The sequence below is a fragment of the Solanum lycopersicum genome, chromosome 6 (genome assembly GCF_036512215.1).
Source record: "Solanum lycopersicum chromosome 6, SLM_r2.1".
In the NCBI taxonomy this organism is placed as follows: Eukaryota; Viridiplantae; Streptophyta; class Magnoliopsida; order Solanales; family Solanaceae; genus Solanum; species Solanum lycopersicum.
Genome location: NC_090805.1, coordinates 40228857 through 40289804, shown reverse-complemented (window position 1 = coordinate 40289804; position 60948 = coordinate 40228857). Strand labels below are relative to the sequence as shown.

At 29.9% G+C, this 60948-nt stretch overlaps 3 protein-coding genes across 3 annotated transcripts; 2 read left to right on the top strand and 1 right to left on the bottom strand.

The window, feature by feature from the left end:
* The first annotated feature begins 19206 nt into the window (after positions 1-19206).
* On the top strand, positions 19207-21819 carry LOC101268696 (acetolactate synthase 1, chloroplastic-like). The gene is made up of 3 exons (XM_004242005.5): positions 19207-19833; positions 20022-20414; positions 20483-21819. The coding sequence occupies exons 1-3, from the start codon at positions 19314-19316 to the stop codon at positions 21520-21522; spliced, it is 1953 nt and encodes a 650-aa protein (XP_004242053.1). The 5' UTR covers positions 19207-19313; the 3' UTR covers positions 21523-21819.
* Positions 21820-42066: 20247 nt separating this feature from the next.
* LOC101243720 (uncharacterized) lies at positions 42067-44086 on the bottom strand. Its single transcript, XM_004242006.4, has 2 exons — positions 43225-44086; positions 42067-42383 (listed from the first exon to the last, which is right to left on the bottom strand). The coding sequence occupies exons 1-2, from the start codon at positions 43956-43958 to the stop codon at positions 42299-42301; spliced, it is 819 nt and encodes a 272-aa protein (XP_004242054.1). The 5' UTR covers positions 43959-44086; the 3' UTR covers positions 42067-42298.
* Positions 44087-49733: 5647 nt separating this feature from the next.
* Positions 49734-59853, top strand: LOC101244007 (2-oxoisovalerate dehydrogenase subunit alpha 1, mitochondrial). The gene is made up of 9 exons (XM_004242007.5): positions 49734-49966; positions 57453-57593; positions 57765-57947; positions 58252-58409; positions 58512-58611; positions 58749-58860; positions 58944-59083; positions 59255-59440; positions 59536-59853. Exons 1-9 carry the CDS (start codon positions 49826-49828, stop codon positions 59701-59703), a joined length of 1329 nt encoding a protein of 442 aa, XP_004242055.2. The 5' UTR covers positions 49734-49825; the 3' UTR covers positions 59704-59853.
* Positions 59854-60948: the final 1095 nt, after the last annotated feature.

The following is a 60948-nucleotide window of genomic DNA, read 5'->3' as shown; positions in this document are numbered from 1 at the left end:
TAAGATGATGGAGAAAACAATTTCACCTTCACATGAGATGACATAGACGGAATACTATTATTTCAAAATATTGGCTAAGGGGCGTGGATTTCATCCGAATTTTCTCGTTGAAAAAATAAACTATATATAAGGTATACTTCTAATTTAAGCATATGCATAATAAAATGAACCCCTTCAACAACTAAAGATTGTTGATTCGAATGTCCCAAATTTGATTCAGCTATCAATTTTTTTTAACCTTTTTGTTTTTGCTTTGAAAAGGCCGAGTTTGACTTAAGTTTTGGATTTAGAATATCCAATAGAAGGTCTCAATATTTTTGAATTGAATCTAAAATTGTATTATTTTTTTTTGTTTTATTATTATTTTTCTTTTTATGTTATTTCTTTTAAAATTTAGTAGTCACAATTTTTATATTTTTGTCTCTTAGTCTTCTTATTGATATTGTTCATTTTATTTCTACCTAACTCTATTCTCATGTTCTAACATAAAGAAACTTTTGAGAAAATTTAAAAATTAATTAGAAAACTATTAGTATATAAATAAAGTAACTTAAAGATTAATTTGAATGAAAGAAAATTAAAAGTTGTGGATCTTCTTTTTGTAAAATCTATTTAATTGATTTTTTTTCATTTAATTTAATTGTATCTCTTTTTTACTATTTTCAAGTCAACTCTAAAGAGATTAAACTAAACTAAATTTATTTGATTGATTTATAAAAAAATACCAACGATTAACCTACTAAATTGAATTAAATGGACTAAAAAATCAACGATGTCATTATTTATCTTCTGAGTATGCACTATAATATTAGTAATTTAATTTTTACATTTTTCTAAAGAATCTTGATGGTTTTAAAGTAACAAGTGATTAAATGTGCACTAACCCAAATTTTGAAATTAAAAAAAAAGTAGAATATTGCAAAGGAAAAAGACACTAGAAATTTTTAAACCTCGATGAAGCAAAGTAAGAGTAGAAAGAAGCTAAACACAACATGAAAATATATGTTACATTTAACGGACTAATGTTAATATTTTCCTCCTTTTTCGCTCGAGTTTTCATCTTATAATTTTTACGTGTTTACTTCTTTATACTTCAAACTCCCTTGACAAAAATTCTAAATCCGCCATTGACTAAGGATATATTAAGAAAAATATCTTCCAGAAAAATATATTTTTAAAAAAAATTTATACATCGATTAGTTAAAAAATTGAAAAATAAATTAGTTTTATAAGTGGAATTTTATATAAATAATTGTTTTCTTTTCGTCCTTCATCACAACACATCTTTCACCTCTATCTTCATAGGCCTCATCCTCATTACTTATATTTATTCTCACTTATCTACATTATACATTAATATTTTTAAAAATAATATTTTTTACTAATTCAACAAATACAAAAATATAAACTTTAATTCACTTATTTTTCTAAAAAATATTTCTTAGAAAACATTTTTTATAAAAGATATTTTCCTTCTTATCGAACCCATCATACGTCAGCAATGAAAAGTTCTAAGTGAAAGAAAAATAAATATGACCGTGTGCTTCAATTTTTAACAACTCAACAAGACATTTTACGTCTCTTTAATTTGTTGTATAACTTTAGTTGAACCCATGGAATGAAAATTTAAAGCCACACATTCGTGTATTATCTATATCACACATTCGTATATTATCTATATCACACATGAATAACCTAAATTAATATTATTTTTTATTATTTTAATAAATTAATAATAATAATATCAAATCATGGCGTTTACAAGAGACTAAAAATGAATGTGTTGTGCAGAAATTGAACTAGAATTTAGAATTTTTTTTTACTTCAAACTTATAATTATATTATACATATATGTAATAAATATCCTAATAAAATTACAAAACAAAAAAAAAATTATTGAATCCGTCTAAATTCTAAAAACTATATTGATCAACATGTATAACGTTTACAACTCTGTGATCTTAATACAATAAATTTAGACAAATTCTAAATAGTTGGCAAACCTATAAAATTATGAGGGATAATCTTTCAACCATATAAAGATTAATAAGTTTTTTCTCAAACCTACTATAAATCTTGTCAAGCATAGAAGAAATAATCACTCAAGAGTTAGAAGTCTCTCTCTATCAATATGTTATTTTAGACACATGCGAAATGACTACAGTAATTTCATATGTGGCCAAGAAAATGACCACAAATAGAAAAGTCATAAAACATGAATATATCCTTTAATTTAGTCTTATTTAATTTTTAATGTGTATAAATAAGTAATTAATTTTATACAAAATTAAACAAGTAAACACATAAAAAATTTTAAGATGGTAGATGCACAAACAACAATAGTTGTGTAAGGCTCCCTTCAATTTTTGATACTTAGATTTGTGGGCCCATTTTGTACTCTTTTATCCCCATTAGTGTCGGTAAAAAGAGCTCATATTTTCGTAACTCGTCCAATACACATATTTAATATGTTGGGTGAGTGACTTTTTATGTAGTTAAATATGGGTTGATACCCATAAAAATATGGGCAAAATATTAATAATATGGGTAAAATTTGAATTAGCCAATTGAGTTAAGTTTTTTTAACTTTTATCAACTCAAAATTCATAATATTGCCTAGTATTGTAATTTCTCTTCTTTTTATGTTCTTCTATAAAAATCAATTATTTTTTTTCTATAATTGAAAATGTGAAGTCTTCGACCCTCCAACAAAACACACACACACACATTGTTTACTTTTATATTGGATAATAAATAATAGCATAATATAAACAAATTGACATTGCTTAAAAGTTAATTAAGCATGTTTTAGAATGTATTTGGGATGAAGGGGAACTTTTTACCTCCCAAAAAAAATTAAGGACCCGTTTGGATGGGCTTAATAAAAGCAGCTTTAAAAAAGTACTTTTGAAAGTGCTGAAACTTATTTTTAAAATAAGCAGTTATGCGTTTGGATAAAAGTGCTGAAGTTGCTATGTCAAACGTAAAAAGGGAAAAATATAAGAAAGAGATGTTAGGGTTATGTGGGTAATTTGGAGGTTGTATAAAAATATTAAGGGCAAAAAGATAAAAATGTGGTCAACTTAAAACAACTTATAAGCAAAAAAAAAAAAACACCCCTACCCCAGCTTTTAACTTTTGGCTTAAAATAAGTTTTTTTTAACTTAAAATAAGTTATTTTGAGTATTGACAAACAGCTAAATAAGTCAAAAACCAGCTTTTAAGACAGTTTGACCAGCTTTTAAGCTGAGCCAAACAGCCTCTAAGTTTGTTTTGAAAAGATATTTTCAACTTCAAAAGATCATCTTTTCATCCCTACCATCGATGCTCCCCCCTCCCCTCAACAAAAAATTAAATTTGTTTTTAGAAAATATTTTCAACTTCTATTTTTTATTTTTTTCATCCCTATCTTCGACCCCCCCCCCCCCCTCCCCTCAACAAAAAAATTAAGTTTGTTTTTAGAAAATATTTTCAACTTCCATTTTTTATTTTTTCATCCATACCTTCGAACCCCTCCCTCCACCCCAACCCCCCACAAAAAAAAAATATATATTAAAAGAATTACTTTTATGATACAATAAAATTAAATAAAGTATTTTTAATATATTTCATCTAAATAAGACTAAAATATTTTCTCCATGTTGAATTCTCAAATAGAATATTAATATGGATAAACTAGTATTCTAACCAACCTATTTGTTATCCAATTCATTTTTATCCATATTAAATATAAACGGATTGAATAATTTTCAACCTATCCATTCATTTGCCATCACTAATCCCCATGGTACATTTTTACCTTCCACTCCCCACCCCCACTCAGTTCTCCTCATTTGCACCCCTATTCTTTTTTGTCCTTTTCCTTACTTTGGCCATTTTCAGTTTGTTTTTTTTTTCACAAAATGCAATTCTTTAAAAATGGAAATCTAAAAGATAAGAAAAAGATCTTCTAGCTTTTGGTAATTGAAAAGAAAGTTAAAACTAAGACAATAAGTGATATATTAGAGCATGCACTTATACATAACGAAAATAAATGAGGTTGATACAGTATAATAGAAGTTAATTTATTTTATTTGACTATTTTTTATTTACAAAGTTTCTGAGAATATTTAATTATAACTAAATATTAATGAAAATATTAAAATTTGAGATGATTGATTCAGCTAAATTTAAGTAATTTTAAGATATATGTACTTAAAAACATTTTTTTTAGTGCTTAAGTTGAATTTAAAAATAATAAGATAAAATGTTGAAACAAAAATCATGTATTTTATTAAAAAGAATATTGATAATAACTTATTTGTTGAAATAATTAAAATGTCTTTAAAATTGTTAATATTAAAAAACAAACTTATCATCCAATATTTTTAATAGTCTCAAACAAACACAAAACATAAATAATAAATAGTATTAAACTAAGCCAAAACTCAAACTAATTGTGTTTCATTCACTTTAGAATATAAATGGTGTTTTAAAAATATATGATAAAAGAAAAAAATGACCAAGTTTCAAAAAATCAATTAATCTTATAATTTAAGAGAAATCAATTTTCCGAATTAACAGAGTTGCCACTTAATTATTTAGTAAAAATCAAGAAAATTAATTAATCATTTTGTTTACTTAAAATTATCATTATTTTCTAATTAATTAATTTAGTGCAAACAAAGGATTATTTTAAAAGGAGTAACTAAAGGTTATAAGACAAATGAATATAAATAAAACTCAGTGATAAGTAAATTTTTTTTATATATATGTACATATTTAATTTATGTGTATGAAAAGAAGAAATGACTTACGTTGGGAAATTTAATTATATAATAATCAAAAACACAAAAGCATAATAATAAATAAAAAAGGAAGAGGAAATATCACATTTGGATTTTTGCCCAATTTCAAATTCTTGGGCTTGACCCGAACCTGTCCTAAACTTTAAAGTGGGCCTGCTGATAGGTTTCAGCCCATTTTTCCCTCTTTTTATGTTTGATTTCTGTGTATATATTTCGTGTATACTACTGTATACGGGAAGTATTTAGGCTATTTTCCCTGTATATTGAGATGTATTTTACATTTTTACATCCCAAATCAATCTCCAAGAACCTTTATTGATTTTTGATCCCCGTATTTCTGTATCGAAACTTGTATATCAGTGTATATATAGTGTATACAAGCTGCTTTTGGACTTTCTGAAATTGTGTTTCAGTTTCCCGTTCAATTCTGCTTCTTGATCCGTTTTGAGGCAGTTAGAAATGAAATGGGATGAAAGTACTCGCAAGGACATTTGCAATAGAACAAATGGTTGCAAAACAATATAAATACTAAACAACAATTCACGAACTTATGTCGAACCGAAGACAAAATCGAATCAGAGTAATGGAAAACAAAGCAAAACCAGGTCAAGTCAAGGCTTAGCCAACTAAAACAAAAAAAAACATAATCTGATGAACAACAAGAAGCTAAACGAAATAGACGAAGGAATTCGACATTTTATAAAATAGACTAATTAGTGAACTCGGCTAAAAATAAAATAAAATGAATTAACATTAACTAATTAATGGGATTCTTCATCTTAACGAAATAAAATAATCGACTTAGTTAGAAGATAATTTAATCAAAAATATAAACTATTATACGACCAAACTAACTAGCAAAATATTTAAACAAAATGGATCTTTTTTCTTAGATGACTTTTGAATAATCATAAAATATACAAGTCATATACACACGGTAGATATATTATCTAAAAATTATAAAAAGTGACAAAACTATTTAAACTATCATTTCTAAAACCACTCATTCATCATGATTAGAAGAACCCAAACACACGAATCGAAAGTTTTATCTAACAGTACCATTATTATGAAACATTATCTGCTCATGATATTACGGGTATATAAAAGTGTGTCGCAATTCCTTGTTTTAATGGAAATTATTGAAGAGATTAGCAAACGAGCTCTCAAGAAAATTTTTCAAAATGTCAATATTTTAATAAAAGGGCTCATTAGCAACATTTTCAATATTTAATAAAAATATTGACATTTTGACTAAATATTTTAAAATGTAGATATCTTTATTAATTAAGTTAGAAATTGTGATTACTTTACTAATTTTTCCTAAATTTTTCAATAGATTGGGCCGACCCAATAAGTGGCAATTTATTTGGGCTCATTCTATCTGGTTTAAAGGGACAGTGCCTTTTTTCTTATTTTTTGAAAAATAACAAAGATTCCACCTTTAAGTTTTCTTATTATTATTATTTCTCAAAAATTTTATAGTGTATCAAATATGCCATGTAATAGTTGTATGAGAAATTTTTTAATAGAAAAAATTACATTTGTAGGTACCATCTCTTATCAACCTCTCCTTTTTCTCTTCTTACTCCATTCACTCTACTTTTTATTTACCCCTCTCTTTAATATGAAGTACTTAATATTATTATTTTTTAATTTTAATATATTTCATTACATAAATTAAAATAATACAATAACATATCAAAGAAAAAAATAGTGCTATATTAAAATTAGCATTTCATTATTTCTTAAAATTGATATTTATTTTCCTTGCCTTTTTTATAGCTCATAATACTCATTTGTCAAAAATCAAATCAAGATAAATATATTGATACTAATTCAAATTTGAAGTCAAATAATCACGTAATTAAAAAAGTTAAACTAAGATACGTGCACTTAACCTCATAAAAAATTATACAATTGCAGCGAAATAGGCCAGCGAATTATACAATTTAGGTCAACAAATTATACAATTTAGGCCAGCGAATTATACAATTGTATATGTATAGCAAATTATACAGTTTTATGTTTGCTATGAAACGCAATTATGCAAAGTTTGCTATAGCATACAAATATGAATTTTTTGTTTGCTATATGTGAAAGTTGCCCAAAAATAAATTAGTTTAGAAGACTTACCTGCCCATGCAGATTAGGAGCGAGGGCCGCCAAGCGCATTCAGGTAAGAATAATAATACACCAACGTTTGTTGAATGTCATTATACTATGCCTACTGCCTTATAATTTTATATTTTCATATGCAAAGAGACTAATCAATTATGTAGTTGAATTTGTTATATTAGAGGAATCTTTGCATAAGGAAATTAATGATGCCAATGATTAGGATAAGAATGAAATGTTAGTTGGAAAATATGGAAAAAGACTAATCAATTATGTAGTTGAATTAATTTGTTATATTAGAGGAATCATTATTAGTTGAATTTGTTATATTAGAGGATTCTTTGCATAAGAAATTTAATGATGCCAATGATTAGGATAAGAATGAACTGTTAGTTGGAAAAGTTTCTGCATATTTATTTTCTTTGATTTTTCTTTTGGTTCTGCGTAATTGTGCCAACACATGAGTTTATAGATTTGGAATAATTAGTGATTAATGTTTATCTAATAATTGAGGTGATGAAAAAAAATTGTTTCAATTTTATTTCTAGTCCCTTTATATATATATATATATATATATATATATATATATATGTTAATTAGTGTATATAGTAATTCACTTTTTCATAGTTAAAAAATAATTGAAATTGGAAAGTATTCATGTGCAGTGAGTTAATGCAATTAAATGTTGCCCCCTACAGAGTTTTACTTCTGTTTTTCTTTGTTTTCTTTTTATGGAGCGCAACGAGTGTACTAATGACTTCGACTTGCCCTCAGCTCTAACCAGTCTCCAGCATATGAGGTTCCAGGGTGAGCTATCCGTTCATGCTCGTGTTGGATTCTCTCAGTCATGACATGATGTCTTATGTTTTCGGACACATACCGTTTATCTTTTTATTTTGGTGTATTGGGTACTCTTAGATTTAGTATTTTGCGAATCATATTGATATGCAAAATATTGCAATTTATAGTATTTTCAATATAGCTTATGAATATCTAATTTTTTTGTTTAATATATCGAATTAATGTAATCTAATTTAACTTTGAAAATTAGTCAAATTGACTTTCAAAAAGTGCAACATGACAAATAAAAGTGCGCGAAGGGAGTATAAACATTGAATTGTATATGTTATTAGGAAAGTGCTAAATGGCCAAAAAAATTGATCAGGAATTGGCGAGAAAACTTGGTTAGAATATGGCCAGAAATTTTGGTCGCCAGAAAATTTAGAAAAAACTGTAATATTTTTCTTATTTTAAAAGAGAAAAGACATAAAATTACCATTAAAGTTGTTCAGAATTTTCAAAAAGATATCTTAACTTTGCTCCTACTACTCCACTAAACAATTTTGAACATATATTATTATACTCCCTCCGTTCGGAATTGTTTATCATGTTGCGCTTATCGAAATTCAATTTGACTAATTTTCAAAGGTAAATTAGATCACATTAATTTGATATTTTAAACAAAAAAAATTAGATATTCTAAAACTACATGAAAAGTACAATAAATTACAATTTTTTGCATATCAATATGATGAATAAATACATCTGAAAATGTTAGTTAAAGTTTTTCTAGTTTGACTCTAAAAATAGAAACCATGACAAACAATTACGGACTGAGAGAGTACTATTTTTTTAAGAAGCAAGTATATTCACACACCAATCATTACATGACACATGTTAATTTACTTAAAAATGTGATTTTTTTTATCATCTTAAATTTTTCCTTTATCTTTTTTTTTCTTTATTACTCTCTCTCTTACTTTTTGAATCTTAATTTTGATATAATAATAACTATTCAAAATTGTTTAGTGGATTAATATGACGGTAGCACAGTTTAAGGTGTCTTTTTGAAAATTCAGGACAACTTCTATGGTGATTTTATGTATTTTTTTATTTTTAAATAAATTAGTTTTTTTTTCATTTTTAGTTAAAAGATATTAAAGTTAAAAATGTAAAAATATTTTAAAAGGTGAACTAACATAGAAAAAATATCATTCTAATTAAATTTTGACTAAATTTTGTGTCCAAATTTTTTTCCTATGTTATTAATAATACTAATGAAAACATAAAATTCAGATTAGCACGAGTATACATAGTTTATCTCTTTGGATATTGTGCAAAACTAATACTTCGTGCCCTTAATTATTTGTCCTTTTTTGGTCAGAAAAAATTGATTATAACGAACTGTAAAATAATATATTCACACTATAAACTGGATTATTTTTAGATATTTTTACCCTTTAACTTAAATATTAAATATATTATTCAATTATGTTTCCAAGATATTGAAAATGATTAGTGAGATTAATTATTGATGATTTCATAATTAAACATTATTCACACTATAAACTGGTTTATTTGTAGATATTTTTACCCTTTAACTTAAATATTAAATATATTATTCAATTATGTTTCCAAAATATTGAAAATTATTAGTGAGATTAATTATTGATAATTTCATAATTAAACATCGAAAAGGAACCAAAAATTCACCAAAAAGAAAACATAATTCTCACCCACTCTTCTCATTCGAAATTTTCAAGACCTAAAATAAAAAAAATTATAATATATATGTAGTAGTAGTAAAAAAGTAAAAATATATCACTTTTTCAATTTCAATTTTCCTCCTTTTTACTCATTCTTTTTAGATTATTTTTTTTCATTTCTTATATCTATTTTAGTTTCTAATTTTTAATCGTAAAAAATAATTTATATCTAAATTTAAATAATAAAAATTTATATAAAAATATGAAATTGGCCGAGTTGGCTAAAGAATTACTCTTATTTATTCAAAGGAGTTGTTGTTACACACCTATTTTCTAAAAAAAAATTAATGATAAAAATATATTTTATCCAATTATACTTAAAATTATGTGAGCAAAATATGAATAAAACTAATATTACCATCATGTTTTTTATTACATATGAATCTGTCACGACCCAAATCCGGGCCGCGACTGGCACCCACACTTACCCTCCTATGTGAGCGAACCAACCAATCTAAACCTTAAAATTTCAATATAATATCAACAGAAAGTAATGCGGAAGACTTAAACTCATTAATAAAATCAATAACTATTATTTTCCCCAAAATCTGGAAGTCATCACCACAAGAACATCTACGATCAAATGACTAAACTAAGAGTATTCTAAAAGCTAAAAATACATAAGAAGCTAGTCCATGCCGGAAGTTCAAGGCATCAAGACTTGAAGAAGAAGATCCAGTCCAAGCTAGAAGCATTAGCTTACCCTGAATTTCCGGTGTAGTAAGACTGGCTTGAATTACTGTTGAGTCGAAGGCGACGGCACGTTTGCTGCACTCCACAAATAAACAAGAAGAAAACATAAAAGTAGGGGTCAGTACAAAACACGGGTACTGAGTAGATATCATCGGCCAACTCAAAATAGAAAACAGTATATATTAGATAATATCATAAAATCAACTAATATCCTTAGCATGCAGCATTTACAATTACCATAGCCCTTGGTTACAACACCAAGCTCATCAATGAGGACTCACGCCTCCTTATCATACTCATTTGGGAATTAGGTTCATTAGATTGAATATATTAACATCTTTAAAGATTCTTTATCTTCATTCCCCTCGTGTCGGTACGTGACACTCCGATCCTCATATACTATCCTGGTACCAGAACGTGGTGTCAGAACGTGACACCCGATTCATATTCTATCCTGGTACCGGAACGTGGCACCCGATCCATATTCTATCCTGGTGTCGGAACGTGACACCCGATCCATATTCTATCCTGGTACCGGAATGTGGCACCCGATCCATATTCTATCCTGGTGTCGGAACGTGACACTCCGATCCTCATATACTATCCTGGTACCGGAACGTGGCACCCGATCCCCTAATCTCACTACTTTCATTCATCAAGCCTTCTTTTATACCAAGGCATCATCATTAACAAAGTAGATTAGGGTTTCTTTTCAAGATTTGGGATTCAATAGCTTCATCATGCTTATTTATTCATAATTACATAATCACATCATTCATGCAAGCATACAATTAAGCATATAGAAGGTTCACAATACTACTAACACATATCATTCGCTATTAAGAGTTTACTACGAATAACATGAAAATCATAACCTACCTCCACCGAAGATTCGTGATCAAGCAAGCAAATTTTCCCAAAGCTTTGTGTTTTTCCCCTTCTCGATCGTTTCTCTCTCTATCGATTCCCTTCTCTCTCTTTCTGTTCTTTTCTTTTTCTTATTCCAACCCTTTTTCTTTTACCCTAATTAGTATATAATTAAGAATAAAAGATGGCAATAATGCCCCACTAATTAACTTAAGGTTACCTTTTTCTTTTTACCCCCAAGTAATTAGACTTATTAACATTAACCCACTAACTTTATAATTAAGGCAAGAATAGTCAAAAACGCCCCTTTAAAACTTAACCAGAATTCCGACTTCAACTGGGATTACGCAGCCTGTGACGGCCCGTCACGCCTGCGACGGTCCGTCATGCATGTTCGTTAGAGACTCGATTTCCTTAAGGAGTCTGTGACGGCCCGTCGTACCTACGACGGTCCGTCCTGCACTTCTGTCACGACGTTCAGTGAATCGTTCCCTGTACCAAATTCTCAAGAGTTGAAGTGTTTTGAAACGGTGGATCACGACGGTTCGTCGTGCCTGTGACGGTCCGTCCTGCGGGTCCGTCACAGAGTTCAGAGAGTCAATTTCAGCACCCAAATTTTAGAATTTCTATGTGTTTTGGGACGAGACACCCTCGACGGTACGTCGTGCCCATGACGTTCCGTCGTGGGTTCCGTCGTCTCAGCATGTTTTTTGAGAAATAAAATCTGCTGCTCAAAACGACTAAACAGGTCGTTACATTAGATACCAATTTACCCATCGTTCGTCCCCGAACGATCACAAGAAGGAGAATAAGGGCGAAAAAGAGTACCTGAATCTGTGAACAGGTGTGGATATCTTTTTCGCATATCAACCTCCTTCTCCCAAGTGGCTTCTTCAACGGGTCGATTCTTCCATTGAACTTTGATGGATGCAATCTCCCTTGATCTCAACTTGCGAATTTCTCTATCTAGAATGGCAACAGGCTCCTCCTCATAAGTCAAATTTTCATCGAGCAAGACTGAATCCCAACGAATAATATAGTTTCCATCCCCATGGTATCTTTTCAACATCGACACATGGAATACCGGATGTACCCCGGACAGCCCTGGAGGCAAGGCTAACTCATAAGTCACCTCCTCTACTCGCTTGAGTACTTCAAATGGTCCAATATACCTTGGACTTAGCTTACCCCTTTTTCCAAACCGCATCACCCCTTTCATGGGCGAAATCTTCAGCAAGACTTGTTCTCCCTCCATGAACTCTAAGTCTCTAACCTTTCGATCTGCATTTTCTTTTTGTCTACTTTGCGCCACTAGAAGCTTTTCTTGAATAGATTTCACCTTCTTCATCGAATCCCTCAAGAGATCAGTACCCCAAGGCCTAACCTCGAACGCATCAAACCAACCAATGGGGGACCTACATCTCCTACCATACAATGCTTCAAATGGAGCCATATCAATGCTCGAGTGATAGTTATTATTGTATGAAAATTCCGCTAAGGGTAAGAAGCTATCCCAATGGCCACCAAATTTTATCACACACGCACGAAACATATCCTCCAACACTTGAATCGTTCGCTCAGACTGACCATCGATCTGAGGATGGAACGCAGTACTAAGGTCCAACCTAGTACCCAATTCCGCATGCAATGTTTTCCAAAACTAAGAAGTAAACTGCGTACCTCTATATGATATGATGGATAGTAGAACCCCATGCAATCGAACGATTTCTGAGATGTAAAGTTTGGCTAACTTCTCTGCATTGTAAGTCACCTTGACCGGAATGAAATGAGCAGATTTAGTTAACCTATCAACAATCACCCAAATAGATTCATACTTACTCATTGTTTTTGGAAGGCCAACTACAAAATCCATTGCAATTCTCTCCCACTTCCATTCAGGAATGGGCATTCTCTGAAGTGTTCCTCCAGGCCTCTGGTGTTCATACTTTACTTGTTGACAGTTTGGAAATTTGGCAATGAAGTCAACAATATCACGCTTCATTCTACTCCACCAAAAGTGTTGCTTTAGGTCACGGTACATCTTGGTTGCACCCGGATGTATAGAATACCTTGAACTATGAGCCTCTGTCAGAATAGTGTTGATCAAATCATCAACTCGGGGTACACATACCCTTCCCTTGATTCTCAAAACACCTTCCTCATCGATTTGTGCTTCCTTAGCCTCTCCTCGCAACACTTTATCTCGGATCCGGATCAATTTCTCATCATTAAACTGCTTTCCTTTAATCTTGTCAAGAAAAGAAGATCTTGCCTCCACACAAGCCAACAATCCTCCCTTCTCATTTACTTCTAACCTCATAAGGTCGTTAGCCAGAATCTGAACTTCTCTTCCCAATGGGCGTCTAGAAGCTTGCAAGTGAGCTAGACTCCCCATGCTTCCCGCCTTTCTACTTAAAGCATCCGCTACAACATTCGCCTTCCCCGGATGATACAAAATAGTGATGTCGTAGTCCTTCAGTAGTTCCATCCATCTCCTCTGTCTCAAGTTCAAATCTTTCTGAGTAAAGACATATTGTAGGCTACGATGATCCGTATAGACCTCACACTTAACCCCATATAAATAGTGTCTCCATTGCTTTAATGCAAACACTATCGCGGCCAATTCCAAATCATGAGTTGGATAGTTACATTCATGCACTTTTAATTGTCTTGAAGCATAAGCAATCACATTCTTCTCTTACATTAGCACTGCACCCAAACCCGAATAGGATGCATCACAATAGACAATGAAATTCTTACCTTCCACTGGCAAGGTGAGAATTGGTGCAGTAGTCAACAGAGTCTTGAGCTTCTGAAAGCTTTCCTCACACTCATCCGACCATACAAATGGAACATTTTGCTTAGTCAAGTTCGTCAGTTGGGAAGCAATAGAAGAGAATCCCTTGACGAATCGGCGGTAGTAGCTAGCTAACCCAACAAAGCTCCTTATTTCTGACACATTAGTAGGTCTTACCCAATTCTTCACTGTCTCAATCTTAGAAGGATCCACCATCACTCCATCCTTGGAAACCACGTGCCCCAAGAAGGACACTGCATCTAGCCAAAACTCACACTTAGAGAACTTGGCATAAAGCTTTTTCTCCCTCAACATTTCCAATACCATTCTCAAATGCTCCTCATGTTCCTCCTTACTTTTAGAGTATATCAGTATATCATCAATAAATACGATCACGAAGAGGTCCAAGTATGGCTTAAAAATCCCGTTCATCAAACTCATGAACGCAACAGGGGCATTCGTAAGACCAAAAGACATCACTACAAATTCGTAATGCCCATATCTAGTTCTAAAAGCAGTCTTTGGCACATTCGTTGTTCGTATTTTCAATTGATGATAACCGGATCTCAAGTCAATCTTAGAGAAGACACAAGCACCTTGTAACTGATCGAACAAGTCATCAATGCGAGGAAGAGGATACTTGTTTTTTATGGTTACCTTGTTCAACTGCCGATAGTCTATGCACATCCGAAAACTCCCATCTTTCTTCTTCACAAACAAAACTGGAGCACCCCAAGGAGATGCACTTGGTCTAATGAAGCCTTTGCTCAACAACTCTTGAAGTTATGCTTTTAACTCTCTTAACTCCGCGGGAGCCATTCTATAAGGGGGTATAGAAATGGGGCGAGTACCCGGTTCAAGGTCAATACAGAAATCAATATCTCTATCCGGTGGCATGCCAGGAAGGTCTGCAGGGAACACATCCCGAAACTCACGGACCACCGAAATCGACTCAATCGAAGGCACTTGGGTAGTGTCATCCTTGAGATGTGCCAAGAAGGCTAAACACCCTTTACTAACCATTTTCTTAGCACGAAGAAAGGAGATGATACGAACCGGATTGGAAGTGTAGTCACCCTCCCACACTATCGGATCTGTCCAGGCTTGGCTAACGTCACAGTTTTAGCATTACAATCCAAGATTGCAAAATTTGGGGAAAGCCAAGTCATACCCAGAATTACATCGAAGTCAACCATTTCTTGAAAGGATTTTGCCGTAGCCGCTACCTGTAAGGCCGAAATCCGCAACTCTGACCTCAACCCCTTCACAAAACGACGAATCCGCTCTTGTGGACTGAAACATAGTTGGGTGGCATATCTGGATAGTGCACGAAACTTAGCCTCATATGCATTGACCGACATCCTACCTTGCTCTAGGCTCAAGAACTCATCCCTTTTCCTATCCCTCAATGTCCGAGGGATATACTTCTCCATAACCAAGCTAGAGAATGACGCCCAAGTCATAGGTGGCGCCTCTGTTGGTTGACACTCAACATGTGACCGCCACCACATTTTGGCGTTCCCTTGAAACTGATAACTCATGAACTCAACACCAAACCGTTCTACTATACCCATCTTGTGTAGTAGCTCATGACAGTCAACCAGAAAATCGTAAGCATCCTCAGATTCAGCACCCTTGAAGACTGGAGGTTTCAATTTCAAGAACTTACTGAAAAGTTCATGCTGATCACTTGTCATTATGGGCCTAGTAGTCAGACGTGAAAATGTGCCTATGTCCAATGAGGCATCCATACGAGGAGCCATAGTGGCTGCATGTTGTACATCTGAAACCGGAGGTGTTGGTGCAGAAAACACTGGAGGTGTTTGACCTTGATCAGATAACCCACTAAGAAAAGCAAGAACCTGATTTATCATCTCTGGGGTAGGTTGGGGTGGTAGTTCCTCATTCTGCACTTGCTCAGTTTCCCTTTCCTCACCCTCTCTTACTACTTCTTCAGTCGCTGGAGGAGTCACCGCCCTAGTATCAGAAGGGCTAGGTGCTCGTCCTCTTCCTCTAGAGGACGTCCTCCCATGACCTCTACCACGGCCTCTTGCCGCTACTTTTCCTCGAGCTACAGCCCCAGTGGCTGGCTCAGACGCTTCTTGTCTTGCCGATTTTGGTGTTGGCGCAGTCGTTGCTCTAGTTCTAACCATCCGCGAAATAGAGTGAAGATGGTCAGATACCAATTTGTATCACCTAGATACCAATTGGACCCAAGTAATAGCACGAAAGAAGGAAAGAAAGAATGGAATTTTCCTAAAGTCTTATAGTCTCTCAAAGAAAAGTAAAGGCGTCCCCCTACCGTTCCTTAAGACTCTACTAGACTCGTTCTTGTGTGATGAGACCAACGAACCTAATGCTCTGATACCAAGTTTGTCACGACCCAAATCCGGGCCGCGACTGGCACCCACACTTACCCTCCTATGTGAGCGAACCAACCAATCTAAACCTTAACATTTCAATATAATATCAACAGAAAGTAATGCGGAAGACTTAAACTCATTAATAAAATCAATAACTATTATTTTCCCCAAAATCTGGAAGTCATCACCACAAGAACATCTACGATCAAATGACTAAACTAAGAGTATTCTAAAAGCTAAAAATACATAAGAAGCTAGTCCATGCCGGAAGTTCAAGGCATCAAGACTTGAAGAAGAAGATCCAGTCCAAGCTAGAAGCATTAGCTCACCCTGAATTTCCGGTGTAGTAAGACTGGCTTGAATTACTGTTGAGTCGATGGCGACGGCACGTTTGCTGCACTCCACAAATAAACAAGAAGAAAACATAAAAGTAGGGGTCAGTACAAAACACGGGTACTGAGTAGATATCATCGGCCAACTCAAAATAGAAAACAGTATATATCAGATAATATCATAAAATCAACTAATATCCTTAGCATGCAGCATTTACAATTACCATAGCCCTTGGTTACAACACCAAGCTCATCAAAGAGGACTCATGCCTCCTCATCATACTCATTTGAGAATTAGGTTCATTAGATTGAATATATTAACATCTTTCAAGATTCTTTATCTTTATTCCCCTCATGTCGGTACGTGACACTCCGATCCTCATATACTATCCTGGTACCGGAACGTGGCACCCGATCCATATTCTATCCTGGTGTCGGAACGTGACACCCGATCCATATTCTATCCTGGTACCGGAATGTGGCACCCGATCCATATTCTATCCTGGTGTCGGAACGTGACACTCCGATCCTCATATACTATCCTGGTACCGGAACGTGGCACCCGATCCCCTAATCTCACTACTTTCATTCATCAAGCCTTCTTTTATACCAAGGCATCATCATTAACAAAGTAGATTAGGGTTTCTTTTCAAGATTTGGGATTCAATAGCTTCATCATGCTTATTTATTCATAATTACATAATCACATCATTCATGCAAGCATACAATTAAGCATATAGAAGGTTCACAATACTACTAACACATATCATTCGCTATTAAGAGTTTACTACGAATAGCATGAAAACCATAACCTACCTCCACCGAAGATTCGTGATCAAGCAAGCAAATTTTCCCAAAGCTTTGTGTTTTTCCCCTTCTCGATCGTTTTTCTCTCTATCGATTCCCTTCTCTCTCTTTCTGTTCTTTTCTTTTTCTTATTCCAAACCTCTTTCTTTTACCCTAATTAGTATATAATTAAGAATAAAAGATGGCAATAATGCCCCACTAATTAACTTAAGGTTACCTTTTTTTTTACCCCCAAGTAATTAGACTTATTAACATTAACCCACTAACTTTATAATTAAGGCAAGAATAGTCAAAAACGCCCTTTTAAAACTTAACCAGAATTCCGACTTCAACTGGGATTAAGCAGTCTGTGACGGTCCGTCGCGCCTGCGACGGTCCGTCATGCAGGTTCGTTAGAGACTCGATTTCCTTAAGGAGTCTGTGACGGCCCGTCGTACCTACGACGGTCCGTCCTGCACTTCCGTCACGACGTTCAGAGAATCGTTCCCTTTACCAAATTCTCAAGAGTTGAAGTGTTTTGAAACAGTGGATCACGACGGTTCGTCGTGCCTGTGACGGTCCGTCCTGCAGGTCCGTCACAGAGTTCAGTGAGTCGATTTCAGCACCCAAATTTCAGAATTTCTAAGTGTTTTGGGACGAGACACCCTCGACGGTACGTCGTGCCCATGACGTTCCGTCGTGGGTTCCGTCGTCTCAACCTGTTTTTTGAGAAATAAAATCTGCTGCTCAAAACGACTAAACAGGTCGTTACAGAATCATATCATACGCAAAAAAGACTCATTAAAAGTAATTTATTATTTATTATTTCAGTAGTAGAGACAATTTTTTTTATAAAAACGTTGATGGTGCTTCATTGAATTTTTTTAATAACATAAAACAGATATAGAGAGTTTTTTATGATTTCAAAATAAACTTTTATAAAAAAAATTGAAAGAAAAACATCTTTATAGTTCTCCTATGACACTGACAACACAAATTTAACATGAACTAGATTTAAGTTTCATCACGTATATATTTTTCTTTATTATATTATTGGTTATTATATAAAAAAATATTTGCTATTAAATGATATGCTAAAATATTAAGTATACATAGTTGTAGTCACAATATTATTTTTTCTTTCAAATTAATATTTGTTTTGAACTAATTAATAATTTTTAAAATTAAGTAATTTTATTGCATTTATTATATAAATAAATTCAAATTACCTATTTAAATAATAATCTAAATTTCATTTTAAATACTTTTTTTTATATAACAAAAATAATTCAATAATAGCAATCAAAACTCAAAATATTTTAGAATTGATATACAACAACACATTAAAGAAATACTAAAAATCATAAGGTTTATAAGTATCGATCATATTTAACAACAACCCAAGATAACTACACATTAATGTTGAAAAATTACATATTTGTTAATTTTAATGTTTTTGAAAAATCAAATTACATGTTTAAAGTTTATGTTTGGTTATTAAGTTTCAAAAAATTAAACTACATATTTGCAACAACATGTTTAAAAATTAAACTACACATTTAAAAATTTTAAATTACATATTTGATTACTATGTTTGAACTACAGATTTAAAAATTTTAAACTACACATTCCATGTATCAAAACAAATGCAAATTACTTTGGATCATTTTTTTCTCGACCAATAAAAGACTATTACTTTATTTTAAAATATCACTTCTTTTGAAACGAAAGAAGATTGAGTAATACAACTTTGTTCGTTCGGTATTGTTTGTCATATTACATTTTTCGAAAGTCAATTTGATTATTTTTTTAAAAGTTAAATTAGATCACATTAATTTAATATTTTAAACAAAAAAATTATATATTCTAAAACTATATGAAAAGTAGTATAAATAGCAATTTTTTGCATATTAATACGATGAAACAATATATCTTAAAATGTAAGCGAATATAGTTTGATTCTATAAATAGACTTGTTGATTTCTAGTAATAAGTAGTCGTTGTTTGTTGATTGTGTCTGAACAATGGCTGCATTTTCTCAGAATCCTTCCACCACTTTGATCAACAATAATCGTTTTACATCATCTTCTATTCTTTCTAGTACTAGTCATGTATTCCCTTTTCCACACACGCAAACAATTATTCCTCATAAATCTCTCATCATCAGCATCAACGTTTCCAAAACCCCAAATGGTGCTCCAGCGCCATCAATGGAGACGACATTCACTTCTCGATTCCTCCCTGATGAACCTCGAAAAGGATGTGACATCTTGGTTGAAGCCCTGGAGCGCCAAGGCGTTAAGAATGTATTTGCTTATCCAGGGGGTACTACACTGGAAATTCACCAGGCTCTCACCCGCTCTCCAACCATAAGGAATATATTGCCACGTCATGAACAGGGTGGCGTTTTCGCTGCTGAAGGTTATGCACGCGCCACCGGGTTCCCTGGTGTTTGTATGGCTACCTCTGGACCTGGAGCGACGAATCTTATAAGTGGTCTTGCTGATGCTATGGCCGATAGTATTCCAATTATTGCTATTACAGGTCAAAATTATTTTAATTACTACTTCCAATATGATTTTAAAGTCACACAAATTTTACTACGTACGCACTCCATTTTAACATTAGAGTTGTTAATATGGCTTTATTATAGTATTGATGTTTAGTCGGTTAAGTTCCAATTGAAGTATGAGAGTTGTTTAATTTGGTGGTTTGTTGCTATGCTATCACAGGCCAAGTTCCTCGTAGGATGATTGGAAGTGACGCATTTCAAGAAATTCCAATTGTAGAAGTAACTAGATCAATTACAAAGCATAATTATCTAGTCATGGACGTTCACGATATTCCTAGGATTGTCCGAGAGGCGTTTTTCCTAGCTCGATCAGGACGACCTGGACCGGTTTTAATTGATGTTCCTAAAGATGTTCAACAACAAATGGATATTCCTAATTGGGATCAACCCATGAAGTTGCCAGGTTATATATCTAGACTCCCGTTACCACCAAAAAAGACGCTCTTGGAACAAATTGTTAGATTAATTTCTGAATCAAAGAAACCGGTGTTGTATGTTGGTGGAGGGTGCATACAATCCAGCAATGAGTTAAGACGTTTTGCTCAGCTCACAGGTACTACTCTGATTGATACTAAAAAAATTTGGGGATTTTTTTTGCTAACTCATCTCCTATGCACACAGGTATTCCTGTGGCGAGTACTTTGATGGGACTAGGAGCGTTTCCAGCAGGGGATGAACTTTCGCTTCAAATGCTAGGGATGCATGGTACTGTTTATTCAAATTACGCGGTGGATAGGAGTGATTTGCTGCTAGCATTTGGAGTTAGGTTTGATGATCGTGTGACGGGTAAATTAGAAACATTTGCAAGCAGAGCAAAAATTGTTCACATTGATATCGACTCCACAGAGATTGGTAAAAACAAGCAGCCTCATGTATCTATTTGTACTGACATTAAGTTAGCGTTACAGGGCTTGAATTCGATATTAATGGATACGGAAAACGCTTTGAAACTGAATTTCTCGCCTTGGAGGAAAGAATTAACAGAGCAAAAATTGAAGTATCCTTTGAAATACAAGTTTTATGGTGATTCTATTCCTCCACAATATGCAATCGAAGTCCTTGATGAGTTAACTAACGGAAATGCTATTATAACAAGTGGTGTAGGGCAACACCAAATGTGGTGTGCTCAATACTATAAGTATAAAAATCCAATGCAGTGTTTGACATCTAGTGGATTCGGAGCGATGGGGTTTGGTTTACCTGCTGCAATAGGAGCAGCAATAGCAATACCAGATGCAATTGTTGTAGACATCGATGGGGATGGTAGTTTCATGATGAATGTGCAAGAGTTAGCAACAGTTAGAGCGGAGAATCTTCCTGTTAAGATGATGATTTTGAATAATCAACATTTGGGAATGGCGACACAGTGGGAGGATAGGTTTTACAAGGCAAATAGAGCACATTCTTATCTTGGAAATCCTTCTAACAAGGCAAGGATTTTCCCTAACATGTTGAAATTCGCGGAGGCTTGTGATATACCTTGTGCTCAAGTGATTCATAGGAATGATGTTAGAGATGCTATACGAAAGATGTTACATACTCCTGGACCTTACTTGTTGGATGTTATTGTGCCTCATCAGGAGCATGTTTTGCCTATGATTCCCAGTAATGGTGCTTTTAAGGATGTTATCACCGAGGGCGATGGGAGATGTTCTTACTGATGTTTTTCTATTAAAATTCAGATTTGAAAATAAGAATTGTAATCGAACAACAGGGGATACAGTATTAATAAGACAGACGCACAGGCTAATTGATGATCAATCTAAATAATATGATGTAACAAGTATGGTGTTGTGGCTTTCCCATGGTATAGTAAATTGTAATTACTTTATGTTTGCTTCAAGTTTTACATAATCATCTTCAATTGGAATGTAAACTCATGGGATGTCTTGTTATCCTAGCATTGGTGTTACTGAAAGGAAAAATAATAATAATAATACGGGTGACATTCAATTTTAGCTTTATCTAATTTGATTATTTTTTGAGCTAATTTGAAATAATCACATTTTGCAAAATCACTGCAGCGATTTTACTTTTTTCGGTGGAGGAAATCGCTATTGTTCCAGTGATTTTTTCGTTTTGGTTAATATAAAATTTTATATACCGTTTTGGAATATTTGTTAATATTTTATACCCTTTAGGCTCCGAACTTTTATTTGAATTGTCACTTTTTTTAGCGTCATATATATATATATATATATATATTTATATTTTGTGTTTGAAGTGTTGATATCGGTTAAACTCAATTATTGGGTATATCATTCATAACTACTAGTTTAATATACACATTTATTTAATTGTATACAGAGATCAGTTGAATCCATTGATTGCATATTAGGGAAAATTGTATATAATGGTATACTAATAATTTAAATTAAATGTTTTAACCACATTTTGATTTAATTGTGCCCTATAGCAAATTGTTTGTCAGTCTTCTCTCTCCCTCAAACTCTCGCTCGCCACTCTCCCTCTCTATGTCGCTTCCTCTGTCCCTTGTCTCTCACTTTATACAATTAGAAATGTATAAATGACAATTCTGTTTGTGCAAAGCAAGAGAAAATAATATATACACATGCAAATACATATATCTTCATACTATACACTTATAGTTATACAATATAAATATTTTCCTGCCAGTTCTCTTTTGTCTTTCTCTTTCTCGCTTTATTCAAACACAGCTTATACAAAATACAATGTATAATTTATGTTTGTATAAAACGAGAGAGATAGAGAGAGAGAGAGAGAGGGAGAGAGAGAGAGTGATATTTGATATACAAACATTTTACTTTGATTCAATTGCATACAAATTCAAAATTTATACAGATATACAAACATATAAAATTGAATTGAGAGGTTGTCAACCATTTATACAAACGAGAGGTTGCTAACAATTTATACAAATGGCCTGCCAGCGAAATTATACAAATTTGAAGTGGAGCCATCGAATTATACAATTATTTCTTTTGTATATATGTATAGCGAAAATAGTCATAACATGTTTGCTATGGAGCGCAATTATGCAAACTATAGTTATAGCATACAAATATAAATTTTGTTCGTTACATGTGAAAGTTGCTCTATATTATATCATCTAGTATTACTAGCTGTGATATACACATTTGCTTTAATTATATTATAAACTATTTATAGTGCTAATCTTTTACGAATCTTCCAATGTTACATAACATTTTGAAAGATTAATATATAACAATAATAAGGTGTTATCTAATCTTTAAAAAAAAGGAAAATAAATATAAGGTTTAAATTTCTAATCTTATTTAGAGATTTAGCTATATCCAATCATTATCACATTAGTTATGAAGTAAAATAAACGAAAATGATGTGAATAAATGGAAGGATGAGAGAAAAAGATATGATACTATTTTTAGCATATTAGTTAGTTATTATTAGGTATAGTATCGCCCGTGGTGAAGCCACTTTATATCCGAACTCTCTTCGACGAAAATTGATATTATTTATATATGGTTAAAATATTTTTTTATGTATATATAGTAGATGTTGAACCCCCTTCGACTACTTCGTGGATCTATTTCTACAGATTTTGAACCCCTTATTTAAAATCATGGCTCCATCACTGTACTGCTGAGGACATTTACAAAGAGTGTTAATTATATCTTTGAAAAATAGATTCAGTAATGCTATAGTGCTAATTAATTATTGTTTAAGATCATTTTTTGTGTACTCTTATCGGTCGGTGAAGCTAATCACAGTATAAACAACTATTCTGAACAGCCATTATTACTATACATTATTCTCCTCCATGGTACTTTTGAGAAGTTCTCTGTCTTTTTTTTGAGGCATAAATTTCAGAGAACTATGCATATTGATGTCAAATTCTCTCGTTTTGTTGTTACATAAGGTTTAATTGGATTCTATATTGCCTAGTTGGATAGTAAGATTATTTATTTGTCAATTTTTATTTTTTTTTGAGGAAATCTATTATCAATAGCAAATCACTCTGAAAAATGAAAAGAGTACTTTCATTCATCAAAATAGTCTACCTACAAATGAAAGGAAAGTGACAATTCATATTACTACATTTTGGTAAAGCCAATTATACATAAATGCACTAAAATTTGGACTAAATTAAAGGAAGTAAGTGCCAAATTTCAAAGGTAGCCTCCAACATTCGTATTGCACAGAGTAAGCAAGCATTATTTCACTTGATTATCAAGTCATGTTAATATAAGATCAATAAAGATCATGTTCCTTAGCACAAAATTAAACAGGGCATTTAGAATGTTAAATTTGATATATTATTAGCGGATTTTGACTCCCCTCCATTACAATTTACAATATCTCCCTTTTTAATCAAATAGCTCTTATAAATTTGATACTATGTAGTATTTATTGATCTAATGGGTCTGATTTATTCTCTTAACCAAAAGAATTTAAATATGGTAAACAGTGTGAAATTAGGTCTTAGGTCTAACTCACACCCTAAAAGTCAGCACAAAATGAGGAGAATTGTCCAAGCCTTATAAGGAGTCCACCCATCTCATTAACCACCAATTGTCATTCTTTGACAAACAGAAGGTGTAACAACATGACACATATTACTTACTATTTTCTCCGTCCATATTTATTTATTCATATTTAATTTGACGATTTAAAAAATGGACAAATACTTTAATATAGTGGGAAAGTAAAAATGAACGAACGGAATACCTAGAACCCTAATACTAGTACAAAGATACGATATTACATTTTGTAAATGAAACTTCACATACACAAATATATCTCGATAAACAAATCATGATGCATGTCCTAAAGATATTGATTTTTTCTTTCCAATATTGTTCAAGGAAGAAGAGACAATTTTCCCCATCTTTTGAACAGCCATTGCCTTCACTGACTTTTGTTCTTTGGGAAAAACACTTCCACTCTTGGCTTTGTGTGGAAATACTCCATTATTTTTCTCAGCCATCTTAATTATCTCTTTCTTTATGAGAATGTTTGTGAGAAAAGAAAAAAAAAAAAAGAAGAGCTTTGGTTTGCTTACTTACTTTGTGATTATTTGGAAGATTTTATTTATATAGAGAGTGAGCCAAGGCTTTGTTTAATTTTGTGGTCTCTCGTGATAGTGAATTCATGCTCATTATTTCTTGTATGTTGTGTTTTTCTTATACTTATATTTCACATAAGGTTGTGTAACGACCTGTTTAGTCGTTTTGAACAACAAATTTTATTTCTGGAAAAACAGGCTGAAATGACGAAACCCACGACAGACCGTCATGGGCACGACGGACCGTCGAGGGGGTCTCGTTTCAAAACACTTAGAAATTTTGAAAAATGGGTACTGAAATCGACTCTCTGAACTTCGTAACGGAATGACAGGACGGACCGTCACAGGCGTGACGGACCGTCACAGACTCTTAAGATTGGTTAGTTCGCTCACATAGGAGGGTAAGTGTGGGTGCCAGTCGCGGCCCGTTTTGGGTCGTGACAGGTTGATAATGACATTAAATATAATTTTAGAATTTTCATTTGTTCGTAATGAATAGATAATTTGCGATTAAAAGAATTCTAGTGAGTCATTTTAAATCACTAAATTCAAAATTTAAAAAAGTTTGTTTTTTTTTTTTAACGAATGAAATTTATGTTAAATCAAAATGCTTATCATAAATTAAGATGAAAAATACTCTTAACAATTAAATGTATGTGACAAGGAGAGTCCCACCAACTCCGCGTGAGGTGCGTGTTAGACTGTTAGAATGTGTAAAGGATATATATCAATTTACTTGTCATACAAGGATCCAATTGAGCCCAAAAAAATGAAACCAAATTTATTCGCTTTATAACAAAAATAGATACTATTTTATTTATTCATTTTAAATAAAAAATAATAATAGTATTATTATTTTTTATTATCCTTAATATTATTTTTAAATATATTAAGAAGTAATAATTAAGTCTCAGAACATTGTTAATAAACTTATTTTAATAAAATACACATTTAATTAAAATATTCTAATAATATATTAAATCAATAGAGAACTAAGTAAGGGAGTAGAAGAAATAATTAACACTATGTTTGGATCATTGTTACCCTTCGTATTGTATTGTATAGTTACTAACCTACAATGTTTGTTTTGATTGTTACTTAAAATTTATTGTAATGTATTGGAAATCCCTATTTTATGGAACAACCAATTTGGTGTGTTCCATTATTGCTTAATTTCTTTTTCCAGTTATATTTTTACATGTTTCAAAATACTATTTAAGCCTTTACCTTAATTATTTAAACATAGTCAAACCTCCTATCCTAGAATAATTAAGGATATTTAAGTAAACTTATACATTACAATACAGTACAATAAAATCAAACTAAACAAATAAAATGTTACTAAACAACAATAAACAATCATCTAGCCGAATATTATATCAACCATACAATACAATACAATGGAATACAATATAATACAAGACAAATTGAAACAATGGATAACAATGATCCAAACAAAGTGTAAGAGTCCGTGATACTAAGGCCTTTTAGATATTATTATGCGTAAATTACATAAATACCATAGTTTTAATGTGAATTATAATCTATTCCTAACAAGTTTCTAACTACATTAATTCCTTAAAAATTAAAAAAGTCGGATATAATAATTGAAGCTCGGATACATTAATATATAGTTCAAAACCATTAAAAACTAGCTCGAATACATAATATGTACCTTAGATACATTAAATATTGACTCAAATATATTAATATGTAGCTCAAATATATTAAATACTTATTCAAATACATTAATATACAACTAGAATACATTAGTAAAACAAAAAAATTTAAATTTTTTTAAAACTAATAAGGCATAAAAAAAAAAGTGTGTATTTTTGTATTTTATGTATAGACCTTTCACCAAGACCCATACAAATTAATTTTACAATATAATATGGTAAGCATGTGCTAAGTATTTATTATCATAGATATGTTTTTAAGAAATAATCATTTTATAACTATTAATCACTCTCTTTAGCGAATAGCATATATCACTCTCATTTCGATCTTCCTAATCTCGTTTGTCTCTCTTTCTTACTCGTCACCCCGTTCCCTCTCTCTCCCTCCATTGCTCAGCACTCTGATATCTCTTTCTTTTCTCTCTTTTCCAATATTTTTATATTTTCACCCTTGTCTCTGTATTTGTCTATTCTCACTTCTCTCTTTTCATAGTATTTTTTTTTTTACGACACAAAAGGGAATGATTACAAGCGAAGTAAGAGCAAAGGAAATACAATCTCCTACTACTTTTTAAATTTTTGAATCTTTGTACATATTTGAGTTGTATTTATGAATACAATCTAAATGGTACATATGAATACAAGTGAAATTAGAATGAATGACTACAATCCTTTCTATTTTTTATTGTTTATACATATATTGTTGTGTACATGTATGAAATTAGAACGAATGACAATATATCTATCTATCATATATATATATATATATATATATATATATATATATATATATACACATATATATACACACACACATATACACACACACTATGTGTGTGTATATATATATATATATATATATATATATGTATGTATTATGTATGTATCTGTATTGTGTATAGGTTTGAATTAGAAGTATTGACCAAACTAAGTCATTATATAAAGTAATTCACCAAAATAATATGTTTTTTAAAAATTTTACAAAATTAGTATAAACGTATTTCACTGTAACGTTTTAGGGTATATTTTATTTTTTAAAAGTTGACGGCGTCAGAATAATATACGTTACTCACAGTAACGTTTTACTCCTAAAACGTTACTGTGAGTAACGTCTTACTCTTAAACGTTATTTACAGTAAGGTTTTAGGAGTAAAACGTTAATAAAAAAAAAGGTTTTAGGAGTAAAACGTTACTCACTGTAACGTATATCAACCTAACGTTGTTAATTTTTAAAAATTGAAATATACCCTAAAACGTTACTGTAAAATACGTTTATACTAGCTTTCTAAAATTTTAAAAAATATAATATTTTGATAAATTGTTTTATATAATGACTTAGTTTGGTAAAAAATTCTTAGAATTAAGTTGGAGTTAACCACTTTTGGACCTTTTTAGTTATTTTTATTATGATTTAATTTATTTTCTTATGTTAATTTGGGATATCTATAATTAATATACTTTGAAGTGTTGTTTTTTACGTTTTACTTGTGATATATATTAAAAAGTATATTTAAGAGATTTATATATATATAAAGATAAAAATAAATTGCAAATATAACTTTGTTATGTTTTTAATTATTAACAAAACCGATTAACAAAATTGAAAACATCCAAATCAAAAAGAGAAAAATCAAATCAAACCAAATTTATTTTGGTTCGAATTGAGTTACACTTCTTCAAAAATAAAAAATAAAAAATCTAAATCAAATAATATAAAACTAAATCGAAAAACCAAATAAATACCTAATTTTTTGCGTAAATAATACTACACAAGGTAAAGATCCGAGCCAAACCTCCACTACCTCAAAGAGGTGAAAGCCTGAGTGAATTGTTTTTATACGAAAAAAATGAAACTTCATTGGGACGACAGGAGTAATGTTTTGAATTTCCTAAAAATGAAAAAAGATAAAAAAAATAATCAGTCCACTTTCCGTTCATTTAGTAGGCGTTTGATCATGCGATGTCATATCACAATATGATATCATGAAATGGAATCAGTGTTTGGACATGCGATTTTACGCTGATTCGATCTTCTGATTTTATATTATGAGATGTGATAGAGCATAATATGAAATTACATGGTGATTCTATATCATGATTTGAGATATTTTAATATAAAAATTGATCCACAAGTTTATATTTTGTTAAAACAACCCCACATTTATATCTAATAAATTATTTCATATGTAAATTAAATTTCTTATCACATTATTACTTTTTAAAATTTATTATTCTCACCGACATAAAATTTATTATTCTCACGAACATATAGTCACTTTAACTCACACCAACCGATTGTTAAAGTGATGGAATATTTATGGTCTATAAACATGAAAATATAGTTGGAGATGATATTGACCAACAAATGGCCCAAAATAACTATGTTGGTTCGTCTTCTCAGTCACATGATCGAGAAATGCAAGTTAAACTTGAAAAAATTGTCCGTACTATGTGGGAGGATTATATTAAAAACTACTACACTACAATTTATGTTCAATTTTTTTAATTAATTTAAAAGGTAGATGAAACAAATTACTTAAGTGTAGAACAAATACATTTGCAATAATTTATTATGCGATTTTAAAATTTTTAATTTGATAAGATTGAATAAACAATTGACTTGACTAATTTAATAATTTTACAACTTATGAGATTTTTATGTTTTATGAGAAAATATACAACACAAAAATTTCATATCGCATGTCCAAACAAAACTTCAATTTCATCTCATAATTCCATATCATGATACCACATCATAATTTCATATCATGATACCATGTCGTATGGCCAAAACGGGCCGTTAGATTGGGAAGTTAAAAAAGTACGATTCAGCTTCTAGTATACTTTACGACTAACAGAGAATAATAGGTTGACCATATATGCATGTAAGATTAAGAGAATGGATGGTCAAAAATCAGTAAGAAACACACACAATCGCATATATTCCATAATGTTATAAAACGACTGAAGAAGAAGCTTCTTCATCTTCTATATAATAAATAATGACTTCCAAGGTAGAAATATAAACAACATTATTCAAAAACACAAAAACTATTATAGTAATTTATAAACAAGATCATGTCATCACATAAAGGAAAAGAAAGAATGGGACATGAAGGAAGTGAGACAAGCAATATTGGTGTGTTTCCTTTCAAGGGTAAAGTTGGGAGTGTGTTTCCTAAAGAGCATAAGTCAGTGAAGGCTATGGTATGTGATAAGTTGGCCAAAGTTTTCATTTCTCCTTCCAATACATAGATACTTATAACATAATTATTATATATATAGAGAAGGATATATGGTTGATGTTTAACTTAATCACTTCGTGTATGCATGTAATGAAATTGAATTTGTATTGTCTCCAACTACAATTCTACACATATTTAAGCTTATAATAATATATGTAATATATACGTTGTGGTTTATATGCTGACCAATTTGTCCTAATTAATTGTTGTCTCTTTAAACTTGGGGTTTGAACCTTTTTACACAACTCTTGGTAACTATATTCCCTTGAATATTCTATCCTGTTAGGTCTCATATCATTAATGGTTATCATCGTGTAGTTATTGATCATTCTCATGTTTACATATATAGCTTTAGGAACATTTTTTTTATTTATTTATTTTTAGAAAAAATATTACTACTAGAAAAGTATCTAGCGGCCTTTTATTAAATATATAAAATATATATAGGGATCATAAGTACAAGTAAGGGGACTAGGCTTACCTTACTAATCCTGATGAAGTACCTAACTTCTGCGACCTAACAAGCATAAAGAAAAATAACACGTAGAGATAACTAAGTATTTTCTTATCAACACAGAGTTTGTAATGCACTTCATGATGATATTCAGGGGCATAGCTACAGTAGCCGAAGGGGGTTCGTTCGAATCCACTGGCTTTTCTATAAATTCTAAATTTGTATTAAATTATGAAATAGTATAACGTGTGTGTGTGTGTGTATATATATATATATATATATATATATATATATATATATATATATATATATTTCCTGCTAATTTAGAATAACATCGAAGCATTTGGTCAAGGGTCAAGTGGGCATAACGCACCCGGCGAAGTTGTTTGTATGGGAATCCTTGCTTTTAGAATGCCGAGTACATGGGAACAGATGTTATGTAGGTTGATTCTAATTCTTGTTGTCCACTCGATTCCAAAGGCTTGACCACAATTTCCCATGTAAGAAATAGAATCTCACTAACCGGAAGGAAAGGGAGATGTGTGTTCGAATCTCCATAGGCACAATTCTTCGTAGATAATTATTAAATGCGTTTTATATATTAAAGAAAAATCTAAATGCGTTGGGTTTATACAAAAAAAAAATTACAATAATAATTGCTAAATTAAAAAAAAAAAAAAAAGGTAGCTTGTTGTTAATCAAGCCATTAAAAAATAATGAGTGATGACGTCATGAAGTTGACGTAGATTTTGGCACGTCATGAAATTTTGTTTCTATATGTGGGCCCCATTTTTACTTTATTGGCAGCAGCCTTCACCACTTGCAATTTTGGGCCCACCAAAGAACACATGTTGTTTGTTTATTGTTTAGTTCCAACAACAAATTGGACCATTAAAGCAAGGAAAACTTCTTGATAGAAATTTCTCTAGAACAAACATTTGAAAATTACTGTATCCATTCATGGGTGACGCTTCTAACAAAAAAAATTTCGTACTCAAGATTTGAACCTGAGACTTTTGATTGAGGGTGAAGCATTCATACATCAACTCATGTCGATTGTATATCAACTTAGTTTGTTCGTATATAAAATAGTTTTTCTTTACGAAAAATAAAAATCAGTAGATAAAGGAAGTGTGGTTCCTAAATGTGGGGACTTGTCATCCGAAAATGTCGGCAAATACAAATGCGCTAATCTTTTTCGACCACTATGACTATTATCACAGTAACCTAAAATCACCTAATTAAATTATATTCTTGAATATGCAAAAAAGAATAAGATGACCATAAAAACAAGGGGGAGAGAGCAGTACTAGACATAGAAATGTAATTTTTTAAATTTAACATTATAAAGGTGGGGTCGAATTTAAACTTAATCAAATAGTAAAAAATGAAAAGAAATCATCCAATTTATTTAGTGTAAAAATGTTGTAGGAGAATGAGTCTTTAATTTTTTTTATCTTACGTGCAAATAAAATAAAAGATGAGGAGAAATTCAGATGAATATATATATTGAACAGGCGGTGAAAATTATTAAAATGAATTGGAGCAAAAAGATTTTTTTGATGAAGTGGTGAAATGCGTAAAGATTAAAAAGAATACCAATAACAAAAACACTGACACTAAAGAGATCGAAATTAAATGAATTGTCCTTCGAAAGTACATGCATAAATTCAACAAAAACAAATTTTATCATTTAACATAATGCCTTTCCAATAACCATGGCTAATTTCATAGTTACCAATTGACCTGTAATATAATCTCCAAACCACTCTTTCAAATTATTGGTATACAAAAGAGAATAAGAAGATGGATATGGTGAGACATGTTAGCTCAATTCATGTTCTAGAATTGAGGAAACTGTTGATATGAGATGCTTTCCTTATAATAATAAACACGAGATACAAATTTAAACTAATCAAGGCTAGAAACGAAAAATAAATTTTAAAAAAGAGAGACTCATCGAGGAAGATAATTTTAAAGTTATGATTGATATATAATTACATCATACAAGGAAATCTAATATTAGTACATACCAAACATTAAAAGAGATCAAGTAGCTAGGTAGGAAATTAAAATAAAACACACACTAAAGCAGTAATAGATGAAAAAAGGCTCCTCATTAGCAACTAGTTAGCCCTCAGTAGCCCAAGGATTTAAATCTTTCAGTATCTTTTCTCTTATTTTTCCCCTTTTAGGTGTCACGAATGATCCTTTGCTTTTGCCATTAGTATTTTTGTTGTCATGAACACCAGATTTTTCTTTGTCATCACCCTTATTAGAATCATCCTCATGAGTTTCTCTTGTGTACTTGCCTCCATTTCTCCCACACATGATGGATGTTTGCTCTTACTTCTCACTCTATCTCTACCTAACACATTAATTTGGAATTCTATTCCTTTCTTTCTTACTCTCTTAACCCCACTATATAGACTTTTCCAAAAAGGAAATGATGTTGAACATATAATAATAGAGTAAAACGTGTGAGTTCTCTGACCATTTAAGTTTTTACATGTGATAATTACACACTTCAATATAGTATTAGTGTTAGAATTGAAAATAATTAGGTGTCATGCGAAAGCTAAGACAACAAACCTCGTAAGTCCACAAAAAGTAATAAAGACAAGTGAGAAATATATTAAAAAGACACAAAGATTTAATATAGTTCGGTCAATCGACCTAGTCCACAAAGGAGATGAGTTATCCACTCATATAAATATGAGAGTACAAATATATAGAGAACTTACCTCAACCAATTTATTCGGGAGATACAAGGAGGTTCACACAATTGATATTGTATCAAACTTGTGTCCCACAAATTCTCTTCATAACCAAAACTCGACTACATTGTGAATGTTAATTAAGTCAGAATGACAAATCTATACTTATAGAGTCCTAAACATTTACTTACTGGCTAAAAGAAAAGGACTAGTCACTCCTAAACCTTTTCTTAAAAGAAAAACATATTTATGGCAAAAAACTCAGGATAAATAATATCTAACTATCAGAACAGGTAAAGTTCTTGAGATAACATTTCACTGCACCACTATATCTAAAAGGAATTTTTCACGTGTTTGGTCTATGAAAAAAATAAGTCTAGTATAGTCGATCTCGCCGCCATAAAATAGAATAAGTCTAGTGTAACCAATCTTATCGTTATACATATTAAAATATAATTTCCACGTATTTAACCTATAAAAAAAACAAATCTAGCCTAACTAATTGATTTATCTATTACTTATATTTAAAAAGAATTTTCACATATTCGAGGACGAAAAAGAATAAATCTAGACTAGTCATCAAGGACATGAAATTTAACTAGTGGAAGTCCAGTCTAGTCATCAAGGACAGGAAAGTTTAAGTAATGGACGAGAGCTGGTCCCATGAAAGAGCATGCGTATTGTATAGTTTGCATCTTATCTATTCATCATTCAATAATCGAATTTTTGATCAAATTAAATTATAATATTAAATAATTTATAAAATAATATATTATTCTAAATTTTATAAAATTAGTATAAATATATTTTATATTAATGTTTTAGGGTATATTTATTTTTAAAAAATTAATAGTATTAGATTTATATACGTTAATGTAAGTAACATTTTACTTCTAAAACGTCATTGGAGTAACATTTTACTCCTAAAACGCTACTGTGAGTAACGTTATAGGAGTAAAACGTTACTCTGAGTAACGTGTATCAATCTAACACCGTCGGCTTTAAAAAAATAAAATATATCCTAAAATATTTCTGTTAAATACGTTTATATTAATTTTATAAATATTTTAAAAAAATATATTATTTTGATAAATTACTTTATATTATGACTTAATTTGATAAAAACATCTGCAAGAACTTATAATAACTTGTCCATTTTTACTTTTTCTCTGGCTTATATATATTTGATCATGACACCAATTATAGACACCAATTTCGAATTTGAAACAATTAAAGGTGATAGCTTAGTGATTAAGAAAGAGCGATATATCTTCTTTATATATATATATATATATATATATATATATATAATAAGCCCTTTAAAGTGAAACAAAAAATGGCAATGAAAAGGTGACCAATTGTGATTTGAACCAAGGACGTAACCACTTCAAACCTAGCTCCAAACTTTTCAATACACTTGAAACTTAGCTCCAAGTTACTAGGTTCATTATATATTATTATGATAATGTACCAAGTGATTTTTTTTTAAAATCAAATAAAGAATTTATAAAAAAGTTACTGAATTTTACTCAATTAAGAAATGTATACTAGCTTCATAGCATATCACAATTTATGTGAAATTATTTTAAAACGAATTTAGGAAATATTGACATCTTCTTGTTTTTAATTTGAAAGAATTTGACTTAAATATTATGACATCATTAAAATTTTATCCTTTTTCTCTTTTCGCATGGTAACACAATGCAAGGGGTTAGAATTTTGATTATTTGTGGTAATGAAGAGAACTTTTATCTTTATCTATTGTGAAATTTATTGAAATATCGACGAATCAAAAGTGTTCATTTGGTTTCCTCAAAATTTATACCAACACAAATAAGTTCACATATTTTTGAAGCAAATTGAGTAGTACTTAATAGAAAGTTTCAACATCCATACATAAATAAATAAGGTTATTAAGTATTATATATTTATTACATATACATAATATAGTACTATGAAATCTTAATTCTTTTTTCCGAATAAAAGTTCGAAAGAAAATATATATCCACCTCCCCGAAATGGATGAGGCTGCTCTCCCGTATATAATCTCTCCAGTTCCTCTATTATTCTTTGAAATTTTGATATGTGTCATTTAAATAATCGAATGACTCAAATTGGTTTGATTATCTAAAGAGTTTTAGCATAGTTAATATTTCTCACTTTCTTTATGTGCTTAGAATTCTTCTTCTCTGCCATTGTTTATTTTTAACAATAATTTTCTGGATTTTATTTATAATGTTGATATTTGAGACTTTAAATTCATTTTATTTTTAATCATTAATAATTTTCCAATTGATAGCCTCTCTCACAAAGTTCAATTGAAAATTTTCGAGTCAGATCCCACCATTATTTTTACCTTTTCGTCTCAAAAAGCTTAGTTCCAGTTTTTATATGTTATTTTTTAAAAAAAGTATTTTCTTACGGAACGACATGCAATAAGTCCTACATATTTTTCAAATCTGGCGTCTTTGAAACTCCCTCTTTTGTCACTTATTCTCATTTAATATCAGACTTGATCGAAGAAAAGGAATATATTAAAATGGTGGAAGTAAAATATTAAACATGATAAAAGAAGAAAATATCGAAAAACATTCTTCTAACACATGAAGAATGAAAAGAGTCGTAATAACTAATGCAATGAAATTGATCGAATGGTATATTTTTTTTTATAAGAAAATATATATATTATTTTACGGGAAGTTAATGATTCTTCTTAAAAGGTTTAAAAGATTGAGAGAATAGTTTTTCTCTTTTTAAGTAGTGTGAGGAAAAAAATGTTAAAGAATTAAATTCATAATAAACTATAAGAGAAGAAAGAATTTTAAGTAAAAAAAAAATGAAAGAAATATTAACTATGAAAAAAAAATTTAGTTATTCAAATAAATTTGAATCATTAAATTATTTATATAACACATATTAAAATATTAAAAAAAATAGTAAAGGGATCGGAGAAATTATATAGGGAAGAGGAGCCAATTCCAAAAAGATATATAATTTGTCACATATCCTTTGATATCTGAAAGAAAGCTTTTTCAGCAAGGGGTAGGGCAATCAATCTTAGACCGTTCAAATTTAATGAAGTATAAAATCATGTGATCGGTCTATTTTTACTTATTTTATCAAATAAATATTTAAAAGACAGTAGTCCTTGATAATGAATGAAGTGACATAACTATATATAACTTAGGTGATCAATTGGATATTTTTTGTTAAAAAATTATTATTATTATTATTATATATGTATATATATATTTTAAATATTTTTAACGAAATTTTATCACTATTAAAAAAATAAATGTGTGTATGTACAACCCAAATAAAATTTATTGATACATATTTCAAATTTAAAATTACAAAATTTTATTTTAAAAGTTCTATGTTAAATTAAAACTAAAATAAAATACACCACTTTTACAAGTACATAATAAATTTATTTTATGAACCTAACTTGAGAATATTCAAAGAGGCAAGTCATTTCTTTGAATATTCAAAGAGGCGAGTCATAGATAGATTTGCAAAATCCTGGCGGCTGGAGCTTATTGTATTTGATTTATCTGATTTTATTTCTTTTTTGTATGGTGTTAAATTTTATTTGTATTATATAACAAATATTAGGTATAAATATATAATAAATTATGTGTTAAAAACTTTAAAGGTTAACTTATCGTATGTAAATTCTAAATCTACTTTAATTTTTCAAAAGTTTATTATCAAGTAACTTTTCAAAAAAAAACATTCATTGACATCTTATCTATACGTAAAATAATTGAATTGATTCAAAGAGAAAAATAATAACTTTTCTATCATGTATTTTCAATCGAGTTCGTTGGCGATATATATATATATATATATATATATAGCAACAGTAAACTTTCTCATAAAGTCATAATTTGAAGAATTACCTATTGGTGAATATTCTTTCATATCGTTGGAATGTTGTCGGCATCAAATCAAGTAAATTTATTATAAAATAACTAAATAATTGAAAATTTATGTATAAATATTCATTATCTTTTCTGTTTTTGAACAATTTAAATTTTGATTGAAAATTTACTATGAAATTTTTAACTTTTTTAAAATGAAATTTATATATTTGTAAACTACGATAATTGACAACTCAAATTCTTTAAACTATATGAAAATTACGATAAAAAAAAACTTATTTAATTCTAAATATAAAAAAATATATCATATAAACTGAAATTGAGAGGATAAGTATCTATTAATTTAATATAACATCAAATATAGACATATTTTCTTTATTAGGTTTTGTACGAAGCGTGCGTATATAATTCATTTGATGTAGCAAATGAATACTTTGGAAATTTAAAGCACGTTGGATGGAATCTAAGGGTATCCACCCAAATTGACCCAATTTTTGGTTTTTATTTTTAGGAAATATTTCATAATTCATAATTACATAGCTATAAGAATATTTTTTTAAAAAAAAGAAAAATTTCATGGATGAGTGTTTTTTAATAAATAATTACTGATTTTAATAATAATTTTTATTTATTATCATTTATAATAATGTTATGTTAAATCTGTAATATCTATTAAACGTGAATTATGTAACATATATGTACTATAACTCTTTTTTAAAAATATATTAGGCTTGTTTGTTAAGAAGTTATATTATAAGTGTATTAAAATGTGTAATAAATCTATTACTCATTAATAAAATTTGTACTACTTGTGAAAAATAAATTATTCTTTGTAATATGTATTAAAAGTGATGAAATGGAAAAAAAAGGCTTTTATTTGCGATCCAGGTCCAATTAACTATTTTTAAAAGGTCTAGCTTTTAGAAAGAACGGTTATGAAAAATATGTCGAAACTTTGGCTTTCAGTTATCTCTCATCTCCTTAAGTTGTTCTAGTATCTCATCCCCTTCTACTTACCTTTGTCTATATTAATCTATCTATACTTAGTATGTTATTACTTGTTGTGTATATCATACGTTGTACTTTGTATTCAATGATAACAATATAAATTAGTGTTTGTATTGGAAATCGGGTTTGTTTCGCTATAAATGATAAATATTTATTTTATTATAGTGTATTTATGTAACTTTCCCTTGATTAAATGTGTTTTAGTTGTTATATTTGGTCGCAAATACTATAAAATTTCCAAGATATACCAAATATAGACATCAATAAACACTATTAACCCTGTTTATTAAAGCAACACCAAAAATTCAATCATCTCATTACAAATTTTCAAATGTAGACCTATTTGGATAAAAAAAATGTTTTACATAATTTAATTATAAACATGTAAAGCCAGTAATTAGTTATAACCATAAAATCACAATACATAATACTGCAAATGTACATTTAATAGTCTATTAAATTCAATATCATGGGAAAAAAAATTATTGATAATATTTGTGTCATCAATTTAAGACGGCACCTACTGATAATTTTTGCATTTCCTTTGAATAACTTAGTGATCATTATTTCAAAAAGTTAGAGAAAATAACTAATTAAGCCACTAAAAGTTCACTATCATAAACAACATTAAGCAACAATGGGCTAAATGGGCTTGGACCATTTTTGCCACTTCTAATCACCACTCATCTTGAACCTATGTTTCCAACTCCATTAAAGGCCCATATTAGGAGCTAGATATAACAAAGTAATTTTAAAAAGACATGAATATTAGGAAATATGAATTTTGTGATACGTGGTCTCCTAAAAATTGAAGTGTCTAGTCTTTGAATTGGCGGAGGCAGGAGCGGCTCAAACATATTAATGGTCTAAAGAAAAAATCAAATGGGGCCTTGAACTTGAATTGTTAATAACTTTTATATAATTGATTTCTTCTAGTTTTCAATTGATAAAGTTACCATTCTTATTTTAAATTATTTTTCATGAGATATAATACTCTAAATATGTCAAATTTCTTCTAATAATTCCTTTAAATTTACTTTTTCTACAAATAGTATTCAATATTTATTAAAAAATAATAACTTATAACCTATTATTATTAAAAATGAAACCCCTTAAATTTGAAGGCATAAGACACATTTTTTTTAACACTGTCGAACCACCCGGACGGAACCCAGCCCAACTTATGATCAGGGTCCTTCGAATTCTTTTTACTTGAAAATTATACTATTTAAGTATTTATATATATAAAATAATGTCTAACCACCCTTGTCTGCTTGTTTATTCAAATTTTGAACCCCTTGTCCCCAGACTTCAATCGCTCTACCAATTTAATAACTAAAGAATTTCACTTGTTCTAACTTACACATATTCATGAATATATATGAATAGATTATTGAGGTGTGTCTATCGAATATTACTTCAGAAATATTGAATATTGATAATAGTTTAAAATGTGAAATATTATTGCATATTGGAAAGACATAAATAAAGAATTTTTCCGCGAAGTACCAATGTTGTTCTTTCAGCTAGTCATAAATATGTATGTCGAAGCGGTAATTGGACGGATTGGATTGAATTTGGATGGTTATTAATGGGTTAAGACAACAAATGGGTCAAGACCTAACTCAAATCATATTTGTTTGAGTAAAAAACGATTGAGTAACGGGTTATATATCAATCCATTTTTTAAGAGTAACTTTCACATATAATAAACATAAAAAGTATATTTATATGTTATAGCTATAGTTCGCATAATTGCTCTTTATAACAAATTTTCTATTTGTTATGGAGCTTTTGATTTGTATAATTCGCTACATAAAACCAATTTTAATAAACAAATTGTTCAGTTTAGTATAAATTTCTTTATACATTGTAATTTGTATAACAAGGTTTGTATTTGTATAATTATAAGTGTATATGACGAAAATATATGTATTTGTATTTGTATATACATTTTTTTCTCGCTTTATACAAACACAAACACATTTTATACATTTATATACCGAATGAATAAATGTATATCAAGAATGACTAATTGTATATCAAATCAGATGACAAAAAAATGAAATGTTTGATGCAAATTACAAATAAAATAAACTTTAACTGTAATATTTAATTTGAATTAATAATTTGTTATTTCATATTATGTTACCTTTTTATAATGGACTATGTTAACAAATAGGGAGGTTATTCCTAAACAGATTGAGCGGATTGGATTAAATGGGCTTGATTTTGCCACCTCTAAATTTACACGAACGGTGGAATACAATTTATTTCAAAATGATATATATATACAAAATGCAAAACAACAGTTACCGACACGATTACCTTGTTGATCGTTGAATTAATCAACACATGAGGACAATTTTAAAGTGATGATTTAGTGGAATTAAGTATGGTGTTTTGATTCCTATAGAGGATGTCTAAACCTAGTTGTATTTAATTTTATCAAGAAAAAAAGTGTATTTGGGTTTCCCTTCTTTATGAATTAGTTGTATTAAATCTTACTCTTGTGACCTTAAACATGTCACGTGAAAAATTGAAATTAAATTGTTTCAAAAAAAAGAAAGAGGTCATTCTTTTTAAAGCAAACTATAAAGGAAAGAAGGTCATTCATTTTGAAATGAAGTGAATACTTTTTATTCTTAGTTGGAGCTTGTTTGAATTGGCTTTTTGCTATAAATTAGGATTTTCAATTTATGACTTTTGATTTATTTTTATTATTTTGACTTCAAAATAAGAGTTTATAAGCATTTTCTAATTTTATTCAAACACTTCAAAACGGTTTAAAAACTATTTTAACTTACAAATATATAAAATAAGTCAATCAAAACGGACACTTCTTCGATTTTGATACGTTTACTTGCTTTACCTTCACGACTTCATTGATGTAGTCAAAATCAGTGTGATAGCAAACAAATGTGTTCAATCGAATTTGGACAAATTAGAAATGGCAGAATTAAAGAAATGGGTTATAATTCAATGCATCTATTTTTACAGGTAAAAAGTAGTGAAAAGTTTCGAGTCTATTTAACTTGTACTTTATACAATTTATCTAGAAGAAAAAGAAAGATCAAAAAAAAGCTGGCATTAGAATAACTAACATTTGGATATAGTCAGAAGTAGAATCACGATCTAAGCCAAAAAAAAAAAGGCACAAAATTATTAACGTACATAATAGAGAAAAATCTTAATCAAAGGTTAAATTAATTTTGTTTAATAATAAGCTACATCTAAACTAATTACTCTTAATTTTAGATGTGATAGATTTAATTAATAAACAAGTTATGCACTTATCGTGTATCTACCTACAAAGGTTGATTGCATCGAAAGGCCCCAAAATATGTATATTTCTACTCATTCAAGCCATTACAAGACAAGCCAGTCATTATGAAGAAAAGATTGATAAGTGCTAAGATCGAGGCCTTATTTGTTTTCATTAAAATTAAGAGGTCTAAATCTGAATACACATCTGAATATTAAGTTTTGCATTAAGATTTGGGTGTTTTAATCTGAATACACATCTGAATATATAGATGTGGTCTCCAAATCTGAACACAAAATATAATGTTGTTTGTTTTCAATGTCTGAATGTGGAAGTGACATTATATTAATAAAATATTATAAAATTTTCATTTCAACAAAATATATCACTTTTAATATAAAAAGAAGTTTTAAAAGTTTTGATAATCATGATTTGGAGTACTAATTTTTCATTCAAAAATTTTGATAAACAACAATACACCAAAAATATTATTGCAACAATTGTTCTTGACACACATCAATACAATAAAATTATTAATATAAAAAAAACTACTTCAAATGATTTATGAAAACTTAGCAATCGAAAAAAGATGGTGTTTGATTAAAAAGTGAGAAATAAAGTTTTTAGTTATGAGTAAAAGGCATGTCCAAATCAGAGAATTTATGATTTATTATTTGATAACTTACTAAATGAGTCTGAATGTTGTCAAGAGTCTCCTACATATTTGATTTAGATCTTTTCAGACTCATTAAGAGGATTTTTTAAAAAATAAAACAAATGAACTTAATGAGTTGAATCTGAATGATTGAGATTCAGACATAAAAAAGCAAACATAGTTAATGAGCTGAATCAAAATAATTAAAATCTAGATCTCCATTAAGTGAAAACAAATGAGACCTAATTCAAAGAATGTCCTTTTGAGATCTCTTTACTTCCAATGCAATAATAGTACATTGCCAATATATATTGATCTCAAATTTCAACTTAATATTGTTCTAAATAACAAATAAATGCTTGCCAAATCAAGAAACAAAAAGGAAATAAAAGACTATATTATAGCTATATATAGTCTAAAAGAAAACTATACAAACATATATATCATTATTAGTATATGTTTTACAAGACTCAAAACATATATAGAGAGAGATAAGTGGCATCATCACCAATCTAAATCAGTCATCACTTTGTTTTTCTCTGATAAGCATAAACTTGACCAACAACTGCTTAATAACCCTTCCCTTTTCCTGCATTACATGAAGAAAAAAAATTCTTAATAAATATTTATGGGTGTTTCTTAATTTAAACTCTTCTCTTTTTCCTTTTCTCAGTGGGTGGGTGGATGGTTTGACGTTCCAATAATGTCATATATATATATATATATATATATATATATATATATATATATATAAAGTAAGTAAAAATAAAATTATGCTAAAAAATAAGATTGTCTAAAGTAATAATCTATGTTACAAACATGCTTTTTTTTTAGTAAGTTATTCAAAAGAATGTCACATTTTTATATAAATTAATTTTCTGTTACTCTTTCTTTTTTTAGAAAAAATTGTAATAAGTCAAATACTAACGTATAGATTGACATGGAGGAAGTACTTTTTCTTTCATGTAATCTGCCAAATTCGCAAAGCTTCTAACGATGATAAGATAAAATTGTGTAACAGAATTGACTTATATCCAAAATAAAAGTTCAATTCTCTGTTCCGTCTCTATTGTTTTGTATGCAAACAGGATTTTCTGTTGATATTGAGTATAAGATTGTCTCGCTCTTAATTAAAGATTTTGAATTTGAATATTGGAAAATTCATAAAGAGCACTTCCCTTGTAGTAGAGCATTTTACGTGGCAAAAATCTGAATTAGTTCGATCAAGAAATCTCGAATAATGGATGCTATTCATAGGCTATATGTAGCAGAACTAGTACTAAAAATCAAGCACAGATCTAGGCCTTTGGATGGTGGTGTAGATCTTATATTTATATTAAAATTTAGACATCTTTAAACTTCAAATCGTGCATACGCATCAAAATTAATTCATCATCGTTGAAAAATAAAGAAATGAAGATATGTACTACCTGTTGTTATTGTTTCTGCTACTAGTACTGCTGCCTCTGCTGCTATTTCTGCCACTGCTTCCAGTACTATTGCTGCTACTTGAACCAGAAAATCTCTTCTTCCACCAATCTTTTTCCAAATTCTTCGAAGTCGAATTTTCACATTCTTCAGGTTTTGGAGAAACTCTAGTTGTATTTACTGATGAATTCTTGTTTTTCGTCTTCTTTGATCTCAAAGAAACAGGGGTAACCATTTTGATAAATACCCCTCCATTTTCAATACTCTTGCTTCTCATCATCATCTTCGCCTTCCTAATTTGTTCATTCTTCTTAATATTCACTCTCTTCTGTATCATAGCTTGATTTTTCTCACTATTACTATTAATTAGACACTCTTCTTGAGATTCAAAGGATTTCGTCTGTTCGACAAGATCCTTTAGAGAAAGCTCAAAACAAGATTCAGGCATGTTTTTGACCATTTCCATAAGTTCCCATTGCCCTCTAGCTATAGCTTGAGTTCTAGAATTCGGCGAAAGTGATCGATAATTTATTGGACTTCTTGATGGACTATTTTGCCATAAGGCTGGTGATGAAGCACCAGATTCATCATCATCTTCAATTTTTTGATCTTTAGATTGAATGTTTCCATGTTTTTGTGACACATGGAAATCAAAATTGTGAGGTTCCCAATTAGTGTCATTAAAGGTTGTGACAGGATTATGAAAATTGGGTATTTGTTTTCTTGGATCAAACATGATTGATTAAGGTTAAGAGTAGGAAATGGAAATGAGTTTATGAAGAGAGTAATATTTAATTTAGGTGTGAGGAATTTCTTCATCAATTTTGTATGGTCCATTTGTCACTTTCTTTTTAATGACAACAAAGTATTTATTAGTATGTGCCTGCACCTTTTTGTTTGTTACTCTCTCCGTCCCATTTTGTGTGGCAATATTTGATCGGACACGAAATTTAAGAGTAAATACAGATTTTGAAATGTTTATTAAATTATTATTCAATAATAAACTTATTTTTCTCTCTCTCCTCATAAACGTATTTGAGTACTATTTTTAAAAGTGAAACTTTCACATATAGCCATTAAAAAAATAAGTAATTACTCTCCATAGCTATAGTTTGATAATTACAATTTCTAACTACATGTTATTTGGAGGAGACAGGCGAGCGAGACTGAGAGAGAGAGTAGAGAGGCGAGAGAGAGGGAAAAAGAGTAGAGAAAGGCAAATTGTATATGTATATTGGTTAGATAATTGTATATTATACATATGTAATTGTATATATGGCAAGAGAGATTGAGAAAGGGAGGAGAAAGGCGAGCAAAACTGGGAGAGAGAGGAGAGAGGCGAGCGAGAGAGGGCAGAGAGTGGGAGAGAGGTGAATTGTATATGTATATAATTGTATATAACTATTGATTATACATATACATTTGTATAAATGGCAAGCGAGATTGGGGGAGGGAGGAGAGAGGCGAGCGAGATTGAGAGAGGGAGGAGAGAGGTAATTGAGAGAGGGCATATAGTGGGAGAGAGGTGAATTGTATATGTATATAGGTTAAAAACTGTATATTATACATATTTATATGTATATCTTGGCGAATTATACATATAGAAACATGACTAATTATACAAACTCGAATTAGCCCACGTAATTAATGCATAATGTTAGTCGTGAGTGGTAATTATATCAAACTGTAGCTATGATGAGTAATTAAATAATATAAGTTTACTTATCCACGTAATTTTCCCTTTTTAAAATTAAGTGAGACCAACAAGGGTAAAAAAGAAATTATACATTTAAATACTTACCATATAAAGAAATGTAATATTCTTTTTGGGACTAACCAAAAAGAAAATAGTGCCACATAAAATAAAACCGAAAGAGTACTAATTTTCTCTGTCTCATATTAGATGAACATCTTGTTAAAAATATTTATCACATATAAAATCAAGATGGAATTAAATTAGTTTTTTTCCATTTTAACTCCATAAAATAAGACTTTTGGAAGTCTAAACAGATTTCGAAGAACTGAGAATTTCTTTTTTCGAAAAGTAATGTAATATAAACAAAGTGTAAAATAATAAAATGAATCAAGTTATGAGTAATTTCTTAGTTATTAAGTAAAATAGAAAGTGTACATCTAACATTGAATACAGGGTAGGTCTTTGCTTTTTAAAATTATTTTGAAACAAAAAGAGGTGTGGAAAATTAGTATTCTAAAAAGGAAAAGTTGCCAAACGTAATTTAAAGTGTAAACCGAAAGAATAATCTACTACAATAATATGAACCACAAAATGCTCTGAATACAGTATTAATTTCTGTATCAATCTTTCGGACAAAATGACAATAATGTCCCTTTTATATATGACTTAAAAGACTTTTATAGATTGATTTAATAATTGATTCTAAATTTAGAATTATTTAAAATGAGTGAAAATTAAAAGTATGATTCTTCCTAATTTTATTTTGAATCTAACTATGCATTTTTTGATTTAAAAAGTTAATTCAAACAAGCTCTTAAAATTTACTATATCTACTTAGCGTTAACTAAATTTTTCAAAAGTAAGCACTCCTAGTCTTCGTAATTTTTTTTTTTTTACAATCTTTGGTTGTTAAATTATATATGGTAAGTTTCGTCAAATCTTTTCACATACACATGACAATATAAAAAACTACTACAGCAAATAAAATTAAATAAAAAATAAGTTGTAAAAATTGCACTTTCAAATGTGAATTTATATATTTTTTTTAAAAAAAAATACACATTTATCGTTGAATTTAATAACCACGGTTTGTTGAATATCTAATGGAGATACAGATGTTCAATTTGACAAACTTAATACATCATTTTTGTAATTTTTAAAATGTATTTGGACTAAATTGTCGAAATACCACGAGTGATAAAATCATAAATGAAGAAATTTAGTCTAAGGTAGGAATGTCCTCGATGTGGATAAGATTAAGATGATTAGGATAAATATTAAAAAAATTCACAGATTTATACTTTAGTAAAAAACTATGAAAGGATGACTGTGGTAGGCCTAGGGAGAGGAAGATGTATGCCTAAAAAGTCTGGGAGAGAGGTAAGGTGATAAGGTAGGACGAAACAACTTTAACTCACCGAAAACATGTCCCTTAACGTAAAGATATGGTGGTCAAGTATCAAAGCAAAGGGTTAGTAGATTCTCAAACATTTTTCCTTTTGATCTTAGAGAATAAATTTAATTTTTACATTTCCTTTGTAAAAATTTTTAGTATTATATGTCAATCTCTTCCGTTTTGCTTATTTTTATTACTTAGTTGCTATTACTATTTTTGTTTCATCTCTTTTTTAGATTAAAACTCATGAGAAACAATCTCTTTATCCTAAATAAGTATAAGATGTGATTTATTTATTTTTTTTAATCTTGAATGTGTTATTATTGTATTTGAACAAATACCGCTCGAGGATGTACTAAAAGAAACAATTTGAACCTTCTCCAAACACAAATCATTGTTTTTCTTATTTTTTTTAATCTTTCTCAAAATAAAAAATATCACGTAAATTGAAACGAATTATTTTTTTTAAAAAAAATTAATATATTCTAGAAACTCGACACTTTGTTAGTGGTGTACAAAATCTATTGCTCCATCTATTTGTTAATGATGAACATCAAAGTAGTTGGGGGTAGGACCTCTTTTTGTCCTGAATTTCCTCGTTTTTGTCCATAGTATGTGGAAATAATTACTCTCCTTTTTTCTATGGCATTGAAACAATCACTTTGTCCTTTTTGAGATAATTCACAATTTCCCCCTCGTCTATATCCGTAATTTTAGAGATACAATTTTATTATATTAAGGTATTAATATTTCTAAATTTATTTTATTAATAATTTTTTATCTTTTTTCAATCTACATGGCACTATCTTGTAGGTTCAATACTGATTGACTTTTTTTCAAGCTAGCATCACATAGGTTAAAGCGATAGAAAATTAGTTATAAAATAAGTTCATGAGTAATAGAACCTTAGTATAATATAAGTATGTCTCTAAAATTTCAAGCATTGATTGAGCGAGTACTCGTGCTTTTTCCCTTTCTTTTTTCATAGACCTCAAATGCACGCCTATCTTTTTTTCAAATAAATAATAATACACATTAACGGATGTACGATTTCAAAATTTATAAATTTTATATACTATAATTAATTTTATAATAAAATATTATAAAATAATTGTATAATATGCGTTACCCTTTTTAAACTATATTTTTCTTGTATTAATCTTTTCATTATTAATATATTTCTTATAGTTAAATGTCATAACTCATTATGAGATATTTATTACAATAAAAAGAGTCTTTTGTCTTTCTAAAAAATTCTGCTTCAATCAAGTATGTATTCTTTATATAAAAGTCCATACAACCAAAAAATGAACAAACATAGCTTATATGTATTGTGTTCGTTATGAAAAATGTTTTCCATATATGATTTTAGAATATTTTTTTTAAAAAAAATGAATTTATAAGAGAACAAACGTAACTTTTTTTAATTTATTTTAGTATGGAAACATAATATATTATCGTAAAAGGATTTTTAAATAATCAACAAATATGGGAGGTTGGAGTACTGAATGGTGAATTATAATTACGACGTGTATAGAGAGGACGGAGAAAATATAATTAATGTGAAATGTTATTTATGAATTATTTAATTTTACTACTTCGGTTAGTCTTTACTTTAAACTTTTTTTTTTCAAATTTAAGATCCAAACATAAAATAATAATTACGTTTAATATTATTACCAATAACTAGTGTGTCTCAAATACTATATGTTTCTTTTAAGAACTATAATTGATTGCTTGCAATTATTTCTTTTCTTATTAAAATGATTTGAATTTTTTTGCGGCTTTGCTACGTCAAGAAGTATGTGGCAGACATCATAAGGAGATCAAATAAGGTTTGCACCCAAACATTTTTAAATAGGTGAGAATTATATAATGTTAGTTCTTTTATTTTAATTTCAATTATTTTCTTTTAATTTATTTAACTTAATTAAAAAAAAAATCGGTTCTCATATGATTATGGACATGATATTAACAGCATTCACAAAATTGTCACCATACGAATAAACTATCTGGTGGGAGGAGAAAAACAAATGCAAAATATATACGAGATATCATATTTGGACATTATTATTTTATTTGTATTTATCTGTTTTAAGAAAAATTGGATAATTCATAGTTAAAAAGAAAGGCAAAACTTACATATATATATATATATATATATATATATATATATATATATATATATATATATATATATATATATATATAAATTTTTTTTATCATTTATAGCAATAACATTTTTTTCACTTGACCACTTTTAATTCATTTATAATACAAGTTTAATATATATTACAAAAAACTATTTATTATTCACATATAATGCAAGTTTTAGTGATGATAATACATTTATCACACATTTTAATACACTTATAATATAATGTGACAATTTTTTACCAAACAAACATAATATATTTCAAAAACAATTATAATTCAAATATATTGAATGTATAATTCACTTTTAATACATATTACAAATTTATTACAATATTGCTATAAATGATAATAACTAAAAAGTATCGCTAAAATCAGTAATTATTTTTTAAAATGTATTAATTTATGTAAATTTCCCTAAAAAGAAGATGAAATTGGGCTTTGCCATCTTGATGAGAAATTGGGTCAGCCTACATAAAAAGTTGCATAATTAGTCGATAAATTGAGATTGGGCTCATTAACTAAGTGAACCCAGTGATTCCAAGCCCAACTTTGAAACCTACTCATAAATTGGGCCAAAATCAAGGGCCAAGATTGATAAATCGATGCCCAATTGACGTATTGTGCATCAATCAATCAGTTTTGATTTTAAAAAAGCGACGGACAAGATCTGTATATAATCTCGAGATCCTTTTTATTGATTTTATTAAATAATTACAATAATTGATATTAGTGTTCTATTGCAAATTTGCACATCCCATTTTAGATTTTAGAAATGATTTGACAAATAAATAAATAATATTAAAACAATAAAATAAATATATATTTTTTTACTATAATAATCGAACGAGTAAAATAAACTGAGTACATGACATGAATGATAACCCATACGCCTCGTTATTCCAAATATTTTTTCGACACATGTTTTCTGCTTTCAAATAAAAGCAAATTATTGTTTCAAAAAGGGTCCAGAAGTTACAGATTTCATGTTGCGTGGATATATATTGGAATTTTCGGATCCGTATAAACAAATAAATCATATATATATAAACTGAATTAATATTTTATAAAATAAATATCAAATAAAGTGAATATTTTATTATAATAATTACAGCTGAGGCAAAGTGACATCATTCCTAATATATACAATGAACTAGTTAAAATAATAAAATTAAATAATATTTTTATGTAAGACTATTATTTTTCTTAAATTTCGTTTTAAATTAAAATATGTTCATATAGAGGATATATTAATATTTAAATGCAACATAAACTTGTACATATACACTTGGGGCTTAACCCCTTCTGCTCTCAAGCTTGAAGCTTCTTCTTCAAAAGAATTATTTCAATAATACTAATGGAGATGTTGTTTTCAAAATCAAGAAGCTTAACTCATTTTCTACAATACTACACCAAAAAGTATGCAGTACAGCAGAGATGTTTTGAGTCCATTAAAGCTGGAGAGCTGCAACTTGATAACTATAACGAAGATGATCAGGTAAAATCTCACGCGTAATTTTATTTCTGAATTAAGTCTATCGTGTAAGTGTTATGTTGAATATGTAGCCATTTGCCATAGGCTGATATTACCTGACAATCCCCCTTTCTAAAACCTGTTTCATACAATATGTAGCCATTTGAAATCCAATCTATGATCTTGAATCTAATACTCTCACTTATTAGATAATCGCTTACCATTATGCTAAAAGCTATAGCGATAGCAAAGACATCTTAACTAACTCGCCGCGCTGTTATGATTGAAATAATTAGGAGTTATTTGACCATGTGTAGAAGATAAACAAGAAATATATCATAATACATAAAAATTTAGCGTGGTTTGATGTACATCCACAATGAGGATGAACAATCCAGTAAATAGAGAGAAATAACCTCAACAAATTCACTCGGAAAATAAGAAGGTTCATACAACTGATAACATATCACTTGTATCACACAAATTCTCTCCCTAACCGTAATTCTCAAAGCCCCTAGGACTATATTGTAAATGTTAATTAAGTTAAAAGGATCAAACCTCTTTTTATAAAATCCTAAATATTTTCCTACTAGAAAAGGACTAGCCACTGCTAAATTTTTTTTCTAAGAAGAAAACGTATTTATTATAAGAAAGTCATGACAATTGACCCAACACACATCAACCCTCTCGTCAGTGTTGCCGAGACATGATATTAATGTTATCTAACACACCTAATAACCAAATACTCCAACTTGTTTTCATCGTATCTTGTGGATATCCAATACTAATTAATGTGGCATAAATTTTGAAGTTGCACATCTAGAAGATCAATTTGTTAGTTGAAGTATTTTAATTAACACAATAAAACGAGTTAAAATGCTTAAATATGTATATTCAAAATTGAAATATTTATTTATAAATTTTAAATCAAATCCAAATGTTTATTTATAAATCATGCCAAAAATATCTACCACGCATTTATATTTGGATTCTCTTAAAGAGTTATAGTGACATGACAAGTTACCACCGAATATTAAAATTACTTTTGATATATTGTAATTACATATTTAACCCACAATTTCCATGTTTAAAGAGTTTATTTCTTTTCAAAATTGTATGTGATTATAATTATGCTATAATATGAAAGCCAAAAATAACCAATTTCAATTATTTTGAAATTATTATTATTATTATTTTATAACATATAAAATGAAACGTGTAGGAGGGACTTAGGTGCACTTGATAATATCAATGGCTACATAAAGTATTAAGCAAATAATTTATAGTATTGATATTACATGTCTTCACACAAATTTTTTAAGATAAATTTAAAATATTAAAAAAATTGTGATGATTAAGTAGAAATTATTGTACAAGAGTGTAAGCTACATTCTTTACTGTTTTCCTTAACATTAAATAATGAATTATGACAAGGCAAACTATTATTATTCAGTGATGTGATTTGCTACATGACACAAATTTACTCGTTTATTTAATTCCACAAAGGAAGTATTTTGTCTCTTTCAATTATCTAGTGAATTATTTTTTGTGGTTTTGACGCCTAACTATATTTCGCATTTCAATTTCACGTATTACTTATGGTGACTTTTAAAAATAATTGTGTCAAATTATTATTATTGTATAACTTTAAGAAAAAAATATTTATTTATTCTTAGTAGTAATTGTTCTGGAAGATTACAAATACTTTAAAATGTTAATATTTAATGAAAAGAGATTATATCTTAAGAGAAAAGTGAGGGAAAAATAATTTTAAAAAAATTTCATTACTATTTTTAAGAGATGAGTAAAAGAGAAACTCGATAAATTTTTTTAAAAAGGCTATATCTCTAACTTGTCATTTGACATGATTGATCAAGTTTTACATAATCATCTTTTATATCTTTTGAAAATTTTCTAATATCTTATATTATCTTTATTTTATTTTTGTTATTCGTCATTTTTACGTAAAAAGTACTCTTAAATTATATAACTCGTAAATAAATTCAAAAATATTTCTGTACTTGTCAACATAAAAGTGTTTACCATCACCAAGCTTGTTTGCCAAGTTTCCAATTTGCTTATTTAAAAAAAAATAAAAAAATCCCAAGTGCATGCTTTTGGACATTAAATATTATTTTGGCTAATCATTTCCAGAAATGCTTTTATCAATATTAAAAAACAATAATTTTTGCTAGGACAAGTAGTTTCAAAATATTTTTGAAAAAGAAAAATTAGATTTTTGTTATAAAATCAAGCTCATAAGAGATATAATTATAAAGAGAAGAGGAGAAGAGATGTAGATAGAAGAAGAGGAATTTTCTTATTATTCAAGTGTATTCAAGTCTCATATGTATATATTACAATAGTGAATGAACAACCCTATTTATAGAGTGAGAAATCACTCCAAAGGTTACCATATTAAGTATCATAATAAATAGATACATTCTTATCCAAAAAGGTTCATGTCATCTAATGAATATGAATGGTTGTTCATGTACCAACCTTATGGACTATCCACTTAATTCAATGTATTTATAACACTCCCCCTTGGATGTCCATAGATAGTGTGCCTCGTTAAAACCTTACTAGGAAAAACCCTGTGGGAAAAAACTCTAGTGAAGGAAAAAGAGTACACATATCTTTTGATACGCACCATTTGTTGCCTCATTAAAAACCTTGCCAGGAAAACCCAATGGAAAAAAACCTCGATCAAGGGAAAAAAAGTGCAACGCGTATTGTACTCCCCCTGATTAAAACATCACTTGATTTCTTGTGATGATGTCTCCAATCTTTGTACATTGTGGTTGGTATATTCTTTTTTTAAAGAAAACCCACACATTTCTTGAATATGGTGTGTCATTTATCTCAACCAGACGCGCTTTTGACTTGCTTCATAAAGGACTTTTATTTCTGCAGAGCAACATTTGCTTCATTGATCCCCAGGATATTATTGTGCCTCCACATGCAAACACATAGCGTGATTGAGATAGAACTTTATGCGGATCAGATAAATATTCTGCATCTGCGTAACCAATCAATTTTGTTTTGGATTCCTCGGAATAGAATAAGCCCATAACTATGGTCCTTTGAGGATATTCAATCATGTGTTCAACACCATTTCAATGTTCTTTATCGGGGAGAAACTGAATCTTGCCAGTAAATTTACTGCAAAACAAATATCTAGTCAAATATTGTTAGTAAGATGCACTAGTGCCCTGATTGCACCAAGATAGAGTTTCATCACCAAGAAACTCTTATCCTTCTTTTGAGATCAAACTGAATCATCATTTATGTCAAGTGATCTCATAATCATTGGGGTACTCAATGAATGCGATATATCCACATAAAATTGCATCAAAATTTTTTCAGTGTATGTGCACTGTTAGACAAATACTTTATTTGTCAAATTAACAATCTGTAGGTCTAGACAAAATTTTGTCTTACCAAGACCTTTTCATAAAAATACAAGGACTATTAGGGTCATTCTTTTGTACCCTTTTTCTTCCTTGACTATTTCAATCCATATAAGGATTCTTGACGCTTTATTGGAAAAGTTTCTTTCAAACTCTTATATGCTTCAGACACCTCGATTGTTTCAAGGATTTTCATATAACCTTCATTGTCTAGCTAGACATTACAATTATTCATTTACATGCATTCAAGTTTTCATATGTTGCCAGATCAAAACAAACCTCATTTCATCCACCAAAGGAGAAAACATCTCCAATAATGTCAGGATTTTGCGATAAACTTTTATGCCCCAAGGCACAAATCGTATTTGATATATTACGGTTATACTATCGCATAATAATTTATTTGTACCCCACTGACAATATACCTTGAATTATGGACTACCAGTCCAAAATGTCACTTTTCTAAGTGAAACAAAATATACTTGAATTGTGCATTTTACTTGGTCAACCATTTATCTGTCCATACTATATGACAGATTTGAATTCAAGATCCTCGTCACAATTTATATCATTGAGCGCTACCTCGTATCAAAGATACCGTCGACGGTTATTTGATATCGATTCCAACAAGACATAACTTATCGAGATCTCTTCATTTTTCATTATTTCAGGTACCTGAACCTTTTTCAAGATTTTATGAAGTGTTATGTCAATGTGCTCTTTTATAGCACTTGCCTCATTATCATGACTATATTAATCATTTGCTCCTTCCTTCTTCAAGGAATTTTATATTTGGAATCGATTGGTCTATTACGCTTCCGGCGTATCATAGACTCTGTCCTTCAAGGACTTCATATTGGAGCATTTGCAGCTGAATTATATCATAGGGTCAGTGCATTCATCTGGCAATTGATTTGCAACATTATGCAAATGAATTATCCCTTAAACTTTAAGTTCACATATTTATTTTAACGAGGATCTAGATAATTCATAATTAACCTCACACATAATTTTCAGCTGTCAATCATCTCTCCCCCTAATGTTAGAAAATCTAACATTCATTCCAACCTTATTTGGAAGTTCATCTTTGTGCGTGGTGGAACAATTAAAATCATAACCGCACAATCAACATGTTAGATGAAAATTATATGGTTCCTGACCCTGAACCAATTTTAATGGGGAAACCTTGTTGGTTTGATGCATACATGTGTTGCTACATGTTATATAAAATTATCTCATACTAAATCTTATTTGGGAGTTTTGTTCTCATAACCATGATTTAGCTATAATTGGAGGCATACAATTTCTGCTAAATCAACCAGCATTATCAATATAATTTCATAGTTTGGAACTATGCTCTTAATTTTAACAATTTGAGCAAACAACCTTACAAAAATCAATTTGTAAGCTGACAACAAAATACATGTGACCATCGCATAGATGCATCAATCATATAGTTGCAAATGATCCACATGACAGGTGAACGGGCCCATATTCACCCTTTTATATGTTCCAAAAATTTTTAGGGGATTACAGTCCCGACCTTAGCTGGTACAATGATCATTTTATCAAGAGAACAAGCAACACAAGAGAATTCTTGAAGAATCTTTATTTCTTCATCATATAAATCATCTGAATTCTCAATCACGTTTGCATTACATTTAATCGGAATGGTCAACCAGTCATGCCAACTGATCTTTATTTTAGTACACTTATAATTTACTTTTACATGTGATTTCATCAGCATGTACATGTTTGTATGGAACAAACAAGAGAAAAAGTGGGGTAATCTTTTACATAAACATTATAACCCTTTTCGGTTGTAGTGATTTATAGTCTCAATATTTATTTTCATTCATCCGAAACTTAAAAAGTTTCTTTTGAGACTTACTACAACCCCAATATTATTCCTCTGATAATAGCACAACTCGTTAGAGCTTGCAATTAATTTTGTGTACTATCACATATTGCATGACAACATCCCTATGGTGAGCATCTCCTTCAAGGAGGAAATTATATTATTATTTCATGGTCAAAATCATTACGAGCAAGACGTCTTTCTTGCTTTACTTTTGTTGTACCATAGGTACACAACCAATGACAAATTTGTATTGCCACACAATAATGACCACAATCCTTATAGGCAAAAACTATTTCTTTCTTTTGCCCTTTCGGTAGTTCATACCATAGTGACATATAAACCGTACAATACAATTAGCCATTTCTGCTAAATAAAATTTATTTGCTCTCAAATCACCCGTAAAGATGAGAAGTGACATGTATCATTTTTTCTCAAACCTTCCATAGAGGTGAGTTGTGACATATATCCAACCCATAATGATTTTATCACATCTGGACCCATTCTCTTATAGAATGGTCGAGCATTCACGATACTCATTACAAGTCACATTCTCTTCAAGGATTGGACTAATTATTTATATGTACTTCATAAATTTGCATTATAAGCACATTGTCATGGCTTTAAAATTCATCATATTTCCATGACACACCTCAACATCACTTTGAAAGATCAAGTGTACCATCACTTTATCTTCTTGTCTTTTGATGGAGGATTTATAAATTATTGGGTCGATAACATTCACAAGTCCAATGTCCTTTCATACCATTTTGATAATGAAAACTGCCTTCACATTTTGAAGGACTATTTGGAGAACCCATAGTGTTCTTCCTTTTATAATTACCACAATGATGACTATTATATTTATGTCCCTCCACGCCCTTATTCATATCATTAATCATTTGTCATCTTTCAGACTAACATTCACTGCTACCACATTCGTATGATTGAATGGAGCAAGTTAACAAGCGGATTTCAGAGTTATTACATGTTGCTACCACATTCTTTTCAAGGAATGAAGCAAATTCAATAGAACGAATTTCAAGACTTTTCATCAAAGCCTAGTCATCATTATATCATCATTATGGTGCATTGACTCAAACTCAATGTCTTATCCATATAAGGCGTTTTACGCCATAATTCTATGGGACTTGAACCCAATCACGGTGCATCAAAACTCAAATTGATGTCTTACCCTTTTGGTGTGATAGAACTTGAATCTATCGTCTTATCCTCAAATATTTTTCATTATGGTGCATCCGGACTTTAACCTGATATCTTACCCTTTTGGTGCGATGAAACTTGAATTCATCGTCTTACCCTTAACCAACGGTATAATAAATCGAAGTACAACATGACTCATCCTTTGAGTCTTCAAAACAATCAAAATAACATTCAAATTCATGCTATTAAAATTTTATACCTTCTTCTATTTAAGAAATTTTGTATAGCATGTCATATTCAACCAATAGTAGTATATATCTTCGGTTCCTGATAATTGTTAGTGATTGAATACTATTTTATTCTAAATCATAAAAATATTCTAGAAAATACATACCTGATTTTATGCATATAATACTTTGATCTTCATAATGAGATCAACCAAAACATGAGTTAAAGAAAAAGTAAAACTCAATCTTAATTGGCTAGAGACTCGTGCTGATAACGTGTTATAAAATCAAGCTCATAAGAGATATAATTATAAAGAGAAGAAGAGAAGAGATGTAGATAGAAGAAGAGAAATTTTCTTATTATTCAAGTGTATTCAAGTCTCATATGTATATATTACAATAGTGAATGAACAACCCTATTTATAGAGTGAGAAATCACTCCAAAGGTTACCATATTAAGTATCATAATAAATAGATACATTTTTATCCAAAAAGGTTCATGTCACCTAGTGAATATGAATGGTTGTTCATGTACCAACCTTATGGATTATCCACTTAATTCAATGTATTTATAACAATTTTCAGCTTTTGAAAATGAATTTATGCTACTATTCAAAAAAGCTTATTTATTCCTAAAAAAAGCAACACCTTAATTTTCTAAACTAAGCACTTTTTATAGAAAAAACATTTTTACTTCCTCAAAATTACTTGGCTAAAAGTATTCTCATCACATTAATACTTACACTATCGATCATTGAGGATTAATACTTGAGCCGAGAGGATGGTCCCCATTTTCGCATAACTATTTTTAATCAGCTAACTCAAACGAACTCTTACTATTGAATCAGCAAACCTTGAATTTCCCTGGAGGAAGGATTCCAATCACAACTCGAATGAAGTTCATCTCAGAATCATTCGAAAAGAGGCTACCTTGCTATCGAGTCCTTGATGATGATGGCGATCTAATTCCAGGCAGTATATTTGAGCAGGTATACGACTCAACATGTTTAATTTTCCATAAATTCAAATTTGTTATATTCGAACTACTCTTAGAACTCTAAACTATCAAATATAATGTAACACTTGTTCAAGAAGATGGTGGAACGATTAATAATCTGTAAAATTGTCAATATTTAACATTGTAGATCGAATTATGTTAGGTGAAGAAAGGACTAGCAGTAAATATGTATTCAACTATGGTAGCACTTCAAATAATGGACACAATTTTTTATGAAGCACAAAGGCAGGGGAGGTTATCTTTCTACTTAACAAGTACTGGAGAAGAAGCTATTAACATAGCTTCTGCTGCTGCACTCACTTCAGATGACATTGTGTTGCCTCAGGTACTTTGTGAATTTTTGTCTTCCTAATTCTAATCGATACGAGTTCTTGTGAAAGATCAGCCTTACTTGAGTGTAGTTTATATTCAGAACAAGAACATCTTAGTTCTGTTTGCTGGTCCCATGACTTATTTCATCTCGATGTTTAATTTAAAAAATATTATGTTTTTTCATAAAGTGGCCAAATAATCAGTATGGTGCTGATTTTGACTCTTTTGTCAAACAGTTTAGTCCTTTCAATCAAAAATATCATTCAATGGCGCGGAACATATAAAAAGATTGAAATTTCTGGTTATGTGTATTGCAGTATAGGGAACCAGGAGTTCTTCTATGGCGCGGTTTCACTCTTGAAGAATTTGCAGACCAATTATTCGGAAATAAAAATGATTATGGAAAAGGCAGGCAAATGCCTATACATTATGGTTCTAATAAGCTCAATTACTTCACTGTTTCCTCTCCTCTCGCGTATGATTTTTTCAAATCCTTTACCCTAATTTTCCAAGTATTACATTTAGAATCTTGCGCGATTCACAGCTGCAAATTTCATTTTTTTTTGGTTGGTTTCAGCACACAGCTTCCACAGGCTGCTGGTGTGGCATACTCTCTGAAAATGGATAAAAAGGAAGCTTGTGTTGTGGTTTATTTTGGTGATGGTAGCACTAGTGAGGTGATAAAATCACATACATTTTAATTTCTCATATGGTCACTTAACAAATACGATATGAGATATGTAACGCTATTATTACCACGAGCTTCTTCATTAGATGGAATTAATGAATCCTTTTAACTTCTTTCAATTTGCAGGGTGATTTCCATGCTGGTTTAAATTTCGCAGCAGTAATGGAATCCCCTGTCATTTTTCTTTGCCGCAACAATGGATGGGCCATTAGCACTCCTGTAACAGAACAATTTCGAAGTAAATACTAAACTTGTTTATTCAATTTATGTCTTTACAACAACGCGAAATATTGAAATATCTTGTATTCTTTTCAATTTCAGGTGATGGAATTGCTATTAAGGGTCAAGCATATGGAATCAGAAGCATTCGCGTTGATGGCAATGATGCTCTAGCAGTTTACAGTGCTATTCGCGCTGCACGTCAAATGGCAATAAAGGAACAAAGACCAATATTAGTTGAGGTGAAATTTAACTACTCTGTTACTACCTCTTGTTCATATTTTACCTGTCGTCTTAAAACCCTGTTAGACGACATGTATTTAGTAGTCGTATTTGTCTAAACTACCTACTTATTCGAGCAGTAAGGGTGAAAATGAACAAAAAAGGATTTAACTTAGTATAACTCTGTACAGGCCATGACATATAGAGTAAGCCACCATTCAACGTCTGATGATTCAACAAAGTATCGTTGTGTAAAGGAAATAGAGCAATGGAGAACAGAAAAAAACCCCATAACCAGATTTAGAAAATGGATTCAGAGAAATGACTGGTGGGGTGATCAAAATGAAACTGAACTCCGCGGAAACATCAGAAAACAGGTTAAAGATTCAACCAACATCGCGTTATTTTGTACTAAAACTGCCAAAAAAATTTATTAATATGATTGTTTTTGTCCTGTTTTTTGATATCTTAGGTAGTGGAAGCAATCCAAACTGCAGAGAAAGTGGAGAAACCTCCATTGAGAGACTTATTTGGTGATGTTTATGATAAAATTCCATCAAATTTGCAAGAACAAGAGAGGTTTATTAGAGACAGTACTAAAAGATACCCAAAAGAGTATCCTTTTAATGTGCCTGTATAGGCTATTTGTCTAGAAATTTTGTGTGACTCTCTGCTGTACCATATTGAGATGGGGTTGAGTGCATGATTTGTCAAAGTATATGCAGTATAATTTTTGTTGTATTCGACTCAATCGTTTGAATAAAATAGATATACAATTGGCCGAGTTTAATTGCGATTCAATTAAGAGAACAAGATAACTATTTGAGTTTTTCCTCATTTTCTTCATTTCCAGCTAATTTAGTAACTAATCTCTACTTTGGATCTAAATAAATTACAGTTGAAAGAAAATGAATAATAATGTATAAACAATTTTTTTAGGACTGATCTAATAATATTACTCTTGACTTGTCCCCTCCAGAATATAACAGTCTAATAACAACGTGTACAACTCAAGCATTTCTGAATTAGTTGAAGAGTCCAAAGCTCCAAAAAAGAACACCTTCATTCAACATATAAATACTCTTTTATTTTATAGTAAATATAGTTGAAGACTTAGAATATTATTCTACATTTGAACTCTCGCTTTCACTTACAAGAATAAAGAGATAAAATAATAGTGATAGATCATTGAAACAGTGATTACAAGAGTTACATCAAAATAATGACCACATTCTACTCAACTTATACCCACTAACATAAGAACTTAATAATTTTATTTTTTAATATTAAAATACATAAAACACCCACATATGTTTACACCACTAGTAAACTATTTTGCTATTGGCAGTATTACCAAAGAAGTAGGGTTCGGATTAGGAAAAATTACATAAATTAGTACATTTTAATAAATAATTACTGATTTTAGCAATACTTTTTATTTATTACCATTTATAACAATGCTATGTCAAATCTACAATATTAATTAAAAGTGAATTATGTATGCAATATATATGAATTATAATTGTTTTTTGAAATATATTATGTTTGTTTGTTAAGAATTTGACATATTGTATTATAAGTGTATTAAAATGTGCGATAAATGTATTATCCATTATTAAAATTTGTATTATATATGAATAATAAATTATTATTTGTAATATGTATTAAACTTGTATTAAAAATGAATTAAAAGTGATCAAGTGAAAAAAAGATATTATTGCTATAAATGGTAAATATTTTTTTATTTTAGTATATTTATGTAAGTTTCCCTTGGGATTAATAGTATAACCAACTGCCTTACACCTAAGATAGGACGACTCTTATTTATTGTTAGTTTGTTACACTCTGCTTTAAAGAAGTTTGAAGGGATTTCTAATTGATGTTA

Excerpts from the sequence above, each read along its gene's own strand:
- LOC101243720 (XM_004242006.4), bottom strand. The coding sequence starts at position 43,958 with ATGTTTGATCCAAGAAAACAAATACCCAATTTTCATAATCCTGTCACA. Across the intron at positions 42,384-43,224 it reads AGCAGAAACAATAACAACAG|GAAAAGGGAAGGGTTATTAA; the intron begins GTAGTACATATC and ends CATGTAATGCAG.
- LOC101244007 (XM_004242007.5), top strand. The coding sequence starts at position 49,826 with ATGGAGATGTTGTTTTCAAAATCAAGAAGCTTAACTCATTTTCTACAA. Across the intron at positions 57,948-58,251 it reads ATGACATTGTGTTGCCTCAG|TATAGGGAACCAGGAGTTCT; the intron begins GTACTTTGTGAA and ends TGTGTATTGCAG. Across the intron at positions 58,861-58,943 it reads TGTAACAGAACAATTTCGAA|GTGATGGAATTGCTATTAAG; the intron begins GTAAATACTAAA and ends TTTCAATTTCAG.
- LOC101268696 (XM_004242005.5), top strand. The coding sequence starts at position 19,314 with ATGGCTGCATTTTCTCAGAATCCTTCCACCACTTTGATCAACAATAAT. Across the intron at positions 19,834-20,021 it reads TCCAATTATTGCTATTACAG|GCCAAGTTCCTCGTAGGATG; the intron begins GTCAAAATTATT and ends ATGCTATCACAG. Across the intron at positions 20,415-20,482 it reads ACGTTTTGCTCAGCTCACAG|GTATTCCTGTGGCGAGTACT; the intron begins GTACTACTCTGA and ends CTATGCACACAG.